Genomic DNA, 72089 nt, shown 5'->3' with positions numbered 1-72089 from the left:
CCTGGCCCCCGGCCCCCCAGCCCCCCAGCCACCAGGCCTCCAGCCCCCCGGGCCCTGGCCCCCAGGCCCCCAACCCCCAGACCCCCAGGTCCCCCAGCCCCCCAGGGCCCCCAGCCCCCCAGCCCCCCAGCCCCCCAGCTCCCTGGCCCCCGGCCCCCCAGCACCCCAGCCACCAGGCCTCCAGCCCCCCGGGCCCACAGCCCCCCAGGTCCCTGGCCCCCAGGCCCCCAACCCCCAACCCCCCAGCCCCCCAGGGCCCCCGGCCCCCCAGCCCTCCAGGGCCCCCGGCCCCCCAGCCCCCCAGCCCCCAGCCCCCCAGCCCCCCGCCCCCCAGCCCCCCAGCTCCCTGGCCCCCAGACCCCCAGGTCCCCCAGCCCCCCAGCCCTCCAGGCCCCCAGGCCCCAGGCCCCCAGTCCCCCAAACCCCCAGCACCCCAGCACCCCCGCCCCCCAGCACTTGGCAGGATGACACAGGGCGTATGCTAAATGTTGGCAAATTGAACTCCAATAAAAAAAAAAAAACTAAAAAATAAAAAGGATCTTTCAACTTCACTCACGGGCTGCTCAGGCATCAAATCAGGCAAAGTTTTCTTCCCTCGCGGAGAGGATTGCGCGCTGGACCTCAGCCCACCGCGGCGGCCGCGCAGCCCCGTCTCCAGGCACAGCTCCCACACCGTCCTAGGACGCTTAAAATTCTTACGAGTGTTTTATTTATAGCGGTTGGAATTGCAGGAAAAAATTTTCTACTCTGTTTATGATACATTTAATTTTTAAAAATTCTTTTTTCTTATTTTGGAAGTGGGAATTCACTTAGAATTTTTCCTGCTGTATTAGAAACCAGTTCAAATAAGTAGGACATTACTTTTAGTACGTGGGGAGAAGGAAAGCCTATGCTTCCTTTTATATCTGTTGCCTTTGTAGAAATGGGCTGGGTTGGTATGTTGTGTTTTTACTCAATTTTTAAAGTCCTTGATATAAACTACTGCTATTGACAAAATTATATGAAATTTCAAATGGCCAAAGAAATGGACAAAGCACTTCTTTTTATTGATAAAACCATTGTCTTCATTTTTTGAAAGTCGTATTTCCTCCAAGTAAATACATGCTTTTTAAAACATTATTGGAATGAAAGATTCTCAATAAATTTAGCCTCCCTTGCTGTCACTAAACTTGTCTTTCAAGGAAAAATATTTCATTATTTTAGTCTCATATTAAATACTTAATTTTTTAAATAACGTCACTAAACTCTCTAGGAAATTGATATAAATAGAGAGCTAATGTTTTAAAGGATAAAATGTGAAAAGACTACAAGGACTTGGTGTTCTCCAGGAGCCTCAGAAATTCATCACTCCTTGTGTGTCATGCATTTTATTGCCTCCAGGAAAGCAGGGACCTTGAATCGAAGGACATTCTCTGGCTCTTTAATGGATGTTGACCATTCAAGGCATTAGATGAATTGAATACATTTTCCATACTATTTTTCCCTTTAGTTGACTCAATTATGATGAAACATTTCCTATCTTCGTGAATCAAATTTCCCAAATGACATAATATCATAGATTTTTCTGGATTATTATAATTTGACAGTTCTGTTTTTATCTGATACTATTGGTCCACTGAAGTGCAGGTGCTTCAGTTCCTGATACAAAGAATAAAATTGTAGCACAGGTGCTCAAGGAGTAAAGGATCCTTGTTAGCATTCTGAAAGCTCATCTGCATAATGTAATGATGTAGATGATGCAGAGTCACATCTTAATTGCAGATGTTATTCTGAGGTTGAAAAGTAGGTCAGTGTCATCTGCCTCTAGATCTTGGAGAAGTGGAGGGACTTCGCCTGAAATTTTTTTAAAAAAAGCAACTTTGTTGGGTGATTAAGAAATCAAGAAAATCAGCTCATAACGCCTTCTTCAATCCAAATGGGATTTCTCCCTATACTCATGTTGAAATGCTGTGACATGTTCTTTTTTTTCTATCAAAGTTGATGTGGTTTATTGGAGCTTCAGTCACATGCAGAATATGCACTTTCTAAAAAAACTGTTGACTTGGTATTTTTTTTAAACCTTAGCTTCTGCTTATAGATTAAGATTCAGATTAATTTTTAAACAATATATAATTAGCAAAATTGACATAAAATGAGCCACATTAATATTTCTTACAGCTGTGAAATTGTTAGTTTTGATTACCATTATAAAATAGCATTCAAATAACTAAAAATAGAACCTCTCACATTTTATGTGTCTTGCTCATTTCACCATGTATGTTATACTTTACACAATTCTTTAAAATATCTTAGTTTTTAATTTTTTTATGGCGTCTGATGCATTCTATACTCCTTTGCATACCATTTCTTCACATTATTGAACATATTTGAATTTGCAGGCTTCAAAATTAGCATCTGTTTCTCATTAATCAACTTTCATTTCCTCAGGTGTTAGTGATGTAATTACAGTCAGGTGTACAAGCCTGCTTTCATGTATTCTTATTAGTACAACTTCATATTATTATCACTTTTACTATTTGGCTCTAATTGCATTTTCTCACATTTTCTATGTAAAATTTCTATAGGACTTTTTATTGCATTAGCATTATTATGTACACTGCAATTTGCAAAAATAAGTTGCTGTTTTAAAAGAAAAAGTTATAACACACTCCTTAAGAAAAAAAATGTGATTTCCTTTCTGAGTCTGCAACCCTCATTTTTGCTATATTTAACTCAAAGAAAAGATGTTATTTATTTATAGAATTTTTTTTTTACCCGATTCAATGTAGTTTTGTGGCTTGTAAGATGACTGATACATATTGTTCTCTCAAAAGAAACCCTTGCTGGTTTCCATGTAAATTAATATATTGTATTTTCATCTCTATTATCTCAATCTCCCTCTTCCATCCTTTCCAACCTCCCTCCATCCAGTCATCCCTCCAGCCACCATTCATCCATCCATCTTTCCACCCACCCATCCACACACATGATTTTTCAGAAGTAAAGCTTGTTCAAACTGCCTTATTTGTAGACATACTAATTCCTCAGTTTGAGTATTTAACAAGTTATGATTCTTAGAAAACACATTTCCTTATTAACTGATTATCACTACATGTTTGTCCTGAAAAGTATTTTCAGGTGCATCTTCACTGAATGCAGGAATCTCCTAGGAGTCTAATGTTCTATCAGGATATTGGAATAATGTCAGTCTAGCTAATTCCTTTTTTTAATGATCAGTATCTACTTCATTATTCTTTTCCTTTCTTTGGAATATGACTTGGGGAATAAAAATGGGTTTATTATTTTGTGCTTTGAAACATTTGTAGTTTTTTTTTCCCCCAGAATCTTACATCATATTTTTATATTTTATGTGAGGGAAAAAAGCAAAAACTAAAGGAATATTTTCTAATTAGAATAATATCTGTTTTCTTTAATTTATTCATTTTGGCTTTTACTTTTCTTTAAATTTCTTTAAATTTTCATTTTTTGGAGCAAGTCAGTTAAATAATTTCTGTATTATGCTGTATTCATAAATATTCATAAATATACATAAATATACAATATCAGATCATACTGATGATTCTAAAGGTTGCTTATCTTATATGAATATAATAAATAATTAAATTTAACAAGTTAACACATTAAAAAACACATTAAAAAAATCTCCAACAGAAAATTTCAGTAGAAAATATTACTGAATTGCTGGTGTTGCCTTTCATTTTCAAATGCTTAGTTAATAGATCCTTATAATCATCCTGAAAGTGCAATTTTCGACTTAGTTTTCTTCTTGATACTATGTTTTTTCCCCTCATTATTACATACTTATTTAAAGTATTTAATTGTTACATATTGTATTACTAAAATTTCATCAAGAGAATGTACCATAAGCATTTTTTCTGCTTTACTAAGGATTACTTTCTACAGACAAATACCAATAGTTTAAAATGGATTCACTGAGACTATAGTTAACTAATGGTTAGACTATTTTAAGGTTTTAGCATGTTTCAAAATATTACTTTAAAAATAGCTAAGTCAATTTATGCTGGGGCTAGCAGTCATTAGGTAATATGGTTTTATTGTTTTGTTTTGTTTTTAAAGATTTTATTTATTTATTCACGAGAGACAGAGAGAGAGAGAGGGAGGCAGAGACGCAGAGGGAGAAGCAGGCTCCATGCAGGAAGCCCGACATGGGACTTGATCCCGGGTCTCCAGGACCAGGCCCCGGGCTGAAGGCAGCACTAAACCGCTGAGCCACCGGGCTACCCTTGCATCCTTAGATTTTAATTATTTTTTTGCTTAATGGATTTTATTTTCCTTTTTGCATTTAATTTATAAGCTATACTTTATTGCTTCATTGTTAATAAAATATGATTTTTATGTCTTTGTATAATATGAACTTTATGTCTTTGTATAATATGATTTTTATGTCAATGTCTTTCCTCCTTTTTTAGCCTCCTTTTATTGCTCTGGGTATTACTATGGATTTGAGAATTTTTATATATTCAGTGTTTTTAAACTATTCTTTTTTTCAAGCCATTAATGTTCTTTTAGCAATCACTTTTTTTACAAATGCATCTAGTGAAAGGTACTTAACCCTAGCTCCCGGGTCCTTTTGAAATGTCCCTGTTTTAAAATACCAACAATACAATTCTTTATAAGTTATATAATATTGTTAATATTAACAATAAACTATGTAAGTTTATTGACTTTTTATAACTATTAAAATTGGCAGAGCTTTGAATTGCAGCATTCATAAAGGCGTGAACTATGACAATTGAAGTGTCTCCAAAGTTTTACTCACAGACACAGATAATTAGATATTTTTAGATCTTCTTAATTTTTCACTGACCTTATGATTTTTTAGTTTATTCATTGTTTAGCCAGTCTTCAGGAGTATACATTGATTCTCTCCCCTGTTCTAAGCACTTCAGTCTGTGTTGGGGCTTTGATTTTTTAATAAACTTACATTTTTAGAATGTTTTAAATTTTACAGAAAAATTATGGAAACAGTACAGACTTTACATCAGGCTGCCCTTACTTTTAACATCTTACATTAGTATGGTATATTTGTCACAAATAACAAACCAACATTGATGCATTATAATTAGCTATAGTTCATATTTTATTCAGATTTCCTTAGTTTTTACCTACTGTTTGTCTCTGTTTCAGGATCTCACCCAGGATGCTGTATGTTTACATGTTGTCTATCATTAGGTCTTAGATGACCCTTGGCCATTAGTATTTTCTTAGACTTTCCTTGATTTTCATGACATTAATAGTTTTGAGGAGTGTTGAACAGGTATTTTTTAAAAATGTTCCTCTATTGAGATTCTTCTGATATTTTTCTCACATTTAGATTGAGGTATGGGTTTGGGGGAGCAGGACCACGAAGACAGAATGTCATTTCTATCACATTTTATCAAAGATGCACGTTAACAGCATGACTTACAACTTCCCCTTGATCATTTTAACCTTCATCACTTACCTAAGCTGGTATTTGTCAGGTTTCTCCACTATAAAGTTATTCATCACCCTCCACTCCAAATTTCCATACTGTATTCTTTTGAAAGATGGCACTCTGGCACAGTCTACATTTAAGAAGTGGGAAGTTTATGCTCAATCTCCTTGAGCATGGACTATGTACATAAATTATTTGGAATTCTTCTGCATGTGAGATTTCTCTTTTCTCTATTTATGTATTTATTCATAATTTATTTAAACACATTCATATTTATTTGTTTTGTTGCTCACATTGTTCCAATTTTGGTCATTGAGAGTATTTTCTGTAGGTTCCTATGTCCATATGACATACCCTCATGAAAGTCTGTGTGTTTTGAAAACTTCCTTATTTTATGGCACAAAAATGTGGTCCAGGCTCATCTTATATACTTCTTGCCCTAGTCCTAGAACCAGCTATTTCTCCAAAAAGCTCTAGTTCCTTTTGTCCTTCCTATTGTTGATGGATTTAATCCTCAGTTTTATGCATTTTCTGCGTAATGTTTGTAATGTATGACCTGATCTGCTTTCTCTGATATACCTTTGCTTTGGGATTTTGTTGTCAATCCAGGATATGCAAATGTCTCCCAGGAACATAGAAGAAACCCTCATAACTATAAGGTTATGAAAAAGGGAGTGCCTGAAAATCCAAGGGGATGCAAAAATATGCAGCCCTGAGTGAATTTTTTTCACAGATTCAATTCAAAGTGTGTTGAGAAATGGGGTAATAAAAGTATTCCTTTTATAATTAAGAAAGAAAATAAAGATTTCAGTTTAAGGGCACTGTAAAAGAGAGAGGCCTTGGATAAAGAAGGATAGTAACTAAGGGAGTTTGATTTTCTAGAGGTATGGACCTCTAGAAATTTTTGTGTTCATAATATAATATTTATGTTCATAATGTAATTTTTGTGTTCATAATATGATATAAACTTTGTGTTCATAAAATTAGGGCTCCATCAACCAGTTGATAACTTAATATTAATATTTTAATAAAGACTCCATAATGACAAATGTGGAAAAAATACTTAGGATGAAATATGTCTTGGAAAAACAAAATTAATTATGCAGAAGTAGATCCTAAAGGAACAATTTAATTATTCTTATAAACTCTCTAGAAGGAAATATGTTTCAGAAATAACCCATGGTAGCATGGTTTGAAAAAAAAGTTCATAAAATCTATTAGGCTGATAAATACAAATGCTATCAAAGAAGAGTGAAGAGATACTAAGTATATAGGTATAATGAAATATATATTTCCAGAATTAATGTGTTTGGGGAAAATATATGTATTTATAAATATATATAAATATACACACACTTTATAAATAATGGCAGTATTGTTTATATCAATATTTTCATGACAAGTAACTGATATAATGGATTTAAATGCTGGGCCTATAGTAAATACTTAAATTTTAGGCATTATTATTACTATCATCATCAGAAAGAGTAAAATTGCTTTTCACTCGAAAGCAGGTATTTCTGAACTTTCCATCTAGTAGAAAATGAAAAGTTAATTTTAAACCAAAAATTTGTTGTTAGATTATAAGTGGTTCCCTAGGGACTCTGTGTATTTGCTTTATTTAAGTGAAGGGATATATCGTTTCAATTTTCTAGAGTACATTTTAATATATTGCCTACAATAATGTAGAGCCATTTACACAGAGTTAGATAGTTGGATGAACTCAGGGGACTCCACTGAGTATACTAATGTAAAGCTTTAATAAAAATGAATAATATGGTAAAGAAGGAGAAAGAAATCATAGGCACGTATCCGGGGCCCCAGAAACTTCCAGGTGCAGCTCCCCAGGTTCCTTCCTCCGTCACACAGGATGTACTTTGTCTCTGGATTGTGAGCCACGGAGATATGCGTGAGGAATCTTGGTTTCGAGATAGCTTGGGCAAACGGTTCCAGCAGGGATTTGTTACACCCTACTGGTCAGGTAACCACACCAGGTGAAATAGGTTTAACTGGGTGTAAACCATCCCCCTGTAGATCCCTAAACAGTATAGATCAGTTAGACCCACGTGCTGCTAGAGGAGATTCACAATCTAAGCTGCACACGATAGGTCCATTGCTTGCACAACTTGTCTTTTTCTTGTCCAAGGTCTAAGGAGTCCTTGGAGTAAAGCAAAGACAGTCTTAAATTCAGCTGTGTGAGAACTCCCTCTGAAGCAATGGCTGTGGACAGTTACTTCACTTCCTGCTTGTGCATGCCTCTTTCTCTGTCAAGAGGACAGTTTTCCCTCTAATCTGTTCTGAACTGGGCTTTTGACATCTTTTGGCCAATAAAATTTGGTGGAAGTGACCGTGTGCCAGCCTCAAATGAGAGATCCAGTGGTTTCTACCTTTTCTTACTTGGTGCTTTGAGCTCTCATGTTGAGACGCGTGGACTATCCTATTGGAGAGACAGCACAGAGACAGGCCGTGTGGCAATAAATAGAGGAACCAGACTGACAACCAATATCAATGTTCTAACCATGTGGAGGAGGCCTTGAGCTCTCAATCTCCAATGGAGCTGTAAGAGCCAAGGACAGATGGGACAGAAGAAAGTTGTCCCCACTGAGCCCTGCCCTAATTCTTCACCCACAAACTATTGAGCAAGAAAATGTTGATTGTTAAAGCTAATAAAGTACTGGGATTTGGGGGATGGTCATTGAGAGGACATGACTATTGGTTGACCTGAGAGCTGGACCAGGGCTCCTGGAGGCTTCCTTTGTCCTGGGACCGTGCCTTTCCCTTGCCTGCCCCTGCCTCCCGGAAGCTGTGCAGGGATACAGCCTTGAGACAGTAATGTGGCGACAAGACCATCTGGAGTGTGTATGTGAATGAACCCACGTAAGGCCTCTGTGTAAACTTTTAAGGTTTGACAGGTGCATGCAGAGAACGTCTCGTGTTGTGGCCCCCAAAACAAACCTAGGGGTAAGTTCCCCTGCTTAAGAAACCTGCCACCGATGCATTGGGACCGGTCTGCGTCTTCTGTTTCTCTCTGCCCTCCTCCTATGATGGGCTCAGGGAGCTGGTTTCAGCTTATGCTTGGGAAGCTCCAGAGGGGCTTGTAAATTAACAGGGGGGATTTGTCAGGCAGCAAGACCTAAATGAAATCAAGTATATTTACATGTAATTGTACCAAGTTCTAATTTTGAGTATTAATGATGCCCAAACCTAATTAGTCATAAATCACATTTCTTGGGAAAGAAGCTTACAGATCTTATATTGCCTTAGTATTTAATCACTAAATTTAGTATTTCCACATGAAAGTTTGTTATTGAAATGAGAATTTTGGATTTTAAATGTTTGTATCAAACATAAGGAGAATCTTGCCTTTAATTTTAGAAATATCTACAAATTCTTTAGAAAACGATCATATTGTGATCATTCTTTTTTTAAAAAAATATACTTTTTTTACTAATCAATTTAGAAATGAATTTCACTGATTTTTTTCCTCTAATTTTTATTATTTCTTTTCTTCTGCCTACCTTTTGTTAAATACTTTAATTTGCTCTTTTTTTCTCTAGTCTCCTAAGGTGGAAACTTAGATTATTGACTTTATATCTTTCTTCTTTTCTAATATATGCATTCTTCCATGGAGCCCTTATCATATTCATCATAGTTATCTTAAATTCCCAGTCTTAAAATTCTTGTATCCCTACCATGTCTGACCTGATGCATCTCTGTCTCTTTCTACTCTGTTTTTTGTTTGTTTGTTTGCTTGTTTTTGCCTTGTAGTTTTTTTCTTGATGGCCAACATGATATGCTGGGTCACATGGAGTGTGATAATGGTCCTTAAGTGACTTGGTGGTGAGGATGGAGGGAGGGAAAGTGTTCTCTAGTCCTGTGATTAGTTTTCTAGTGAACCCATGCCTCTGAACAGTGAACTTTGCAAGTGCTTCTCCTTGTTCCCACCTTAGAGTGAGACAGGATGGTAGAGTGGGCTGGAGTTTGGTATTTTCCTTCCTCAGATCAGCTAGGCTCTGATGACACCAATAGTTTAGTCTCTGGCAAATGGTGTCCTTGAAGGCAGGTCTTTTTAAAAGCAGAATGTTCTAGGGCACTTCACAATGGTTCTTTCCTCCCCCTGGCAAAAGCAGGGGGGAATTTTTTTCTCTGAAATTCACTGATTACCTGTTCTAAATTCTGGAGGTAAGACTTACAAAAAATGTGAGGGCTCGCCTATGATTGGGTCTCCATGGAGTGTTTAGCGCTCAATCTTGTCCTCACCAAACCTGCAGCAATTCATCAGTTATAGTACATGTTTTGCTACCTCAGTGTTGGTGCCAGTGGTGGTTTCTGTGTGGGAGGTTCTGCTTTCACTGTGCTTCTCTCTCTCTGCTTTTCTGTCTCTCCAGTTTGGGGGGAAGCACCTTGCCGGGTCACTGCTCTGACAATCTAAGAAGAATTGTTGGATGTTTGAGTTGTTCAGCTTTTTATTTGTTATTAGGTCAGAGGGGCAACTTCCAACCTCCTTATAGACTATATTGGAGATTACTGATTGTTGCATTTAAAAGAAAAAATCTGGGGCACCTGGGTGGCTCAGCGGTTGAGTGTCTGCCTTTGGCTCAGGTCATGATCCCAGGGTCCTGGGATCGAGTCCCACGTTGGCCCCTGCATGGAGCCTGCTTCTCCCTCTGTCTATGACTCTGCCTCTCTCTCTGTGTCTCTCATGAATAAATAAATAAAATCTTTAAAAAAAAAAAAGAATTTACTGTTAACATTGCTACTATTTTAATTTAAATCCATCATTTCACACATTTATTCTCACTGATTTACCTCACACTTATAAACTATCTTGCTTTTTTCAAAATTTCTAATGCATATATCTCTGCCTTTTTAATACATTGTTTCCATGCAGTCAAGTAAATCAGCACTGTATTTTCTTAGAATATTTTCTATAGATAATTTAAATGAGTTTTAAAATGATCAGCTAGCAAGCTTCTCAAACAGGAATAACTTATGTTCTTCTATGTATTTACTTATAAATACATAACATTTGCTCCTTATGAAATTGTAGCAGAGTCCAGGCATTAAAGGTTATCATCATTCATAAGACTCTTCCTGAGGGAATTTTACATGTCCCTACCCTGATGGTTTGATCTTTGACGAAAACATTGCTCAGTATAGGACCTCAGCCGACCTATGATGGACATGCAAAAATAAATCTTTATGTTACTTCAGCCACTGTAATATAATAGACTCTGCTGATTAAGGCTTATGACTATGTATCAAAGATTACTCTCAGAAATTTAACTTATTTTTAAAATTTTAAAAAATATTTTATTTATCTATTCATGAGAGGCACAGCGAGAGAGGCAGAGACACAGGTAGAGGGAGAAGCAGGCTCCCTGTGGGGAGCTCAATGCAGGACTTGATCCCAGGACCCCGGGGTCATGCTCTGAGCCAAAGGGAGATACTCAACCATGGAGCCACCCACGTGTCCCTCTCACAAACTTAACTTAGACTATGTAGGTTTATTTCCTATGTGAAGTTTATCAGACTCAAATAGACTAAATCACTCAAATCCCTGTATTTAGTCGTTCCCCTTGCCCCCCCTCCCCCCAGAAACTACTGAAATTTCCACGGAAGCATCTGAATATGAATTTATGAAGAACTTGTTACTTCAGTGATTTCACAGCTAAAAGGGAAATGACCAGATAAATCATTGTAAAGTGAATTAAAGAATTAATCCCCCTTTTTTTTCATATGGGAAAAATTTAAATGGCTCTAGGAGGGAAAAAATGTACAAGTATTAAAAGTTTCCAAGTGACATAGACAATAAATCTAGAAGATTATTTTAAATAAACATACCCCCACACACTACAAATTAACTTACCTCACAGTTTTGGAATTTTAATGATAATGATGAAAATATTATCTACAAATGAAAAGATATGTCAAAAAGAGGAGACATTCATACATATCTTAGATGCTTTGCAAAAAGCATCATTCTGTGTATATCTATTTTGCTGATCACTGAGACATGAAGTATATATGATAAATTTTCACAAAATGTTAGCAGGCATACCTGGATTTTGAAGTCTTTTGGTTTGAAATGACTCAGTTTCCTGATGCTCCTGGTGTTTCTTTGTCTATTGTCCCTGGATTCTTAAGCTCATTCTATGACAACAAAATATTAAAGATGGAGCCACAAAAAAATGTCTCTGCTTCTGCAGTGCTAGTTTATGGTGAGGGTATTTTGAGGCAAATAAAGCCTAACTAGAATCTAAAAGGTGAAACCGCAGAGTCATTTCAAAGGCTCCATGACACCTGAACTTTTTGTCATGTGACGATGTTTCCCATATTGTTCAATGCAAAAATAACTTAATAGCTTTTCTCCTACAGCTAAAGAGGCAGTTATGTGGTTATTCTAATGTTTTCAAATATCTTTAAAGGCTCCACCTGTAGATGAAGCTTAAAGAGTGTGTAAGAAAACGCTAACCAGGAAAAAATATATAATGTGGTTGACTTTTCTGGGGCATAAGCTGGGCAAACACACACTGTACAAAAATAACATATACTATCATCTATTTTAAAACAATAGAATAATCCATAAAGCCTGAGTTTTTGAATAGGAAGAGGCATATGTGCCCACCGGGATGCTTAATTTGCATATTGCTCACCAAAGGGCAGCACAGGTGCTAAGGGTGACTTCTGGAGGAAGGTATCACCTCTGAAACGACAAAAATTCGCGGTGTGTGTCTACCTCCCTGCTCCCGGTAACTAAGCAATACTGTTACTTGGCTGGTCTCCTAATAAACTACAGGTGGGTGGGTGTTGAGGTTGTGCCATTACAAATCATCATCTGTTAGATCAAAGTGCAGAGGGGAGAGCGGCAGGTGTGCAGTATTAATAGCTACATTTATCTCCCCAGTCACTTAATAATTGCTTCTGGTGGCTTCCGTATAGCAGAGCATTTTATGGGCTCCAAAAGCATTTTGATGAGGCCTAATGTGTTCCGTGCTGGCAGAGTTCTCACGTGCTAAGCGTAGGGGGGTGTGCGTTTCATTTCCTGATGAGGTGCTGGTGCAGCAAACAGATATGGGGACCACTCGGAAGTGGTTGCTCTTCCATGAGCAGATATTAGAATTTGCCTTTACATTTCTCATAGGATTCTGAAAATAAAGACGAATATATTCTATGTTTAGAAATAGTCTCCCACACTTAACAGTCATTGATGTTTATCAGGTGCTTTCTGTATGCCGAAAAACATATATGCTGCTCTTGTGTTGCTTTCCAGCCCTTTTCTTCCCATGTATGCCCGGTGACCCATGTATTTATAATTATTTCTGGGCTTCTGTGAGGTGGTTTTTCAGATAATGGCTTTCTCGGCATTGGAAATATCACTACCTCTACTCCATGCTAACATCCTGAGATGCCACTATTAGAATATGTGAGATTCAAAGTGGAAAATAATCAACATTTTTCCTTTGGAGTTTCTAACGTGCATTAACTTAATAAGAAATCATTGATTTCTTTGGATTTGCTCCTGTTGTTGGCAGTAATGAGATGCTACATGACAATGTATTAGAATGTACAGAAATACAAAATCTTTTAAAAGTTATAGAAAACAACACTTTTTTCTGGTTTTTACTGATGTCTAAACATTCTAATGCAAATTTTGCAGTTTAATTTCAGTATAATTTTTCGAAGCCAAATCATTGTTGATCCCATGTATTCAAGTGTGAGATTTTGATAGTACGGTGAACACCGATATATTTATATACATTAACACGTTTAACCCACCCTTATCTTTTTGCATATCTTCAAGTATTTCCCGGTGCTTGCTTCCCAACTGTCCAAACCTACATCTACATTCTAATGATATGTTCAAGAAGACAGAGGTGTATGGCTGTCCTGTGAAATCACTGCATACAATTCCACCAATTGCTGTCAGAGGACAGTGAGGACCTATAGCAGAGATTGCTGGCCCTCAGCAAACCCACCCTCCCCGTCCACAGTAGTAGGATTGTAGCTGATATTATGGCTAAATATGTTTTCCAGGCTCTCTCAAAGGTAAATGAGTCCAGATGACTAGACCTTATCAATAGAATGAGAGAGGCCATGATGTGAATCACGTTTGAGACAAGGCTTTCAAGATGGATGTTTGTCTTCTCCATGTTCTTTCTTCCCTTTTGCTATAGCTGGATGAAGCAGCTAGAGGAGAGCCACAAGGTATAAGGAGCCTGGGTCATTGAATATTGACGTTAATAATAGTGCACCTCTTACGAACCAGAAATAAACATCTTAGAGTATTACCTAGAAAGGAAACATCCATTGCATTCCTGCAATATGTATTTCTAAGTTTATGTGTTATAGCATTGTTTAATATATAACGTCTATTGTATTTGTTACAGCATTTCAATTTAACCTAAGTAACCCCTAAGTAACACAATGCCAACGTAAGAAACAGAGTAAAATGAAAAAGCTTTCCCCAAGGCAAACGCATGGATCCAGCAGGGCTACTTATTAACTCCAATCCACAAATGGTAGGTGTTTGGAGTATTACGGGTCAGGGTTTCGAGAATTCCTTAGGACTCAGGACTACAGACTCCACTGTGACTGCTCAGCGTAGTTGTCATGGCCAACAACTATATAATGGTCACAAGTGTTTCATATATTTGCCAAACTTGATTTAAATAAATTAGAGACTGCCTTATCTATAAAATGAAGATGTTATTAAAATTAATACATAGCAATATACAATATGGAACAGATTTATCTTTAGAGATTTGGAAGCATCATAATTCCTTAATATTTGATAATCTCAGCTATAATGACATCCCCACTAACTCGCCCTCCCAAATGACCATGCTTACTTTCCTCCTCCTTCACTCTTTTTCCCCAAACCAAAAGTTTGAAAATTTAATATGAGTAATCTTTTCCTTTTGAAGAGTTTTGGTAATTTTAAACATAATATATACATATATATATATATATATATTTTTTTTTTTTTTTTTTTTTTTAAGAAATCTCTCTGCTCTGCGTGTGGCTCAAACTCCTGACCTTGAGATCAAGAGTTGCATGCGGGGCAGCCCTGGTGGCTCAGCGGGTTTAGCGCCACCTTCCGTCCGGGGCATGATCCCAGGAACCCGGGATCCAGTCCCATGTCTGGCTCCCTGCATGGAGCCTGTTTCTCCCTCTGCCTGTGTCTCTGCCTCGCTGTCTCTCTCTGTCTCTATGAATAAATAAATAAAATCTTAAAAAAAAAAAAAGAAGGGTTCCATGCTCTACCAACTGAGACAACCAGGTGCCCTGGACTTTTTTTTAAAAAAACAAAGTATTTATTTATGGAGTCTATCAAAGCCTAATACAATCCAAGATACTTAACATTCCTAATAATATAGTATAAGCTTTGAAGATGTATGTATTACAGAGTATGTTATGAGGGAGATGTATTGAGGTTAGCACCTCATTCTCCAACCACACCCAGAAAGTTGGAGAATAGCATCATGTTTTGGTTTATTGAAATGGGAAGCTTTCACTGATTCTTTAAGATGGGAGATGTTTTGTGAAAAGGAGAAGATAATGGGATAATTGGAGAAGGAGAGGAGAGAGTGATGGGACTTGGTGGAAGGGAAGATCCCTCCATGTGGTAAGGACACTGGAGTTTAGCAGCTCCTGCCCTGATCAGGGCGGCACCTTCTGGTGGCACCCAGGTGAGAGGTGACGGGAGTTTACAGAGCCATGGCTGCAAGATACCTGGAGGAGTCTGGATAGGCTGGTACCCCCAGCCTCCACACAGACCTCTGTGCCCATGCGTTGCCCTTGCAAAGCTTGAGCTTTGTCCTCAGTGGATCTGTCAGGCATGGGCAATGGGCATCACAGGGCCTCTCAGGCTGTGTGGGATGATAACGTTCTTTTAATACCACAACATTTTTTGTTTAAATGTTTTATTTATTTATTCATGAGAGACACAGAGAGAGAGGCTAAGACACAGGCAGAGGGAGAAGCAGGCTCCACGCAGGGAGCCTGATATGGGACTCGATCCCAGGACCTGGGATCATGCCCTGAGCCAAAGGCTCAACTGCTGAGCCACCCAGGCATTCCCTACCACAAATGTTTATTTATATGATAATGTTTCTGCTAATATAGAAGTTTAACTGAAAGCATATTTGATAGCTCTGTTTCATCTTGATACACCTATGTTTCGGCAACTTACTGTATTCCTATGGCTTATTATAAAGACCATAAGGACCTCAAGATTTTTAAGATGATATGAACCAAATGGCTCTAGGCTGAGAGTGATTTTTGAATACTTGCATCTTTTAATTTTTAACATTTTATTTTGAACTAATTTTAGACCTGCAAGAAAGTCGCACAATAGTATAAATTCTCCTTGTGTCTACCACTTCCCCTCATGTTAGTATCTTACATAGCCAAATCATTAGATATAGTAATTATCTATAACTTCAAAACAAAGCAAGATCAATATAGAGCTTTTATACTGAACACCGATATCTTTTGTTGTGTCAAAAGTGACTGGGTAAAACTGAATTCAAAGCTCCAGGAATAAAATCCACTCCACACTGATTGTTCTCAATTAATATAAAGATAATTTCCACAGTCTAAAGTGTGAGAATTAGTATTTCAGGCATGTTTGAAGCCTCTCCCCTCCTCCTTTCTATTAGAACAGCCTAGACATGAAAATTGTTTTAAAAGGTAGTCTTCAGTGAAAAATGAACACAACTACATGAGCAAAGCCTGTAGGCAAATGAGGCATGTGTGCGTGCCCACTGAGCAGAGCTGTTGGTGGGGGGTTATTAAAGAAGTGGAAACATGAGGAGTCAGTGAGGGAAGGTTCAGAGGCAGGTGGGTACTGGTTGAGAGAGGACAGAAGACACTCCTCTAGGATGAGAGTCTCAGCCAAAACCGTAAAGGGAGGCCGACCTTTCCCTCCAGGTGGGTACAGGTGAGAGGTTGATGGTGGCGTGAGATGGGAAATCAAATTCATTGGGAAGGAGAGACTTGCCTATGGTGTTTATGACCCTAAGTATTTACAGGGGGATGAGGGGGTGGATATTGGGGTAGAATTGACTTTAATATGAAAAGAATTAAAAGTTACTGAGTCATCACAATTAATTGTCAAAAAGCTACAATTGAAGAAAATTATATATAACAATTATATATGTATATTTCTATATATAATATAGATATATAGACCTATAGATGTGCCAGGGACAATGCCTGGGTTGAATGATAACTTCGATGATCCTAGCATGAAAATAGAGCCCTTGCTTGGTAGACTATAGGGGAAGATGCTCTTGGCACCCAAGCTTAGAGGAAAGGGGGCCTGTGATCTAACTGCAGACTGACTAGTAGTTGATTGCCCCACAAGTCAGGGAAGCCTAACCCTTGGAGACATGAGCGCTGGGATTTTGACTCGGCTCCTCTCACATCTCTTAGAGCCTTAGTTACAGAGGGAGGTCCTGGGCCTGCCCACGGCCTGCACCCGGGAACCTGGAAGAAAGGTGCCGTCCAAGGCCTATTGTGTGAGAAACTATGGAGTGGACTCGGCAATATGTGCTTTATTATTATTTTCTTTTTAAGAGTTTATGTATTGATTTGACAGAGAGAGAGAGACAGAGAGAGAGACAGAGAGAGAGCACAAGCAGAGGGGCAGCAGAGGCAGAGGGAGAAGCAGGCTCTCTGCTGAGTGGGGAGCCTGATGCAGCCTCGATCTCAGGGCCCCAGGACCATGACTGGAGCCGAAGGCAAATGCTTCACAGACTGAGCCACCCAGATGCCCCTCAAATGTGCTTTAACAAGCCTTTCAGGGGTTTCTGAGGCAGTTAAATGAGCGAACTTCTGTCTCAGAGAAAAAGTCACCTGCACTTACAACCACCGAACTTGATTCCACAAACATTGTTGCATGGCTCACTAATTTTTAGCTTTCCTCGTACACCCATTAGGTCTACCTGAAAATGTGAATCTTTTGAAATCTAATCGATTCATATGTTTTCCTCCTTCAAATCCTATCAGGGCGAGAGAGAGTATTTTGACCCCGTCAGTTGTTAACATTAGCAAAACTGATGGCAGAAAAATAATAAAATTGTCAGTTGCTGGAGGATGCAAAGGACTAGGGTTATTTTCATCTGATTGAATTGACAGCACACCTGAAATCTTGCAACAAGTGGTACTGTACACTGGGAGGAGGGAATTAATTTGGGAAGGAGCTCGGGACTCTGTCATACGTAAGCATTCCTAGCAGGACGTGCCTTGCACCTGCTAGACAATTTCAAAGAATAAAAATGCCTGCCCGCTCAAGCCAGAAAATGCCCCTCTCTGCCCCCCTTGACCGTCAGGTAGCATGCGGTTGGCAACTTACAGACAGGTCAGCAACCAATCCTTTCCCTCGAGTGTCATTTAAAATAACTATTTTTCCCCCCTTGGCAGGAAAAGAGATCAACCAAAGAATCTGTCATTCTTTTTACTTGTGTTTGCCAAGCAGCTGTATTTACAGAAAGCAATGGCCTGATCTCCTCAGTCTCGAGTCCTAATTGAGCAGTGTGCTGGTCTAATGATTTTAGTTTGGGAGACTTACAAAATGCACAGGCCAGAGTAGCTTGAACCTTTTCCCTCTTTCTTCTCTTCCGTGTTCTCATTATTTATAATGAGTCTTCCCAGAAACCTTTCTCTGCGTTCCTCACCGAGTGCACGGACACTGGTGAAACGGGGAGATAATCAACTCCAGGCCGGGACCGAGCAGCAGCGCCAACAAGCTACTCATGAGTCCAGCAGATGTTTCTGCTTTGGGGGCCCAAAGAAATTTTATAGGGCTTTTCCTCCCTTTCAGGGAAAATTGCCAGAACAGTCAAGAAATGGGAAATATATAGGCCTGCTCACATTTCCAAGTTGGGAGGGATATTATGTCCAGTAAAAGGAATCTCGAAGAGAGGAATTCCTGAAGACACCATCTCACAATAGCCATGTGAAATGTTCACCAGAAGAAAGCGGAAAAGCTCACTTGGCTTCAGATTTCCCCGTATATTGAAAACTGTGTGCATGTTAGAGGAGTTGGAACTGATATCCATTTATGGTAAAAACACACCTGGGAGCCACTACGGACCATCCTCCCTATCCCCACCCCAAAAGACGCAGATGAAGGACTCTGAATTTCTGTGTTGCCTTTTTCATTTTTTTCCCTCTCTTAAAATAATTTAAATTGTGAGTTCACTGAGGGAGACAATGTTTGCAGAAGGACTGCGGGTCTTTTTCTTCTTCTTCTTCTTTTAAATTAACCGTGTACTCCATGGTATAATTTTGTTCCTGAAAAGGACAAAAAAATAAAAATTTTCATTGAATGGGAAGATCAGAATTCCAGCTATCTCAGATTAACTTACTTGATTTTGGTAGTATTGTTGGATCTTGAGACAAGTCCAGGCACAAAAGGTGATAAACATCAGAGGAAAGTGCAGCTCACATGAGGTATAACTGTGGGTCTGTGCAGAGCTCCATTCTGGGGGTTAAAAGCTTCCCTTTGAGAACGAAGTGCAGGATGCCAGGGGGAGAGAAGGCCGAACATCCACTCGCTAGACTTGTTTACGTGACTGGTGGTAAAGAGGATCAGTGTGGAGAACGAGGCTGCTGTAATTCTGGATTATTGTTTTGTGATATGATGCGATCAAAGCCATGTATAAACAATTAACACAGGGAACATGATTAACCAGAAATAGCATTACAGTCCATCTGTTTAGTCACTCAGATTTTCTTATAATTAGTCCCAGCTTATGTTCTATTTGCCTGAAAGAACAAAAGTGGTTTGAGATAATGCTGTTGAGGAATCATTCTGTGAAAGAAATGTATCATCCACCCAGTAAAGTCCTGATAGGGCAGTGTCAATTTTAAAATCCATTAGCTAGTTTATTACTAAAAAACGAGGACCCAGTAAAACTCTGGGCACCTCCCCGTGATCTCTGAGAGGAGCCAACCTCCACTAGTCACGTGCTCCCATGAGAAGCTCTCTGTTTTAGGGAATGCAGATTAACCACCTAGTTTCAATTTAATCTAAGTTAGGATTTGCAGGGTGAGTAATACTTTAGCTAAACTGAAAAAGGAAAGCTCACCAAACTGGGGGAAACACATATGGAAAGACTAAGGGTGGAAGGCAAAGTACACTAGATCCGAAAACTAAAACTCATGTACATGAATAACATATAAGAGGTAGGGGACTGAAAGGAGATGGAACTCGTTAGCTCTGCAGAGACGAGATCAGAAATGGACTTCCAGACCACGACAAATGGATCAGGAGAGAAGCAAGCCAGTTTCAAGGTGGCTAGTTGCAAGGCTGTTCCCGGGATGCGACGTTACCCTGCATGGGGAAGGATGGCAGTGAGAACTAGAGGGAAGCGAGTGAGATAAGGAATCTGTAAGACTTTTAATTGATCAGCCTCGCTCATCAACTGAGGTGGGAATAATGGAGAAGGAAAGTCAAAGATTATTCCCAGTTCCTGGCTCAAGCCATTGGTTGGATGAGAGGATAATCCATGAAAACATGTGCGGGCGTAAAGGGAAAGATGGATTCACTCTTAGATCTTGACTACAGGGCGGTTATTTCTAGGCATCCCTAGTGTGTCCATAGGATTCCAAAGCCGTCTCTGCATCTTTCTCTGTTCTGTAACGTCCGTAAGATAATTAAAGGCAATCGAAGGAAGGCTCACGGCCAGTGCTATGCTCTCCCTAATCATGTTGACTCCTGAATAGTCTCCTGGGGACCTCAGTCACTTCTGTTCTCCAGCACCCAGGGATGCTGCCCTGGCTCTTCCTGGGTAGCTGGGAAGGGTGCTTCTGCTCTGACTTGTTTTGTGGTTGTTTTTTTTTTTAATTGGAGTTCAATTTGCCAACATCTAGCATAACACCCAGGGCTCATCCTGTCAAGTGCCCCCCTCAGTGCTGCTCTGACTTGTAAAGGTCAAAGCACCGTGAGTTATGATGATGTTACTCAACTTCTGACCATATGCCTTCTTCATTAGAATCTCAAAACTAGCTCATGAGGACAGATGGAGGACAAATATCATTTCAGCCCCTCGATTGTCTTTGCTTTCCCCTGGTCACTTTGGCTTTCCTTCAACCCGGCCTAACACACAAAAACAGCATGCACATACGCTCACAAGAGGGAACAAGTGTCCACAGCGATCAACTGTTTTCCAGCTCTGCAAAGAGCAAGGACATGAATCTTCCTTTGAGCTAAGCTGGGAACACTTGCTGAAGTATCAACACCATTTGGGATTTTTATTCTGTGTAATTGTGGATTATGGGCGAGGGGATCACTGAAGTTAATTTACGCGGTGCCTCCTTCAGCTCTAATGTGTGTATGAGTCACAGGGAGGCCTGTTAACATGCAGATTCTGAACCCGGGCTGCTCTTACCAGGACTCTGAGCTTGCATTTCTAAAAGCTCTGTGGTGGTTTGGAGGTTACGGGTCCGTAGGCCGAGCTGGGAGAAGCGAGGTTCCCTCTGAGCACAGATGAAGGCAAGAGGTCACCTCAGTGATTTAGCGCAAGGCCACGCGGCCCTGGGTGCTTACCCTTCCGTTAGGGACAGATTACAAGAATCACCTTCCCTAAATCTCACTCCACCAACCTCGGTGCCACCATCAGCAATGATTCCCCCCAGGAGACCTTCAAACATCGGTAATGTCTACATCTCGTTTTGAAATCTAGAGAAACTCTCCGGTACTCACCAACAGAAAAAAAATCTCAAAAAAAAAGGTGATGAGCTCCGTATTTGCAAATGCTTTGGAGTTCTGTTGCTCATTAAAAGTTAATCACCTACTCTTTGGCTAATCAGCTGTGATACTGTGTAGGAGGTGATTTATTAAACCTTCAGACAGGTACATGTAACACATTTCTATAGGTAAAGTAAGTGCTTCATAGATTATGATTTCATACTATTAGAAAAATATTTATGCAATAAAATAGCTTTTTTCTTTCCTTTTATTTATTTTTATTTTTTTATTTTTTTAAAGATTAATTAATTAATTAATTAATTAATTTATTTATTTATTTATTCATGATAGACATAGAGAGATAGAGAGGCAGAGACACAGGCAGAGGGAGAAGCAGGCTCATGCTGGGAGCCCCACACGGGACTCGATCTCGGGACTCCAGGATCAGGCCGAGGGCAAGCGCCAAACTGCTGAGCCACCCAGGGATCCCATTTTCTTTCCTTTTAAAGATAATTGAATACAAGGGTCAGTTTAAAATTTGCTTTAATACCTGGGTGGAGTTTTTCTGGAAGAAAAGTACCCTGATCAGACCAGAAACCTTCTTCCTTCACCTCTGGTCCTGCAGATGCACGTCTAAAGGGGGAGGAGGGGTGGGGTGCTAATGAACCCTAAATCCGAGAGAGCACCCAGAATCGGGGTGCCGCGAGTCGGTGCAGTTCTGCAACACAAGCTGGACTGTGGGCTTGCTCCTCTGACCGAAACATCTGGGCACCAGTTCCTACCCGGACTTCTTTAGGTCTCATTTCTCTCCTGAGCCCTCTCTTGTTGATGCTGCTGCTGGGGTTTAAACACGTGCTGGCAGGGAGGCAGGTGGGCTCCACTCGGAGGCTGGGAAAAAGCCAGCAAGACTAGTGCAAGGTGCTCCTTTCTGACCTTGAAGCAACTGGAAACTTGATCAAAAGAGATTTTTCTCCCTGGGGAGAAGAGATAATGCAGTCTTCCTGGCGGGGGAAACCTGTCCTTTCCAAGGGCGGCCCCCTCAGCTGGGGTTTGTGGAGGGAGTTCCCCCCAGGATGTGCTGCGCCTCTCAAACCCATATCCCCTGGAATGTCTGCAGGATTCAAGCCCTGGCCCAAGAACAGAAATGAAGTAGCTGTTTCCAGCGATTTACAGTTCTTCTAAATATGAGCAGGAAAACGTGTGGAGACATTTTAGCTCAGCAGGGTCCTCAGCTGGGCCTCTTAGAGAAGTTTCCATTGCTTCTGGCTGCATCTTGTAATCTTGCATCTAAAGAATGCTCCACAGAAAGCTTTCAGGACTTTTAAATTCATTGAGAGAGGGAAAATCCCTCCCGTGTTAAACAGCAACATGTAATATTTATTGAAAATCTGAAAATGTCTTCCCAAATTCATATCTGATTTTTTTTTAAAAAGCCAACAGTCCAGCAAGTCAAGCTCTGTAAGCATATATTCTATTCATAAATCAAAGAGAAGGGATTAAACAGCCCTTCACCTCTCTCTGAAAAGTTTGAGAGGCCCATAAAAATGGAAACATATTAACTGTGTCTATGAAAATTTATATGTACATATAGCCCTAGGTTAAATCAAGTGCTGGGCTTAATGTAGAATATAAAATACTCATCATTGACTTTCTCTTTTATGAGAGAATATGTTTTGGTAAAGGAATTCATTCAACATCTGATAAATATACTCCTTTATTTAAGACATGTGAAAAGCTCAACAGAGAAGGAATTGATAGTGGCTGTGAAAAAAAACAAAGACATAACATTAGTTCATGGGAATGGATCCAAAGAGATTTGAATCTCTGTAAATAATCTGTAAGCTGCAGCAGAGCAACAGAAACAGAAACGGGTCTCAGTAAAATCTAAATACAATTAGCTAATCATATATATTCAAGGACACATCGATTATTATAATTGGAAATAAAATTAAGTTTATTATTATTACTTGATATACACTATGAATTGGTGAAATTTCTACATGGAATTACATATTTTAAACCAGAGGAGCCATTTAGAGACTGCCTAGATCATATTACTGTCTGGCAGTGGTTTGATGTATAAAATTGAATTATCAGACCTACAAGTGCTTTCTTAAATTTGAGAGTGCCTACCGTATATATTGAAGGATCTATGCTATTCATTGGCTGTTTAATTTTAATTACTTTTTCATAAGTCTATAAAACTAATGGAACTGCATATCCTAAACAAGAATCAAAAACTGATATCCATGGTCCTAAATAAACCCTCAGGCATATTTTGTTTGGTAGCACAGTATAGTTGTGGTTGTTCTAAGAAAGTATCCTTGTATTAGGTTTAGCATTGATTTTCTGATCTTTAAAAGGCCCTATCATTGCTATTTTCCTATTTGTAGCTGCTTCACACATTTAAATTACTTCCCTAACACTTGAGAGCATTGGAGTTTACAATATGGCTCTATTATCAGACTTCAAATGTTATAATCCTTCCCTTGATATAACGCATCTTTGAAAGCCACATAGTACTGTTTTGATTTTCCCTAGCACCAATTATCACAGTTTCTTAAGTAAATGGATATTTCTCTCATTTATTCATCTAATCCACAAATTTTTACTATGTACCTGCTCCATTTTAGATAATGGACTAGCCAATGAGGATAAAGATGAACAAGACACAGCCAGTACCACCTCTCATGAATCTTAATGATTAAATGAGGAAGGATTTGTTTACTGATGGACACAATGTTCCTATCTTAAATCCTTGCCATTATACTTGAGAAGAATAGAAAAAAAAAAAAGATTGCTATTTTCTTCCCAGAAGAAAAGATATAAAAATATATAAATATTATGGGCTGGATTGTATTCCATCACAATTCATGTGTTGTAGTTCTGACCCTCACTACCTGAGAATGTCACTGTTTTTGAAGCCTGAGTCTCCAGTGAGGTGAAGTTATATGAGAACATTAGAGAGGACTCTAATCCAGTATGACTGGTGACCTTAAAAGAAAAGGGAATCTGGAAATAGACACTGAAGGGAAACCATGTGAAGACACTGGAAGAAGACAGCCATCCACAAGGAGGAGAGAGTCTCCCTGAAGAAACCAACCGTGCTGGCACTTTGATCTTGGAATTCTAGCCTTTAGAACACAAGGAAGTGAATTCCCAGTCTATGGTACTTTGTTGGTACTAGCAAACAGGCAAACAGAGTACATTTGTTTTTCTTTAAATCCTGAGAAGCTTAGTTTTAATATTGGCCCAAATTCGGTAGAAAAGAAGGAAAGACCATTGGTAATTATTTAAGAAGTGTGTTTCAGTATCATAGGGAAGTGACCTGATACAGTAATTTGCAGAGGTCTCGTTGTGGTTTTCTTATTTGCCAGCACGGCACCAAAGGCTTTCCGTTCTGTAATGATCTAGATCTGCAGATTCAGGAAAGAAACCTAGATAGATAAAACTAAACTCTAAAGTGTAGAAGCATAGAAAGAGAGGGGCATTTGAGCTGGCATTTCATTTTGAAGATATTTATTTATTTATTTATTTATTTATTTATTTATTTATTTATTTATTTTATTGGAGTTCAGTTTGCCAACATTTAGCATAATACCCAGTGCTCATCCCACCAAGTGCCCCCCTCAGTGCTCATTTTGAAGATCTTATGTTAAGAATAATCAAATCAAATAATCAACCACTGATAAAAAGACTTAGCCCTACAATTATTTAAAGAAGTAAAATATCAAAATAAACCAAATGCATTCTGGCATCAAATAACATTTTGCAGAAGTATATTTATTTGTGTGGAAAGATATTCTAATATGAATATTAGTGAAAAATATGGTATAAGGTTAGCTCCTAATTTTTTTGAAAAAAGATGATACAAATAGATGAAAAATGGTCAGAGATATGTACCAACATATGCCACAATTATCCCTGGGTGATGGCATTATAACATTTTTCCTTAATCTTCAATCTACATTTTATAATATGTCTTCAATAAATGTGTCATTTTATATAAAATAGCTCAAAAATATTATCTCTTAAAGATTTAAAATTTCAAAGTTTAAATTAAAGTTTTGAATGTGATAAGTCAATGTTGTGATTACATGCTTTGGGTAGGACAACTACAGGAAGTTTCTTTTTGTTTGTTTTTATTTTTGTTTGTTGGTTTAATATAAGGTCCCATATGAATAAAAGGCACAGGATAGAAAATATAGTTGACGATATATTAATAGAATCGTATTATGACTGATAGCAGCTACACTTGGAGTGAGCATAGCATAACATAGAGAGAATTCATCTTCTCTCCATGTTGTACACCTGAAACTAATGTAACATTGCTTGTCAACTATACTCAAAAAAAAAAAAATTAAGGATGTAAGGCCCCATATAAATACAGTCAACCGATCTTGACAGTGAGTGGGGCAAAGACAAGACAATGAAGCAAAGACAGTCTTTTTTAACAAATGATACTAGAAAAATGACACACACATGCAAAAAGATGAACCTAGACACTAGCCTCACATCTGTCACAAATATTAACTCAAAGTAGACATAGAACTACATATAAGATATAAAAGTAAAAAATTCCTAGAAGAAACCAAAAGGGAAAATTTAGATGACTTTCAACATAGCAATGACTGTTTAGATACTAGGCTTTTAAGATACCATGATCCATAACAAAGAATTGACTAGCTATACTTCATTAAAATTAAAAATTTCTGTTCTGCAATAAATAATGTCAAGAGGATAAAGAGACAAACCACAGATTAGGAAAAAAAATCTCAAAAGACATATTTCATAAAGAACATCAAGGCTTGAAGAAAACATGGAGGGGCCTTAAATACAATTATTAATTGTAAGAAGCCAATCTGCAAAGGCTACATAATGTATGATTTCAACTATATAGCATTTTAGGAAAGGTGAAACTATGGAAACAGTAAAAAGATTAGTGGTTGCCAGGGGTTAGAGGAGAGAGAGGGATAAATGGGTGGAACCTAAGGATGTTTGAGGCAGTGAAACTACTTTGTATGATACTACATAGTGTATACATGTCATTATACATTCAGCTAAACTCATAAAATGTGCAACATAATATGAACTGTAATGTAAACTCTGGATTTGGGGCGATTATGGTGTGTCAATGTAGGTTTGTTGATTGTGACAAATGTACTGCTCTGGTGGAGGATATTGATAATGTGGGAGGCTGTGTAGATGTGGGATCTGGGGTATATGAGAAATCTTTGTATCTTCCACTGATGTTGTGAACCTAAAAGTGCTCTAAATTAAAAAAAAAAACAAAAAACAATTTAGTTCTCAAAATAATATAGATTATATGGCCTTGAATATTAAAATCATGACTTCTAAATTCCATTAAAAGCCAATGAATTCTTAGTATATTCCTGAATATATTGGGGAAGCTCAAGGTGAGTCCACCATGACTATAAAGAGTAGTGATTTGGTAACACTGCTAGAAAATGTATCAAAGATGGGTAAAACATTATCCTTCCCTACCCAATAGAACTTATACTTGTGAAATAAAAAAACTACGAATGTATTCAAAACTGAATGTGATTTTACTGGCTTACATAATGGTCACATCCTCTGTAGTCCAATTGTATGTTCTCCTCATTTCATTCAGTGATATATATGCTGTATTATTTATATCTGTCATTCCTTCCTTACACTATTCATTTAATGTATCCTTGCTCCTCAATTCAACAAATATTTATTGAGCAAAGTACTCTGCTAGTTCTGCAGGTTATGGAAAAATTAGACTAATACAAATATCTATATAACCAAAGCAAACTGTAGAATGTGCCAGTGACATGACAGAGTAAGCAAGGCAATTCATAGAGAAAAAAATAAAATGAAGTTTAAAGAATGTGGAAAGCCTTTGAACTTTTGAAGGATCAAAAATACATCAGCGACAAAAGTGGGGGAAAATTATGATATAAAAATAGAAAGAAAAACATAGGCATAGCAATAAAAGGTAAGGGAATTTGGGATATGTTCTGGGTAAAATGAGTAGCCTATTGTAGTGGGAGGGGAAAAAGGAAAATAAAGAAGCCTTGGGAAAGAAGACTGGAAATGTTAAGGAGGCCTGTTTGAACATGATGAATATCCCAAGGGTATTCTTGGTATACAATGTAGCAGTAATGGAAAACCAGTAAAGGAATTTAAGGCATAAAGTGATTATTTAGGGCTATGCTTTAGGAAGATTAATTTGGTCACATTTCAAAAAGGATAAATTTGTAGCAGAGATGCTTGAGTAGTACTACGTATATACTCAATTTAACACACAACCGAGAAAATTCACACAAATATATATATATTTTTGTAAATGGGATCATATTTAAGTTTCATATTTGTAAAAGTGCTAAGGTCATTGATATTTCCTTAAACAGCTTTATTGAGAAGTCTTTTGTGGAGAAAATATGCTTAGATTACTGTGTTCTCTAATTTATAGCATGGATTCTTATACATTAATCTAAACCAAATTAAATATACAATGGAGTAAAATCAATTTCACAGATGTTTACAACCTTTTCACAACATTTTAAAGTACAAAAATTATGGAGATATTATTTTGAGTTGTTGAGTTTACTTTGGTAAACTGTTTAGGTTTTAAATAAATAAATAAATAAATAAATAAATAAATATCAGATAAATATATATGTGTATTTATCCAAATATTTAGATTGATTAAATGTTGGACTAATGATATCAGATAATATAAAATCTAAAAATCACTGTGTTTGGGTGCACCAGGGTGCCTCAGTGGTTGAGCCTCTGCCTTCAGCTCAGGTCGTGATCCCCGGGTCCTAGGATCAAGTCCGACATTGGGCTCCCTGCATGGAGCCTGCTTCTCCCTCTGCCTGTGTCTTTGCCTGTCTTTGTGTGTGTCTCATGAATAAATAAAGAAAATATTTTTTAAAAAACTGTATTTTACCTCTTTGAATGTTTACTCACAATATACATAAGGGACTTTGGGCAAATTTAAGTAAAGTATAAGCTAAAGTAATAGCTGTCTTTTTTTCAAAAGAAAAATAATGACCTTGACAGTTCTCACAGGGAGGGTAATGCAAACTTACCGTTCTGTTTAGAAAGTGATTTTGCATATGAATCCCCTAAACTTGTCCTAAGTGTTTTGATTCTGTATTGGCTGCATCATTCAGTGGGTATGTTGTTGATAGAAGGCCACTAGCAGTAATTCAGAGTATGACTTTATAGAAAAAAAAATGCTTCATATACTGTCCAAAATCTAATTCATATCCTTTACCCAATCTGTGAATCCTGAATATTTGAGAAGAACAGAACTGACAATTAAAAATCTAGAGAATTGTTACTGAGATTTTCCTGAAATCTTATATCATTCCTCAGGTTTTCCACACAGAAAATAAGACAGCATGACTTAGGAGTAGTGTTTTGAATTTCTTGAGATTTTTCAGAGTAATCTTTTTGTTAAAAAAAAATTAGGTACTGAGTCAGCAATAATGGCCTGTAGTGGCAGCTTGATAGGATTTTTTTCTTTTTTTCCTATTGGTGACAATGGAAGTGTCATAGGACAACATGATGTTTGTTTCTTTTCTCCGTTCTTTGAGGCCCATTTTTTAAAAAATCTTTATCACATATTTTATTTTCCTGCAGTAGAAAAATTCATTATATAATGGAAGGTAGAAAACTGCATGAAAAAAACACAATATTCTTACCATCTAAATGTTTAATTATCATTCACAGTTTACCTTTGTGTTCTTTTGTATGCTTGTAAATTATTTTTAAAGAAGTTACTATACTGTATATGGTTTTATAACTTTGCCTTTTTCTATAACAGATCCTGTCCAATTTAAAAATTGTTATTAGCTATTAGTATTACACATTGTTATTGGCTATTATTAAAGGCATGCTATTTAATGACTATACAGAATGCCAGAATTAGAAAAATTTTACTCTATTTAAAAAATTTCCAAAAGTCCTGGATTTCCCTATTACAGATTTCCCTTATTGCAAATAACAATGCTGTTTCTAAAAATACGTAACTAGGTTACAATATCATAAGCACAATTGCTGAGTCAAATATTATGAACATATTTAAGCCTCTTGATCATTTTGTCAAAAGAAATTCTAGAAAGTTATATAAATTTACACCACTGAGGCAGAGAGTGAAATAACCCTAACTGTAGCCACCTTAGGACACCATTAGTTTTAGATGCAAAAAATTTTTTTTCATATTATTCTATTTTTTTTATTGCTAATGAGGCTAAAAACATTCATATGTTCACGGATCATTTGCATTTATTCTTTTGTGAATTTTCTTTTAATGCCTTTTGCACATTTTTCTGTAGGGACATATATTTTCATCTTAAAGATTCGTGTGTTCTCATAAAAGACTAATAGTGTTATTTGTCTGCCATATGCATTAAATTCTTTTCCAGTTAATACTGGTTTTTTAATGTAACTTGAGATTATGTTTGATATGATGAAGTTTCATTTGTAACTACTCAAATATCTTTTTTTTTTACAGTTTTGGTTAATATCTTTGCATATATGCTCAAAATAGTTTTCAGATAAGTATTGAAGTGGATATATAGTACCTTCAATTCAACACATATTTATGTATGAATTCTAAGTTCCAGGCAGTAATATAATCAAAATAGACATTCTAGGGGAATTAAATATGCTGTGTCTACCTTAATCTTCACGTATTTTATTTTTCCTGTTGTGTACTCATCACATCATATTAGGCATAATAAGTTACAGTCCCCTCCCCCAAAATGTAAACCTTGCCCAAAGAAAGAGGGATTTTAAGTGAGCCCAGGACCATCGTAGGCCTCTGTTTTACAGACCCTGCTTTGGCAGCCTCAGCTAATCCTGACCAACATTGGCAGTTTAGAGTAGGTTCAAATATTCCGCCCTATGATGCTTGAAATTTGTCACAATACTGTCAGTTTAACATCCTATATGTCAGGGTTGAGCCTGCTCATAGGTTTATTCCGATCCACGGCCGTAACCTCATTTCCACAAAATTTTTACAATCTGTGTTTTGTTTGCATCATGATTAGCATTTTAGTACCTTCATGAAAATGGGAGTGTGGTCCTGAATGATAAGCTCCTGGCTGCCTCCGTGGCTGGGTTAGGGCAGGGCTGTGTTCAGGACGACCAGCTAGCAGGGCACTAGTACCCTTGGACCTCGCCACTAATTTGAACTCCCATATTCCTGGGATCACCCGGAACTACCACTGGCTATGTGGCCGTGATCACGGACTATTGTCAGACTCCAATTCCTGAATCAGAGGCCTCCTCTGCACAACAATTTGTGTGTAAATCAAGACCCGGGGTAAGATGATCTGAGGTTGATCACCATCTATGGAGAAATGAAAAGAGCACTAGGAACGGAATGGAAAGTCTCTGCCTTTCACGAGTTTAAATATCTTGAAAAAGTCGCATTACTCTTCTACTGCAGTCTCACCAGCCATAGAAACCCGGCATCCACGGACTCGCTTATCAGCGACAAAGTTGAGGTAATTTACACAAAAGCATTTGGTGATCTGTTAAGCCACATGCAAATATAAGGGATTATCAGGGGGCATTTTCTACCATCAAAAGTCTAGCATTTACTCTGATTATTATTTATGAAATGAATCAGGTCATGTATTGTAACCATGTCTTAAAAACCAGTTTTTATGTGCACTTAAACACGTCTGTCAAAATGTGTACGACTCAAAGCTTTGTCAGAAAGTCATTCGTTTTACTGACTAACCAAAGAAAGGATTTAGATTTCAGCGAGTATACCTTTTCCTTTAAGAGATTTGCATGAAACTACTGAAATCCAGTAGCTTTCATTTTAATCAGCAATTCTTTGAGAAAGTTCCTTAACAAAAACCTCAGAGCAGATGCTCACATAATACAAAATGTATCCATTAGCTAAACATTAACACAACACAATGCATTAACTTGATGTTTTCTTTGATTAACAAACACATTTTCATAATATAACAAACTGCTGTGATTTTATTGTTACAGATGCATAATTTTGTGTGTGTGTGGGAGGAGAAAATATTCAGTTAAAGATCTTGATTAAAAAACTAGCATCTCATAAACAATAAATGATTTCAGTTTTTTTAAGGAATTATTTGTCCCGTGATTTCTATTGTTAGACAAAATGTGAACCCAGCTGAACAGAGTGTCATAGAAGATGGACTATTATGAATGCTATAGCTTCTATTTTGCCTTTTTCCTTACATGGAAAAGGCATGTGTTAATTATGCTCAAAATATTTTCTTTTTTTAAAAGATTTCATTTATTTATTCATGAGAGACAGAGAGAGAGAGAGACAGAGACAGAGACAGAGAGAGGCAGAGACACAGGCAGAGGGAGAAGCAGGCTCCATGCAGGGAGCCTGATGTGAGACTCGATCCCAGGACTCCAGGATCATGCCCTGGGCCAAAGGCAGGCACTAAACTGCTGAGTCACGCAGGGGTCCCCTAGAAATTTTTTCTTAACAACCATATTTTAGAGGATTTGCTTTACTATAGATCTTTACTATAGATCTTAAGAATCAAATATTATTTTTCTTCTTAATTTTTTCTATAATTAATATTCTTTTTATAAACAGTTTGGGGGCAAATTTATGGACCTCTTGGTATATATTAGCTTCCTAGGGCTGTCACAACTAACTACCATGAGCCAGGTGGTTTGCACCAATGGACATTTATGGACTCAGTTCTAGGGCCTAGAAGTTCAAAATTAAGGTGTAAGCATGGTCATGGTGCTCTGCTAGCTCTACTTCGCTACCCTCTCCTTCACTTGATGGGTGGTAACCGTCAACCTCTAGAGTTTCATGGCTTGAGATGGATCATTCCAAAGTTGGTCTCTGTTGTCACATGGTGGTCTCCCTCTCTGTCTTCAGGTGTTTGCTCCCTTCTGATAAGGATACCAATCACAGTGGATGATGGCTCACCCTTACTGAGTATCTTACCTTGATTACATCTACAATAATTCTATTTCCAAATCTCGTTCAGAGGTACAAGGAGTTAGGACATCAACATATTTTGTGGGACACAGTTCAACACATATCAGATGTGTCATGTTGAATATTTTTGAAGGACAGGTGCAGGGCTGATAATCCCTTTGCAGTTAAAATCAAAATGTAGAGAGATTCCAGTTTGACTTGAAAGGGAGCATAAACTGCAACCCTAGAATATGACATTTTGGCATAAGGATTATTTTTGAGCTGGTTATTTTTAAGAAATGTCAGACACAGGAGAAGCTATGAAAACCTAGGAGAGGCGCATCTGGGTGGCTCAGTCATTCAGCGTCTGCCTTCAGCTCAGGGTATGACCTGGGGGTCCTGAGATTGAGTCCCACATCGGCTCCCTGCAGGGAGCCTGTTCTCCCTCTGCCTGTGTCTCTGCCCTCCCCGCCCCCCCGTGTCTATCATAATAAATAAATAAATAAATAAATAAATAAATAAATAAATAAATCTATCTTAAAAAAAAAAAAACTAGTAGAAGTTACCCTTACATTTATAAGATAAATCTCCATTTATGAGAGTTTCTTCCTCTCTGTGTCAGGAAGAAGAGGACAAGGAAATCTCTAGAAACTTTTATCACTGGAGAAGGCAAAGGCTTAAATCTGCATAACAATCGTAGAAATCATTGTTTTGAGACTACTTCAATGTAATGATCTATTTCATGTTCTCTATGAAGAACCCAACAAAGTCAACAAAACAAAAATTATAATCTCCATGCTTAAAAATGTAAGAATTGAAGTTCCTCTACAAATTACTGATTTAAAATCTGTTACATTAATCTAACCAGGCATTTATTATGGTGGTGAGAGTACTTAATCTTATTATTTTTTTAAGATTTTATTTATTTATTCATGAGACACACACACAGAGTCAGAGACAGAGGCAGAGACAGAGGCAGAGGGAAAAGCAGGCTCCTTGTGGGGAGCCCAGTGTGGGACTCAATCCAGAGACCCCGGGGTCACACCCTGAGCTGAAGGCAGATGCTCAACCACTGAGCCACCCAGGCGTCCCTAGAGTACTTAATCTTAAATTGAAAGACCACGACTTTTTTATTTTTTTTGGAATGCCCACATCATTGTCTTATAATTATTATTCTGCAGATAATAATTTTAATATAGAATTGCTATATTGGCATATTCTTTTTTCCCCCAGAATTCTTGAGCAATATCTGGAAAACAGCATAAATATATTCTTACTCCAGAGTTCAATTAAGAATATTTTTTAAATTTTGTAGATATTGGCATAGATAATTTTTGAGTCACTATAGTCTTAAAAATCCTTTCATATCCACCCGATCGTTGATGACATCGCCTTTCCTAGGGAGCTTTTAGAGACACTGGTGTCTGCTTCTGTGCTTGGACTCAACTACATGCCTGCTCTCTGGGAAATGCCCTTAATACATGGTTGCTAGATTTACTGAATGAAAATAAAAAAAAAAAAAAAAAAAAAAACCCCAGTTACATTTTGATTTCAGATAAAAAGCAAATAATCTTTTTAGTGTACGTTCCAAATATTTCATGAGACATAGTGCAACTAAGAGAGGAAAATGTTGTTGATCTGAAATTAAATTGTAGCTATGTTTTTTGTCTTACCTGTCAATCCTAACTGGGTTGATTTTTGCCCCTAGGGAAGCATTGTACCTTCTTGCAGATGCATAGCACACTTCTTCTCCTGAGCTAACCTTCTCACACAAGGGGCTTAACTTCCCAGGGTAGGCAGATATCCTTAGAACTATTCCAGTGAAATCTCATTTTCTCCTAGGTTGGTACCAGTGTTCTCTCTCTCTTTGTAGTCCCTGCACTCAAAGGAGACAGAAGTATCTCAGACACAATATAAGTTTTTCTTACCATTTACTGTTTGACAGTAGACATCAACCGCAACTAGTTACTTCTCCCAACTGAAATGTCTGATCCTCTCCTGATCAAACATTCTGAGAGTCTTAAGTCCAATCTCAGCATGGAAAATTGTGCAAAATATATGATTAAAATAATTGTGTGTGTAAAATAGCCTAAGTATTGTTGTTGCTGTTTAGCCCTTCTGTTTTGAAAAATCTTAAAATCTTACTTAATATGTGTTATTTTTTTATAATTAGCATGTATGTATTTATTCTTTTTTTTTTTTTTCAAGATTTACTTTTTTGAGAGAGACAGTGAAGAGCTCCCCCATGTGTATGCACATAGGGAGAGGCAGAGGGACAGGCTGGGGGAGGGGATCTCAAGCAAAATCCCCTTAGAACACAGAGCCTTTGGCAGGCTCACCAGGGGGCTGGGATCTCAGGATGCTGAGGTCATGACCTGAGCTGAAATCAAGAGTCCTAAGCTTAACAGAGCTCCCCCACCCAGGTCTCCTGTATTCATTCATTTTAAGAAAACTATTGTGCTCAATGTTACCAGCAGCAGGCCAGAATTTGTTCGAGAAGGTATCTCTAATTTTTTTTAAAAAGTATCTGTAATGGAAAAGAAAAAGAATAATGTATCTAATAATATGACATTTCTACAATAGAGAAATTCAGATGAAACTATTCTTGAGAAAACAAAAATCTTTAAATATTTGAAGTTAACTCATCACTTGTCACAAGCCCCTTCTGTTGTGTTAGGATATTTTTTCTAGCTAACATTCAACATCAAGCACCCAAAAGTTCTTCCCGTGGGTTTTTCTAAGCATGGGACTAAATAAAAGGAAGGTTTCCCCAGCCCCTGTCCTTCTGTCTTCTACAGGTCGATCATAGTGGATTATTTCCCATAGCACTGTTGGCTTTTACAGACCCCACTACTTTCTGCTTCTTTCAATCACAGCATTAGAATTCCAAATGAAGGATTCTGGGGAAAATAATTTCTTTTGCTAAAGTGTATCCTCAGTATGATTTTTGTCTCTCTCTGTGGATTTCAAGGTTTGTTTGCTTTATCTTCTTAATTCACTCTTTTCTTTTCATTCACTATTCATTAGTAAAACACTAATTATAATCTCCCCCTTCCCATCTTTCATCCACCTCTCCCATTTGCTCCCCTGTAAATACCAGTTTTTAACTATCTCAGTGAAAAAAAAAAGCATATCCATTATTTAAGATTGCACATATAAATAAAATGTATAAATACAAACACGCACACACATACACATTGTTAAAATCCTCTCTCCTGGGCTTGTAAAATACGAGCATGAAGCTGCTTTGGATTTTTCCAGCAGGAGTTCCACACCACTGCAGCACACACTGCACTCTCTGGAGACCCTGTTAAAACTCCTCTCATTAGGAGGAGGGGAGGAAAAGGCCCCCTTATTCTTTACCTCTGGAAGGAGAGGTGATACTTCCAGAACACAAACGACACCCTCCTAAATCCTACCTTGCACCTCCAGCCCTGATATTCTAGTTGTGGGCAAGGGGATTAAATATTACTAAACTGGTTTTGGATGTTTAGTTTTTCTAATTTTCTAATTTTAGTTTTTTTAGTTTTTCTAATTTGACATGTTAAGTCAGTAATTGCAATGTTATCATTACCACCATAGGGTCTGTCTAAATTTCTCATGTAACATGTTACTAAAATCTTAATCATAGCGTAACATAATTGGAACACAGGTAATATGGATTGAGTGGTTCATTTTTTTTAATTCAAAGTAAATCTGGTCGTCTCTATCATAAACCTAAGTGAATAACCACTAAATAACTATTGAGACATTTAAGATGGTTTTAAGCAAATGACACAAAATCCTCAACTTCAAGCCAATATTTTCATAAAAACACAATGTGAGGGGTGTTTGGGTGGCTCAGGTGGTTAAGTGTCGGTCTCTTGATTTTGACTCAGGTCTTGATCTCAGGATCATGATACTGAGCCCCACACCAGGCTCCCTGTTCAGTGGAGAGTCTGCTTGAAATTCTCTCTTTCCTTCTGCTCCTCCCCCTGCTCATACTCTCTCTCTCTCTCTCAAATAAACATGTCTTTAAAAAGAACCACACAATGTGAAAATTTTAACAAGTATACACTTAATCTACTTTTTAAACTTTTTATACTTATAGTCAGTTAATTTCTTTACCTGTGAGTAAGCATTCTATCTCTCATTTGCAAGTAGAAACTTTGAGAATATAGTCAATTCCTAACTGTGTAAGCATTATGTATTGTGCAGTATTTTTAATGTATTTGAAGGTTATACTATCTTTAATTTTTCCCCTTGTTTTATTTTATGATTCTATTCATAAATGTAGAATATAATACATTTTAATATTTGAAACTTTCTTAGAGAATTCAGCATATTAAAGCAAACTAAAAATTTATTTTTTCCTAGTTATATATTAGCTTGTTGTTGTATATAAAACTACTTTATAATAATAATCTTCATCATTTTTAAAGTGTTTTATATGCATTGCCTCAATAGTTCTTCACAATAATTTTGTAAGGCCATATTAGCATCTGTGCCCTATGGGAATAAGACTTGATAGGTAGGAATGTTGGGACTTATGATTTCATCTGATTTCTTTTAATAGGAACTTTTTATTGAGGTCTACTTAGAGAAAGGTTATAAAATCACAAATATAGAGTTTGATAAATGTTTTAAAATGAACTCAGCTAGTTATACACAAACTCAAAAGCTCCCTGTATTCTGTTTCAGTAAAAACTGCTCCCATCTATGCACAGGGTAACCACTCTTTGCCCTTTAACTTTATGTAAATGGAAGCATACAGTAGATTCTCTTTTGATCAACATTTTGTTTGTGAGATTCATTCACGTTGACAAAAGCACCTATAGTTTGTTCATTCTCATTGTTACATTATATTCCATCACATGACTATATTAGGGAAGAATAAAGGTATTGAAAAGAAGGGATAAACATGTTTGTAAATAGTTAAGTGCAGAGTAACTGAACATGGCTGATCTAATCACAAAAAAACTAAAAAGAAGCAGGAAGGACATAAAGAAGAAGTTGAAGAGTTTTAAAGTTCTAGCATTATTGAGGAAATTGCTAACATAATAGTTCGTATTAGGCTCTAATTAGTTAACACTGCATAATATCGGTATTGGCATTTAAAGTGATTATTTGAGAAAGATACAGTGTTCAGCAGAGAAAAGCATCTTTGACAAAGTGTTCTTGAAAGTTTTGTTTTAGCAGTAATGAGCTACCATATACATCATACATAACTATGTATTATTTATATAATAAATAAAAATTTATTGTTCAATATTTAGTAAACTACTTACTATGTGCTAGGCAATGCTCATATGCTTGGTATACATCAGTAAACAAAATAGATGAAATTCTATGCAGAGAACCTGTATTTTTGAAGGAAGGAGACAGGTAACTAAAGACATAAGAATTAATAAATTATTCTATATGCAATATGTATGAAAATGATTAAGGTTATGAAAAAACTCAAAGTCAGCAAGTTAAAGGAAATAGGAGACAACCTGTTGCTGAGCAGTTATTAGAGGTAAATTTCAATGTTAAATATGGTAGTCAGGTCAATACTTGTGAGAAGATGGAGTTGGAGCAAAGTCTTGAAGAGAGTTAGCAACCCAGATAATCGGGCATTCCATTCTCCTGGGTCATTGGAGATCGTTTCAGGCAGGTATAATGGCCGATGCAAAGAATTTAAGGTAGAGAAGGATTGGTGTGTTCCAAAAAGAGTAATGTCAGTAAAGCTGGACTATTAAAACTGCGAGTGAGAGGAGGGAACAAGTTCAGAGAGGTAAGAAAGTCCTAGAATATGTGGGACTAGAAGACAGTTCTAAGGACTCTGTTACTCTGAGTAACAGAGTAACAATGAAACAGGAAGCCAATGCAGGTTTTTGAGGAGTGGCATCATCTGACTTCAGTTTTTAAATGCTACTGTAATGAAAAGACTATCATTAAACAACTCTAGAGTCAAGATGATAAGCTAGGTGGCTACGGTAGTAATCTAACCAAGACATCATCTAACCAAGACTGTCTGCTTCTGTCCAGGATGGCACCCATGGAGAGCTGAAACTATGAAAGGCTTTTAAAATGTTTTGAGGATCCCTGGGTGGCGCAGCGGTTTAGCGCCTGCCTTTGGCCCAGGGCGCGATCCTGGAGACCCAGGATTGAATCCCACGTCGGGCTCCCGGTGCATGGAGCCTGCTTCTCCCTCTGCCTGTGTCTCTGCCTCTCTCTCTCTCTCTCTCTCTCTCTCTCTCTCTCTCTCTGTGACTATCATAAATAAAATAAAATGTTTTGAAAATATAGGCAGTAGAACTTAGTAATGGATTGGATATGGGCTATGAAACAGAGAAAAAAAAAGCAGAAGAGAGTAACTTCAAGCTTTTGGGTCTGAGTATTGAACTGATGAGAAAGGATATGAGGGAAGTCAGTTTTGTTTTTTGTTTGTTTCATGATAAAGTTGGTCAGGACTTCATCCTTGGATATGTTGAGAATGAAATATTTATCATAAGCCCAAGAAGAAATCTCAAGTAGGCAGGTAGCAGATGTATAGATTTTGTGTGAGTTCTGGACTGGGGATATACATTTGATAGTCATTGATGCAGAGATGTTGTTGAAAGTCATGGGTGTAAATGATATAACTTAAGGATGAGTATAGATTATGAAGAGCACAGGACCAAAAACTGAGTCCTGGATATTTCAACATATAGAATATAGTACAAAAGAAGTCGTATCATGAAAGTATGCTGAGGATTAATCGGTGAGGTATGTGCAAAACCAACACAGTGTGTGTTAATTCGGGTCCACAGAGAAGCAGATACCAAATTAAGATTAAATATCTAAGAGACTTTTAGTAGGAAAAAAAAATGAAGGAAAAATAGAGGCAGGCAGCCACAGGAAGTGAAGAGAACTTTCTTATCCTGATGGAAGTCTAGCACTGTGATAAAAGAGGAGGAGGAAGGAGGAAGAAGGAGAGGAGTTTCAGATGGTAGTGCAGTTCTGAGAATGTTTCTGCAATTCCTAGCTGAAGCCCCATTGGAGAAGTTTTGTATCTCCTGGATGATATGGTAGTGCTGATTCTGTGCTCAACCATTGCCTGGGAGCAACCAATTGGAAGCATGAACTCAATACACAAAAACAAGAGTGGATCCAAGAGTACCAGGGCAGGGAGTTCCTCAATTATGCTACGCATAGCAGATGTCAGCATGAGCACCAGTACGGTACCCTAAGAAGCAAGTGAAGAACAGGAAGGAAAAAGTGCTGAATTATGTGAAATGCTGATGAGAGGTTGAAGAAGAGAAAGGCTAAAAACTAACAACTGGATTTGATGGCCTGGAGTTTGTTGGCGGATTTGACCACAATGGTTGTGGTGGAGTGAAGCCTGACTGGATTGGGTTTAACAGTGAATGGGAGGAAAGAAATTAGATTGTGAAAACAGACTCCTCTTTGAAAATTTGTTACAAAGGAAAACAATAGAGATGATGAGCTATCTCAGTGAGAAGTGGGGTTAAGAAAAAGTTTTTTTTTTTTCTTTTGAAAGACAGAAGAATTTAGCAACATGTTTATATGCTGATGGAAAAATACAGTAATTATCCCAAACACTTAATGGCCCTGTAGTAGACATGATCATGCGTTTATCCATCTCTGTTTCCAGGCCTCTTGGTGATGTGATTTTGCTCCTATAAAGAGGTGGAATCAAATTCCTGAATGTTTTATCTGAGTTGACCTCGTGACTTACTTTGATCCATAGAATACTACAGAATTGGCACCATATACCTTATACCTCAGCTTTAAGGGGGCTGCAGCTTCTGCTTTCACCATCTTGGAAACCTCTCCATCATTTAAAGAAGTCCAATTTAGCTAGTGGTGGAGGAGAGCAGCACACAGAGGAGAGCAGGGGCAGCCCAGCCAATAGCTGCCACCCACCATCAGATGTTTGCGTGAGGCTACCCACTCTGGTCAGATCTCCAAACTACTGCAGTAGACGAGCAACCCTCCCTTGAGCAGCAGGGCTGCCCAGCCAAACCCAGATTGCCAACCACGATTCATGAAACAGAATTCGTGGCTGATTGTCAGTACTTTCTGAGGTCATTGATACCTGTAGAGACCCCAAATACCTTTTTGAAAATCTTACTCTTTACTTTTCCTCTGTACGTTTTAGTATTTACACTGGATAAGCTAAGGAAAGTTCTGCACACTAAATGCCATTTGTAGGTTAGCATATCTGTGTAACTACTAAACATCTTTCAAGGCCTTTTTCCTTTGGACTGATTTGTGCATGTACTTTCACTGCCTTTGGTCGCTCACTTTACATATATTCTTGTGACAATTATTATCTATTACCCTGTATTACAGACATTTGTTAATTTCCTGAGTCGGTGTGGCATTGAGAAGACATGTCTATCATGACATAACTCAAATTAATTTTCTTTCACCAGTTCTCCCTTCCTTCCTTCCTTCCTACAGAATCTGTGAAAGTGCATTTTACTGAAGAGACCCAAATAAGTTTTTATTTGACATAACAAAGGGTCTTTTAAAGATAAAAATGTAGAAAAATAATCTCTATAATATAGTCTTTGAAGTTAGGATCCTGGATGTAAAGTAACAAAATAAAATCCAAAATTCAAAAAGCTTCTAAGCTGACTAACGTGTGCTTTGATGTAGCATCTACGTTTTTAACAATTGCACAAAATATTTCTTTTACTGACATTAATGGTGTACATATACTCACTCTATCACTTAGCTGTATAAACTTGAGCCACTTAGCTATATAACCTTGAATAAGATGTTTAATCTTTTTCTCCTTCATTTCCTTCACTTTAAGAGTGTCATAAATCAGGTAACTATCTTATAGATTTTTCTTAGAATTAAGTGGTATATTTCCATATAGCCATAGAACAGATCTTGAATATTATAAGCACTGAATATTAACAAGCATTATTATCATATGATATGATATCATATGATATAATATCCCTTTTTTTTCTCATTATCACATTAAAATGTTAGCTTTGGCAAATAATTCTAGAAAGCTGGATCCTTGTTAATTAATTTAGTTAAGGATTCAGGCCAATGACATCCTTTGTTTATGTTATCTGGAACCTACTACATCCTAAGTCTGTGGCAATAAGTAATTATTGGATTTATTCTCTGCAGTTAGTCACTACTTCCACTGATGTCAAATGGGTTTAATTAATTTAAACTATAAAAAAGTAAATGGAATTTGGAGGAATATTATAAAAAGAAAGACAAGGTCATTAGTAATAGTCCCAGAGTTTATTATCTTCCAAAATAATGTTTCCTCCAGATTGTCCAAGAAAAAAATGAAGTTACCATCTACTGCCCTCAGAAGTCAGGACTAAAATTTTTGGGAAAAAGAGTATGAATAAATGGTTAATCATGACTAACCAGGTCCATAAGAACTCATGACTTCATGTTGTTCATATGCTAAGGTTGTACCACACATGTTATTATAAGGCATCTTGTGGCTGGTGTACAAGATTGCAATTCAAACTAACAGATGTTTGGGAAGGAAATTATTTGTTTAATTTGTTTATGAGTCACAGGATTTTTGTCTGAATGTAATTATAGGAGGAGACCACAATTTATGAATGGATTGTATTCCAAAAGTGCAGTTATGAGTCAGTTGTTTAGGACTAAGGACATATTTTTATGTATAAACTAGGTTAAATGTTAGTGTTTCCCAAGCAAGCCCACAAATAGCTGCTTTAACCCATTATTTGGCTCCCAGTATGTGCCTATTACTCCTCAGTCTCTGGAGAAAATATTTGAGGAGAAAATGGCCTCTTCCTTTTCAGGCCAGTTTGTTTTGATTCCACTGGCGATAGCCTTTTCCCCTTTCCAGCTCTGCTTTTCCTCTGCTTTCTCATGAGACCTCATAAGCTCTAAACCACCCTGAAGAACTACAACTCTGGTATGACCCATTCTTGGCAAAATTTACACTATTCCTCAATTATCTGCCTCTCCTTTCCCACCACCATGTTCCATTTTTTGATGCTGCTTAAGTCAAGTTGCAGTAAGAAAGCAATGTACTGTAGTTATTTTTTCCCCTAATGGGATTAATAATTATCCCAGGAGTATTTCTGATTTAAAACAAGATATTTATTCATCCAAATTACTATATTTAGTGGACCTCATGACTAACACAATAAGGGGAAAAAACCCAGACATTTTGGAGCAATTTCATATTGGAATCAGGACCAATATGTAGACTTTTTATTGCCAAGAAGTCTGTCTTAGGAGACATTTCCTTCAATTAAATTTGTTTCTTACAACTTTTTCCTCTTTGCCCTTCATGAACTATCGTGTTGTCTTAAGACTTTCACCCAGTAGTTCCCTTTTTGACAAACACTGATAAATACTGGGCTAAAAAAAAAAGAAAAAGAAATAAAGATTTAATATGCATATATATTACAGTTTCCCTGAATATACTTTTTCTTTTCACAAATCAATAGATGCCCAACTAATGTTATTTGTTTGTTTCCCCAACTAAGTAATCTATTCCCTCTATAAATAGAGGGAGTGTTTATTATTTGGGATTCATTGTATGTCTACACCTTAGCTTGCCTAATACTTAGTAAATTCCCAGTAAATACTTCACTATTAAAGAAAAAAATTAAAAACAATTTTTGTTTTAAACATGCCACAATAGACACATAAAAGTACTTGAGTATAAATAATAAGGTCTGCTCTATAGACTAACAGAAATCTGTTTAGGGAAATGAACAATGTGATGATTTGGGCTTTTGACTATTTTTCTGGTAAGAATAAGGGTTAACTTTTGTTTTTATTATAAATAATAAAAAGTCACTGTTTCCACCTTGAAAATCATTTTGATTACATTGTAGAAAAATAAAAGAATGAAAAATTAAGAAAGAAAATGCTTTTGTAGTTGTTCTCAGGCAAACTCCATAGATATTTGACAGTCAATTCGCATTTTAGTTGAGAAGAGAGATTTAAATAATGAGGTGTCCATAAAATAGAGTTTTTAAGTTGCTTAACACATGTGTCAATAAAATTGAAATACGTGAAGTATGGAGGGGGAGAAAACACCTGAATTTAAATATGCAACCTGAAACTAGAACAATGCAAAGTTTTATCTTGTGAGGTAATGCCATACAACGCTATAAACTTAAAGTAATTCACACAGATTGTCATGTTGGACACGCTTTTATTTAGTTTAAACAACTCTTCCATTTCCAAAGTATTTGGGTGGCCTTCTCTGATTTACACTTGAACACTGACATGTAAAACATGAGTCTGTGGGGTCTGGAGAGAACACACTAGCACACAACAGATGGAGCTGCTTGTTTATTATCAGGTATAAGTTAATAACATGCAGTCATGTAAAGATCACCCTCAATTCAGCTATTTTTAAGACTGTGCAGTGCTATTAAGTTCAGACATAAAGTGTTATGGCACACATTGATCTCTTGGTGGATTCTTTGCAAATGAGTCATCTGTTCTTTATTTTCAACCATTCTTGACTTAATCCTTTAAATGAAATTTTAACAGAGAATACTTCCCAAAGAACTCATGAGGATTAAATTCATTACAATAATAAATAGTTTTTCCACTTCAAACACTCACAATGGTGAGTTTACAAAATATTATTTTTGTACTAATACTACAAATCAAAACATGGTGTTAGTCCACACCTTTTCACAACAGATACATTAGGATTTGATGAAAACGCTCAAGTTATCCCAGAATGGTCACTCTTACAAATCACAATAACACAAAGAAATCTCTTATTGGAAAGATTTCCATTCAATTTGTAATTTAATTTTCAGTTTGAGATAGTTAACTCCTTTGTGTCTCAGTATTGTTAATACATTGACTCCATGTGCTAAGAAATATTCAAGTGTTTACCTAGAGCTACTGGTAAGATCACATCTTTGTAACTATCGATCTATCTATATAAATATCACAGGAAATAACTGGTAGTATTATTACTAACATACACTAGTATATATTAATCACCTATTAATAGCTAGAGATTTATGCAAGATGTTTTGAGATACTTATGCTTATTGCATTATCACAATTCTAAACAATAGGACTGAAAATTATCCCCATTTTACAAACGAGTTAAGTAGCTTACTCAAAGTCAACATGAGTAAATAAAGCAATGACTGTAACTGGAACAAAATTAAGAGCTCTTTTTTGTCTCTCACAGTCCCCTTTCCAGAGGTACCTTTTGTCTGAATTGCAGAAACAGCAGTATGAAAGGGTGAGCTTTAAAAAACTTGTCTTGAACTCAGGCTTATCAAACAGGATCTATAAGCCCCCAACTCTCCACTATTGACAAACCAGATTCCAGCTATTTAGTTCATCCCTGTTTCCATGTATCTGTTCTTTCTCTTTCTATTGTTCCTAACACTTTACTTCTTTAGTTTTTCTGCTACCTAATCTTCACTACTGGGTTCAATGTCCACATCTGCAAAGCCTTCCCCTATAGTCCAAACCCCTATTAATCTCTCTTTTGTGATAGTGCCATTACTATATTGTCTTTCTTTGTTTTATACAGACTGTTTTATTCACCTAAAAAAAATAAAATCCACATTTTAACAAGTTGCTATATATATATATATATATATATATATATATATATATACATTGAAATTTTAAGCTTTTTTCTATACATGTTCATATATATTTATATATGATATCACATAACAGAATAATACCCAAAGGGACAAATTAATTGCCTTTGTAAAATTAGCAGAACCAATACATTCCCATTTGTATTTTGATAATATACATATTATAAACAAGAAAATGTGTTAGCTATTTTAACATCACAAGGTATTGACAATCATTAATTGTCTATTGAAAGCCATCCTGCATCCATTTTCCCTATTTTACAATAAAAGAAAATAGATTTAACTCACATTTTGGCATTGATTTGATTGTGAACAAAAAAATGTGAGCCACTCATAAAAGATCCATTCCCCTTGACATTGATTGACTTAGGTATGAGCATGTGGTGCAGACCTGGTGGATACAAATTAAGAGACATCTGTTGAGGCATTTCCTTGGAAAGTTTTCTCAATCTTAAAAAAGGAATAAATTTTGGGCCCTTGTATGTAAAGTAAAATGATGATGCCTAGAATTTCTGCAGCCATCTTATGACTTTGAAGGAAAACACATAGAATTTCTAAATTAGTACATTGAGTTTCTAAATCAGTCATTCTGAAGCCACACTTTCTCCAGAAATTCTGTGATATGAACTAACAGATCTTATTCTATGAAAGAATAAATCTCACTTTTGAGCTATATTTGGTTAGGTATCTTATTACTTGTAGCATAATGCAACATAATTGCTATAAATAGCCTAAGATACAAGTATTATATTATCTCACTTATATGTGGAATTATAATAACAACAACAATAAAAATCAAACTTATAGAGAACAGATTAGTGGATTCTCGAGGTAGAGGGTAGGGAATGAGTGAAGGGAGTCAAAAGGTAGAAACTTCCAGTTATAGAATAAGTAAGTCATGATAATGTAATGTATAGCATAGTGACTATAGTTAATAGTACTATATTGCATATTTGAAGGTTGCTAAGAGAGTAGATAAAAAATAAAAAATAAAAAAAATAGGGGATCCCTGGGTAGCTCAGCGGTTTAGCACCACCTTTAACCCAGGGCGTGATCCTGGAGACCCGCAATTGAGTCCCACCTTGGGCTCCCTGCATGGAGCCTGCTTCTCCCTTTGCCTGTGCCTCTCTCTCTCTCTTTCTCTCTCTCTCTCAATCTCTCTCTGAAATCTCATGAATAAATAAATAAAATCTTTAAAAAAATAAAAATAAAAAAATGCACATTTCCCCCCATTTTGGTTAAAATAGTAGTATGTGTTTCCATACAGAATGGTAAAAAATTCTGATTGAACAAAGCATTTACCATGATTACCAAACACTTCTTAACCAATAGAAAAAATCATAAAGACTATCAAAGCAAGATGATCTTAATTTAGTCTCTGCTTTTATTTCTTTCCAAATATCAATTTGAGTTCACTTGTCCTATTAAAATGTGTGGGCTTTGAGGAAAAGATGAGCAAAGCATTTCAGATTTGCTAATATAGCACATTTTGACAGGCTGCTGTGCAGAACATGATTGATAATCAGGATGAGAATAGAAATAAAAAGCATAGATGAAATCATGCCAACCTGAGGGAAATAAATGTTCTGATAATCTTTTAATTATTTTTTGAATAAATTGAGCTTAGATGCTTTCTAGAGTTTATTTCACCACTTGAATATATTTTACCTACTCAGAAAAAAATAAAAAAGTTTAAAATCTTTGGTATATTATCATCAAGGCCATATGATATAGAAGACGGCGTGAACACATTATTTGGGATATTTAAATAATATATGTATTTTTCTTCGTTGGTTACAGGTATCGAGGTCTTTATTTTCTTGTCCTTGTGCTTTCATTTTTTGAATTTCCACTTCTTGAAACAAGTTAGTTAACGTCTCTGAAAGCCACTGTTTTCTCTTATGTAAAATTGGATATTATCATCTAATTCACCTAATTATTACATAACTCATCTTAAACAATATATAGAAAATCACTTAATACTTGGTTTAACCTAGGTTTAGGAAGCCTGAAGGGTTAACAACCTTTGCTTAGTGAAATTATTAAGTTTGTAAATTAATGAATAGATTATTTAAAAATAATATTTGGCAGGATATAAGCAAGATGGCCTAATAAGACATTCCTTCTCAATAACAATTTTGTTGTTCATCCACAAACAAAATGCCTTTGTAGGAGCTGGTGGGATTCAACACTAAATGCCAAGTGGCCTGGGAGGAGTCTCACCCATCTGCACATCAAAGAATAAACATATAGACCTTTATCCCAGCAGAGGACCCTCTGGAGACCTGTGAACCGGCTCCAGCTTCTCTTGGCCACATGCTGAAAGCTCCAGGAGGATACAGTCTTGGACAATCACTTAGAGACCAGAGAGAGGCCTTGGGGGAGCTCAGGAATCCAGGGTCCCCTAGAAGACATGGATAAATTCCTAGAAACATAGAATGTACCAAGATTGAATCATGAAGAAATAGAAAATCTGCATGAATTAATAAAAAGTAGGGAGACTAGATCAGTAATTAAATTGATTTTCCTATTCAATTCTACCAAACGTTTAAAGAATGAATACTAATCTTTCCCAAAGTCTTACAAAAAAGGTTGAAGAGGAGAGGACACTCTCAAACTCACTTACAAAGCCAGCTTTACAATGATACCAAAGTCAAATAAGGACTGTACAAGAAAAGAAAACTATAGGCCAATACCCTTGATGAATATAGATATATACACAGAAAAATTGTCAACAAAATATTAGGAAGACAAATTCAACATCATATTACAAGGAACATACAGGATAATCAAGTGGGACTTAACCTCTGTGATTCATGGATGGTTTGACATACACAAATCAATAAATGTGTTATAGTACAATTGTGAAGTAAAAGATAAAAATCATGATAATATCAATGATTGGAGAAAAGTATTTGAAAAAATAGAACATCCTTTCTTGATAAAAACTCTCAAGAAATTAGGTATAGAAGTAATGTATTCAACATAATAAAGGTCATCCATGATGAGCTTCCAGCTGATATCATATGAGAAATTGAAAACTTTCCCTCTAAAATCAGAAACATGACAAGGGTTCCCTCTTTGACTGCTTCTATTTAGCATAGTCCTGGAAGTCCTCACTAGAGAAAGCAGGCAAGAAAAAGAAATAAAAAACGTACAGATTAGTAAGGAAGAAGTAACATAGTCTGTTTGCAGATGATATGATTTTATAAATGAAGATTCTAAAGGGATTGCCAAAAAAACTATTAAAACTAATGAGCCAATTAAGTAAAGTTGCAGGATATAAAATCAACATGCAAAAATCAGTTACATTTTCATAGATTAACATTGAAATAGCTGAAAAAGAAGACAATCTTATTCACAATAGTGCGAAAAACAACGAAATATTCTGGAATAAATTTAAAGAGATGAAATATCTGTACACTAAAAAGTATAAGACTGATGAAAGAAATTGAAGAAGACACAAATAAAGGAAGATATTCTATGTTTATTGATTGGAAGAACTGATATTGTTAAAATGTCTATACCATCCAAACCCATCTATAGATTCAAACCTTATCAAAATTCCAATGATTTTTTTCATAGAAATAGAACAAACCTAAAATTTATATGGAACCACACACCCCCAGAATCCAAACTAATCCTGATAAAGAAGAACAGAGTTGGACACAGTACACTAGCCAATTTGGACACGGTACACTAGCCAATTGCAAAGTATGTTGCAGAACTATAGTGAAAAAAACAGTATGGTGCTGGTGTAAAAATAACCCCATAGAGCCAAGAATATCCAATAGGGAGAGGATAGTCTCTTTAGTAAATGGTGTTGGGAAAACTGGATAATGACATGCAGAAAAATGAAACTGGACCTTCGTCTTAACCACTCACAAAAATTAGTTAGAAACAAATTAAGACTCAAACAGAAGATCTGAAACCATAAAACATCTAGAAGGGAAATAGCATCTTGACATTAGTTTTAGCAACAATTTTTGGGGTATGGAAATAAAAAACACAAGTAGCAAAAGTAACAATCAACAAGTGGGACTACATTAAATTAAAAAGATTCTGCAGAGCCACAAACAAACAAACTAACAAAAATGCAACAAAATGAAGAAGGCATCCTATGGAATGGGAGACAGTAATTGCAAACCAACTGACAAGAGGTTAATATCCAATATACATGAAGAACTTATGCAATTCAATAGCCAAAATCCCCAAATAATCTGATTAAACAATGGCAGAGGAACCGAATAGATGTTTCTTCAAAGAAGGCATCCAAAAGGTCAACAGGTACAGGAAAAGTTAACTTCCTCAGTCATCAGGGAAATGTAAATCAAAACCACCATAACATATCATCTCACACTTGTCAGAACAGCCATTATCAAAAGACAAAAGATAATAACAGTTGGCAAGAATGTGGAGAAAAGAAAACCCTTGTGCACTCTTGGCGGGAATATAAATTGGTTCAGCTTTATGAAAACAGAATGGAGTTTCAAAAAAAAAATTAAAAACAGGACTACCATGTGATCCAGCCATTCACTTCTGGGTATATATCTAAAGGAAATGAAATCAGGTGATCCAGTAGGTATCTTAACTTCCAAATTCATTGCAACAGTATATGCAATGGCCAAAACATGGAAACAACCTAAGTGTCCATCCACAGATGAATCAATTAAAAAGATGTAAATATTAGTACAACGGACTATTATTCAACCCTGAGAAGGAAGGAAATCTGGCCATTCATGACAACCTGAATGGACCTGGAGGGCATTATGCTAAACAGTGAAGTTAGACAGAGAGACAAATACTATTTGATATACCTTATAAGTGGAATATAAAATGATGAACTCATACAACCCAGAGTAGAATGATGACTGTCCGAGGTTGAGTGTGGGGGAAATGCCGAGATGTTGGTCATAGAATACAAACTTCTATTTATAAGATGAATAAATTCTAGGGATCTAATGTACAGCATGGTGACTATAGTTAATTATACTATATTATATACAGTATCATGCATATTATTATATGTGTATATGTATATTTAACATTATTAAATAATATATGTATATATTTAACATTATTAAATAAATAACATGTTACATTATAACATAAATATATTTTTATTGAAAGTTTCTAAAGGAGTAGGGCAATTATGGGAGATGATGGAGGTGTTAACTAACCCTATTGTGGTAATCATTTTGCAATATGTGGGTGTGTCAAATCTTCACATTGTACAACATGAACTTACACAATGTTATGTGTCAATTAAATCTCTATAGAGCTGAATAAAAGATAAAATATTATTTTGTCTGGAGTAATGTTTAAATAATTCTGAAAATAGTTTTACAACTGTGTTTCTTTAACCTGGTACAGTTAGAAAGTTGGTTATGTGATCCATCATGCAAATGTTGTTAGTTGCAGCCCATGGAAATGTGCCTTAAAGAATGGAACTGCTAAGAAACTTACCCTAAGTAAAATGTTATCATGTATATAAATCACACACTAAAAATCACACATATTAAGTAAAACAGCAAATAAATAAGAAATATATACAAATAGATGAAAGTCATATTTAAATTATTGGGACACAGTTCCATGTTATTTAGTAACTCAAAATATAATCTATTCTGCTCTTTATTTAAAATAACTATTCCCATGTTTTAAATCCTGTTGGTTTAAAAAGTTCAGAGAAATTAAAATATTAATTTAAGGACGTTATGATTAATGAAAAATAAAAGAATGCAACCAGAACAGACATCTCTCATAGTCCAATAATAAAATCTGCTAAATTTACAAAAGAAATATAATATTGTTAGGCAAAGACAGCCAAATGAGCTCAGAAGGTGTGAACATTATCTATTTACTCATTTCTTTGAAAAATAATTAGTAATTACTTTCCGGATGTCAGATTCCATGCCAATTTCCCTGGCAGTTTACAGAATTAAATAAAGCAAAGCCTCTACTTTCAAGAATGTTCTATCCAGTAACTGTAAAGAGTATATAAAAGAAATTAGTTGAAGAAAATTACACTTCAAACAATGTCAGTTGATAGAGTGAATGCAAACACAAGTTTAAGAGCAAACTCAGAGCTGAAAGCCTAACAGGAAATCAGGAAGCAGTAAAGACAAGCTATTAGGATAAGCTGTCATTCAAGCTGGCATTGATGACAATATTATGACTTTCCTCCACAGATGACTATGACAGATTATCATGAGAAACAGGGGAAGAAGCAAAAAGAGGGCAACACTAAATGTATCATTTCCGTATTCAATGAATAAAGCAAAAAATGAAAATCGCCTCTAGAAATAACAACTCTTTCACTTTCACTTGCACTTATACTATTTTGACAGATAACCTAATAGCACTTAATATTTCTAAAGGGAAATTTTGTTTCTTCTAAGCATAATTTAGGATATTAAGATATTAAAAATATATTTGCTTAGATTTTACAAAATTTAACTTGTTACACATGAGAAGATTGTATGGGATGTGATTTTTGATTCCCACTAGAGAAAGAAAATGGCAAATGAGTTTTTCATGTTGAGAAAAATAGTAGACAAGGTATGCATAAAGAGTTAGCTCTTCCCTTATTTGATTCTAAGTAAAGGAAATTAATTGTATTTGTCTTTGTTGTTCTGGCCTCTTAATCAGAAGGAAAAATATATTGACAGATAAAATGCTTATCCATGTCTTTATTTTGCAAGAGAAGTAATAGGTAACAACTTTTCACTGGTAACAACTATTTGAATTGCAGGCATAACAGCAAGAAAAAAATACTGACATGCCAGCTTGATGGAAAGAGACTATGGAAAGCATCTGACTCAGGGTGAAACGAGTGAGGCAAAAGGTGAAAAAATATTAGTTGAATGAATAAAGAATGAATATAGAAAGTACAAGGCCATTGATTTTAACTGCTTGGATTCCATTTTATGAATATACTAAAATTTATCCATTTTCTTATTCACTCATGTTAATTGGTTCTATTTTCATTAATAAATATTCCCATAATTGTCTTACATATGTGTTTAGTAGACACCTGTGTGAAGTTCACTAGAGTGGAACAACTAGAATAGAAGTGCTGTGTCATATGGGATGCATGCCTTCTATTTCAGTGTCATAAGAAAGCTAGAGAAGTTCCTTCATATTTAGATATAAATTGCACTGTATGTTACAATAGTGTAAAATTCTTATAACCATTTCAGATGCACTAACCAGTAAGGATTAGATGTTAGAGGATATGTTTAGAATGCTGACTTAAAAAATGAACAAACAAACAAAAAAAAAAGGACAAGTTGATCTCCACTATGACTATCATCCTTATGTATTCCAATGTCAATAGTTTCCTAGAGTGCATTAACAAGAATTTTGAGGCCGTGATTAAGTTTCAAAGAAAGTTTTGTGGTTCAAAATGTTTGTCTTGTTTGGGTGTGTTGGGAATTTTGAGGAATGTAATAAGTATTTGCCATTCCATGAAGTGGCTCTATAATAGACTCAGAGAGAATGGTGCAGAATTTCTAGAATTTGGCATTAGTTGGAATATAGTTTTTTTTTTAATATATAGCCAATGAGTGTGCTAGTTTTTTATTCTTAAACAATAGTAATTTTAGTAAGAATATTTTATTATTTCCTTGTACATGTTGATACACTTATCTTTTATATTGCTAATATAAAGAAAAAGTGAAATCTGTTCGATAATTACACACAAAAATAAGAAATATTATATAGTAGGTCTGTTTTTAACTTACTGGATATTTCCCATTATGGTTATTTTTCTTTGATCTTTGGGGAGTTTATGGATGTACTCAGTTTCTTCTGGAAGGTGATTTTACCAAAATATGATGGCTCACTAAACAGTAATACTTTGTCAGATATTGCAGATACACGCATGCATACACAAACATGTAGACAATGTGTATTTTGCTTAGAAATTACAGCATGGTTACACGGCTACAAGTTGTTTTATTTCATTTTTGAAGTTATTTTTTACTCTTCTTGTTTATTTTTCTCATGAAGACATATTTATTCATGAATATATATTAGGTAGCTGCTATATTCCAGCTATGTGCTTTGCAAAGATTAATATAGCTTGGGTCAATATTTTTATTTTATAGAATTATATGGTCTCAATAAAACTAAAAGCCTTCTATTAATAAATTTTATGAGTAAGTATTAGTAAGTATTCAGATCAATATATTAAGTTGGGTTTATATTATTCATTCAAAAAATTCCCAAATTAATATATAAATAAAGATCTATCACATAAAAATAACTTGAGAGAATAATTTTATGAAAAAGGAGAAGTAAGCTATAAAACTTTCAAGTAATAATGTTTATTGGCAATCAGAATATATAAAACTAAAGATAATCACTGATCAAAATAATTGGAGTATATCTCCATTTTTTAAATTTATTTATTTTATTTTTATGTAGTAGTAAAGAATCACTGCTCTTGTACACACTAAAGTAAAACAAAATGCAAAAGTAATAATATGTGTCCATTTGATACAAAAAGTTGTAGTCTGCATCAAACAAATGTAAAAATATTAGCATTTATAAAATGTCAAGGATAGCTTGTAAAAAAACAGTTGGTTCTAAAAACTTAGCAAGATTTTGACATTGTTATATAAAATCAATTAGGTAGCCATATAGATACTAAAAAATAATAGTTGTATTAACTCATGTTTTTTTTTCTTTCCTCTTTTCATTTCAGAGACCATTAGAATCACCGACTTAGTCACACTTGAAAAGCAAAAATTATTTTTAAAGAGTTTAAAGTACATTCTAGAGCCTTATTCCAAAATAACAGCATTCTTTATATTTTTAAAAGGGAATATGTGAAAGACTCAGCTCCCAAACAACCCCCTTTGAAGATGAAATCATGTGAATTGTTAGATGTAATGGCATGACAGTAAGAGCCTGGAGATTGTCCAATGTAGTCCTTTTGAGATGGGTTATACCCCCTGAAGGAGATGATGCATCAAAGGCCACGGAAATTTTTTAAAGATTTTATTTATTTGAGAGTGCGAGCACAAGCTGGGAGAGGGGCAGAGGGATGCGGAGAAATGGACTCCCCACTGAGCCGGAGGGTCCTGAAATCATGACCTGAGCTGAAGCCAGATACTTAACCCACTGAGCCACCCAGGCGCCCAGGCCACAGATTTTCTAAATGTCATTTTACCAAGTATTTCTGTTGAAAAGACTATAAAATAAGAATTGATGCTTATTTTTCTTTCTTTTTAAAAAATATTTATTTATTCACGAGAGACAGAGAGAGAGAGAGAGAGAGAGAGAGAGACAGGCAGAGGAGCCCGACATGGGACTCAATTCGGGGTCTCCAGGATCATGCCCTGGGAGGAAGGTGGCACTCAACCACCGAGCCACTGGGGCTGCCCGATGCTTATTTTTCAAGAATGAGAAAAGAGTCTGCAACTTTCTCACAAATATGTGCCATACAATAGATGCTTTCTCAGGCATCGACTGGCTTGTATCCCTATATAGAGTTCCTTCCTTGATGGTTGATAATGAAGTTTTATGGTTATTGTTGTTATCTATGTTTCCAACCAGAGATATGTTTATTGAATTGCGGACGGATCTCAAAAAAAATATGGCTCACCTTGTTTCCCAATACTCAGACTCCCAGCTTCTGCATTTTATTGCTATTATCAGGGAATTGTTTTAACCTATGCTCAAATTCTGCTATTATGTATGTATTTGTTAATGTTTATTGAAAAATAGATTCCTAAGAAATTGCAATCACGTTACAAACAGATATTGGGGACCCCTCACCAATTCTCCTCAAAACGTTTATCTTGTGTGACTATAGTGTAATATCAAAATAACAAAAGTGATATTGGTACCATGTGTGTTTATTGTTGTCATGTTATCACAAAGAATCATGTAACTGCCACTGCAATCAATAGGGAGTTATTCCGTCACCACAAACATCACTCTGCTACCCTTTAATGCCCGAAAATTCCTATTCCCCCCCAAATACTAATCTGTTATCTAACTGTGTAATTATGCCATTTCAGAAAGGTTACATAAATCAAATCAAATCAAATCTGCCACATTCTGAGATTTTTTTTCTCTCTACAGATTGTTCATGAAATCTACCCAAGTTGTTGTATGTATCAAGAGTCACTTAAATACTTTATTAGAATTCCCTTTGATCAATCTTTAGTGTTTCTGAATGGATTTCTTCATATTGATTTTTAGTAGTTATTCTAGGTATTACACTTAAGTACATAATTTATCATCATGTGCTAACATAGACACTTAACCAGTTGAAGTGAAGTATAGAAAACTCACCTTCATTTAAAATCTTTTCACCCATTTATAATATAAACGTTCAGTAATGTTCAGTACTTCTATACCTTGAGAAGCACATCAGAATAATATTATAATTTCTTCTTTAATTCTCAAAGATAATTGAGAAAACTCAAGATATAAAAGTCCATTATGTTTACTCTTTTTTTTTTTTTTTTTACTCTTTCTATTGTTCTTTCTTCATTTCTAATATTCTGTTTCCTTCTTTCATCATTTTCTTTGTTTTGGGAGTTTTCTTAAGCCACTCTCAGGGTAGTTCTGCTTGTGACAAACCATTTTTAGTTTTTCATTGTCTGATAATGCCTTAATTATCATTATTAAATTATACTTTGGGAGGAGATAGGATTCTAGGATAGCAATTTTGTTTGTTTGTTTAATTACCTGAAAAACAATATGAAACCTCTTTGATTTCTGATTAGAAATCCACTGTTTCGTTAATAGTTCCTCATAGTAAGGTATAGTTTTTCTCACGCTCCCTTCAAGGCTCTGTTTTCTTGTCTTTAGTTTTGAGATGGTCTTAGCATGGATATCTTTGGTTTATCCTGTTTTGGGTTCCTCTGCTTCTTTTATCTGTAGTCTTATGGGTATTTTGTTTGCTTCCCAAATTTGGGGCTTTTAGCTATTGTTTATTTAAAAACTTGTCCAGCACCACTTACTTTTTTTTTTTTTTCTTCTTCTGAGACTTTGATGGCAGGTACTTTAGATCTTTTGTTACCGTCCCATGGGTCTCTGAGGATCTGTTTATTTTCTGTTTCTTTCTGCTGTTCAGTCTGGGTTATTTCTATTGTTCAATCTTTAACTTCACTGATTCTTTCTTCTGTTCTTTCTCTTCTATTGTCGAGCACGTACATTGAGTTTTTATTTCAGTTATTTTATGTTTATTTCTAAAATTTTTATTCAGTTCTTTTTATATTTTATGTTTCTTGGTTAAGACTTTCTATTTTGTTTTCATTTGTTTGTAATTTCTTTTTTTTATTGAAGTATAACTGGGGGCAGCCCGGGTGCCTCAGCGGTTTAGCGCTGCCTTCAGTCCAGGGCCTGATCCTGGAGACCTGGGAAATGAAAGAAACCCATCACACCAGGAGTCAGAAAAATCTCAGATTGAATCACAAAAGACAAGTAGTAGATATTAACATTGATCTGATGCTGATGTTGGAATTATTTAGCAATGTTTTCAAAGTAGCTGTTATAAAAACATATCAACAAGAAATTGCGAACATGTTAGATGGAGAGGATTAAGAGGTACAAACCTCTAGTTATAAAGTCACATGGATATAAAGTAGAGTATAGGGAATTTATGCAATAATATTATAAATGGTGACAAATGGTAACTAGACATTATGGTGATCATTTCATGATGTATGTTTCACCTGAAACAATGTTGTATGCCAGTTATACTTCTTTTTTTTTATTGATTTTTTATTGATTTTTTTATTATCCATGACATTTTATATTCATTTTACAACACACTGGATCTTTTAAAAATCTTCTATTTTATCAAGTCTCCTCTGGAATCATGAAGGTTTCAGAGAAGAGAGGTTTTTTGTTTTTTGTTTTTTTTAAAGATTTGATTTATTTATTCATGAGAAACACACACACAGAGGCAGAGACACAGGCAGAGGGAAAGGCAGTCTCCCCGTGGGGAGCCCGATGTGGGACTCGATCCCAGGACCCTGAGATCACGACCTAAGTCAAAGGCAGATGCTCAACCACCAAACCACCCAGGCGGCCCAAGAAAGCTTCTTTTACTGCCAGGTAGACATGAAAGTTGTTTCCCCGTTTAAGTTCTGCTGTTACTCAGGGATGGGGGGGAAACGTGCCTCATAACTACTGGATGTGGATGAGAGTTCGGAATACTCACTAGGCATCCACTCTGGCTACAAGGGTGAGGAGCACCTTGTTATTGCCTCTTATTCGACAAAGATGCCTTGTTACTACTAGAATACAGTGAAATTCAGTTTCTTCCTACTGACCCTCTCACATCACCCAGCTGAGAGGGGCAGGGGTGCTCATTAAAGCTGGGTGACCATGGAAATCCAGGATTCTCAATAAGCCTTCTGTGACATCACCCCTCTGTGGGAGGAACAGAATACTTTGTCACAGTGAGGTAAGGTTGGGAGTCTGGGCTTCCTACTCAAATTTACTCATTGGGCTAGAGGTGGAGCCACTGTTTTTTCCATCTACAAGGAGTAGAGCAATTGCTTGTTTTTTGTTTTTTTCTTTTTCTCCCAAGTTTTTATTTAAATTCCGGTCAGCATGCAATGTAATATTAGTTTCAGGTTTAGGATTAAGGATTCATCACTTACATATGATTCCTGTCTAAACATCTTCTATATTGTGTTGCTGCCCTTTTCCTTGCTGTTGGGCTATAGAGAACAATATGGCTTTGTTGTTGGAGCTTTGTTGTGCTCGTAGATGCCAATTTCTTCAGCACTCAGTTTGTGATAAAAGAAAATGAAAACCTAGGGAACTAACTTGCATGTCTTTCCTTGAGTCCTAAAATCCCTAGATGGTCTGCTTCCTTCCCTCTTTCTTTCAGAGCCTCCTTATGTGTATTTAGTATATAATGTACAGGATTTTAGCTGTACTTAGAGGGACTATAGGAAGAAGTGCAAACTATTCCTATAGTTGTTTTTTAGGGAGTAAAATTCCATTATTTATATACTTTTGGAAGTTGATTCACCTTTTAGGGCTTCTATGCTCTTGTATATGCTATACAGAAATGGAGTTGGTATATTTTTAGATCCTCATGAGTATTCACATTATAGGGAAAGAACACAGGATTTTGGTTTATAAGTATGTAGGTCTGAATCTTGACTCTGCTAATACCAGTAATAATCTAGACAAGTGACTGAATCTCCAAGTTCTTTACCTTCTTTAGGGAGGGATTTGATGTCTGGCCCTAAGGTTATTGAGAGGTCTGTATGATGTATAGAGTTTGATGTAATTTAGCTACTAGATGGATAAATCTTCAAAGGCTTCTAGGTTTTCCTTTTTATATCACTTCTAGAATCCTGCACCATGAGAATACACTTGAGCTTCAAAATAAAAATCTTTTAGTTGAAAAACAATTATATCATAAAGTTTGTTAAATCTTTTAATTCTCATGGAGATTTTAATTTTCTTTGGGAGGCAGACATGAAAGTTTCAACAATACATGAATATTATTACACATTATTTTTTAAGATTTAATTCAAAATATAAGGAACTAGATATTATACAATATTTTAGTTATCCACATATTTCTGTTCCAGTTAATATAATACTTCATGTCAGGGATTTCCAAACTGTAATCCCCAAGGAATTTCTTTGTTGTTTGTCTCCCTAATAATGTCTTGAATCTATTAAACAAATAATTACTCATTTTACCATTTTAAGTAATTATAATTGCAAACTAAAACTTTTTAAAAAATTTTATTTTTAAATAAAATAATTTTGAAAGAAAATGAGTGAGAGAGCACAAGCAGGGGCGGGGGTTGGGGGTGGGAGGGGTAGAAGCAGGCTCCCCACTGAGGAGGGAGCTTGATATGGGGCTGGATCCCAGGACCCTGAGATCATGACCTGAGCCCAAAGCAGACACTTACCTGACTGAGCCAACGAGGTGCCCCATAAACCAAAATTTCTAATAAAGAACATCAGTTGTTAATTTAAATATAAATAATTCTGGTCAAATATATGGAAATAAGATGATTTAGAAATGTGCAGCTTTAAGTTGAATGAATGCTGGCTTTTAAAATGTTTGTTAAATATTAAAAATTATTCTTAGGGCAGCCCGGGTGGCTCAGAGTTTAGCGCCACCTTCAGCCCAGGGTCTGATCCTGGAGACCTGGGATCGAGTCCCACGTCGGGCTCCCTGCATGGAGCCTGCTTCTCCCTCTGCCTGTGTCTCTGCCTCTCTCTCTCTCTCTCTCTGTGTGTCTCTCATGAATAAATAAATAAAATCTTTAAAAAATTATTTTTAGTAGTTCTGTATTGATTTTTTAACATAGTGATAACAAATGACTTTTTAAATTTTATATTTAACAAAAACTTTTGCAAAAAATAAACATAACCAAATTGCCTTTATTTTTTTTAAGATTTATTTATTTATGATGAGAGACACACAGAGAAGAGAGGCAGAGACATAGGCAGAGGGAAAATCAGTCTCCTCACAGGGAGACCCATATGGGACTCAATCCCGGATCCTGGGATCATGGCCTGAGCCAAAGACAGACGCTCAACCACTGAGCCACCCAGGCATCTCAACCTAATTGCCTTTAGTCCCACAGTCAAGCCAATAGTTATTTTGTGAAAATGCTTTTATGGTTAAAATGAATTTATAGTTCATTTAATTCAATAATCTAATGGAATGGATTTTGAATACTATGTCAAATTCCTTCCATTTTAAATAATTTATCAAGTGGCAGTGATAGACTGGGAGGGAAATAGAAACAATATTTAAGAATCAGTATAATGAGAGAGAGATCCCAAGATGCTTTACATCTTACTCTGTACTTCCCCAGTAGTTCATTGTGTGTATCATTTGTGATAAATCATAGCTTCCTTGCACTATATCATCATCATTGTCATCCAAAGGCATTCAGAACCTACCAAAGCATAAATTACTGCTCAAGAGACAGTTAGCCACACTGGAAAATGCATTCACATTTTTGAGCTTCTGAAATACCCTCTGATAAAATAATTAACCAGATAGAACCTGGTTTGAATATTTATTAGGCACAATATTATTGAGTAGCTATCAATCTTCTAGTTCTCATCTGTCAAATGAAGATAAATAATTGCTTAGTCACACTTCATTCATTTAAAGGCAAAGAACACTGTATTTTTTAGGAAATTATCAAGAAAAGTATTTGACTGATCATTGTCCTCAATATGTATTTTGAGAGTGGCAGGAGTAAAAATAAATTTTCAGGGCATCAGAAAAAATAAAACAAAATAAAACAAAACTCATACAAATCCTTCATTTTCACCCAGTAGAATTCTAACTGGTGATTTATCAGGTAAATTCTACTCTATCTCCAAAAGTTAGGGCTACTATCTTTTTCTGGGAAGTTCTCTTGAATTCCACAAGATTACATGCTCATAGCACTTACTACAGAAGTTTGTTTTTTTTGTTTTTTTTTTTTTTTTTTTTTTTATTTTTTTACTACAGAAGTTTTTAATTATGTGCATAGATTTTTCTTACCACCTTGAAAACCCTGAGGACAATCTTCTGAGTTCCATCTTCAAAGACAATGCAGTGACTGTCTGGATTTCAATAAATACTTGAGGAATGAACATAAGAATACATTGATATGCAATGTTTTCATCTGATTCAAGCAAAACAAGTTTGTGGATAATAAAAGGGTAACTTTTTAAAATCTTTTGTTTTGAAATCATTTGAATATTTCATCTATCTTCCTACTTAATTTTTATTTCAAAATATGACATATTATGGATGTGCCTGGAATCTTTATGAATATATTTCATTATTTTATTTTCAGTAGATGATTATCTCACAAGAAATCAATCTTATCACATTGATTTAATATAAAATATTATATCTTCTTATTCATATCCACACCATTCTCCCAACCCCATACATACAAATGCTCTGAACTCACATGGTTAAAAGAGATAGTGATCAAGACATAAAGACATATAAATGAAGTAGAAAAATAGTGGTAGAACCAAACATGTATTATAAAGCCTCCAAAATAATTCAGTGATGAAAAGCTGATCATTTTGAAAAATGACACCGGAAAAATTAGATGTTCATATACAAAAACTAACTTGATATTGACTAGGTACCCAAATAAGAAGAGCTATATCTGGGGCAGTCCTGGTGGCTCAGAGGTTTAGCACTGCCTTCAGCCCAGGGTGTGATCCTGGGATCAAGTCCCCGTCGGGCTCCCTTTGTGGAGCCTGCTTCTCCCTCTGCCTGTGTCTCTGCCTCTCTCTATCTCTCTCTCTGTCACTATGAATGGATAAATAAAATCCTTAAAAAAAAAAAGAAGAGCTATATCTATAAAATTTCTAAAGGAAAAAAAGTGGATTAAAATCTTTGTGATCTTGCGTTAGGCAACAATTTCTTACATAGGACAAAAAAATCATAAACTGTGAAAGGAAATATATATAAATTAGTCTTCATCAATGTTAAAAAATCTTTTTTTTTGCAAAACATATAGATGATGCTAGATTTGTACCTGAAATTCATAATTACAACTCAATAAGAACACAAAAAAACAGTACAAATTGGGCAAAATATTTGAACAAATACTTTACCAAGAAAGACAATTGAATAGTGAAAGAGCATGTAAAAATATGCTTAACACCTTTAGTCATCAGAAAAATACAAATAAAAGCCATAATTGAGATATCACTATGTAATTACCAGAATGACTATAATAAAACTGACAATACCTTATGGTGCTCAGAATGTGGAGCAACTAGAAATCACATACACTGCTGCTGGGAATGCAAAATTATAGAGTCACTTTAGGAAACAGTGTGGCAGTTTCTTTTAAAGGTAAACACTTATTTTATAACCCTTCCATTTCATGCCTATATATTTTATCCAAGACAAGTGGTGATATCTGTTGACACAAAAACTTGGATTCAAATACTCATAAGTTTAGTCTTTATGGCAGAAAAAAAAAAAGAGAAAGAGAAAACTAGATAAAACCCAAATATCCATCAACTGGTGAATGAATAAACAAACTCTGGTATATCCATTTAATAGGATATTATTCAGCTATTAAAAAATAGATTGTTAATGCATGCAACAGCATAGATGAATATCAAAAGCATATGTTAAATAGAAGATAAAACATAAATACCACATGATTCCATTTATATGACATTCTAGAAAGACAAAACCGTAGGGATAGAAAACAGGACAGTATTTGCTAAGAGCTTAGGATGAAAGAAAGATTACAAAGAGACATAAAGGAATTTTGGGGGTAATGGATATGCTCTATATCTTAATCGTGACGATATTTATACAGCTGTATGCATTTGCTAAAACATATCAAACTATGGATATGAAATGTTAGTTTTATTTTATATCCATAAAAGACATACTTAAACATCCTAATGAGTTTAATACAAGTATTTTAAGTGAAACCTATCTCCACCTTTGATCCCCCTCTCTTACTGTACTTTTAATTTTTTTCAGAACACTTATGACTTTATAATATCCTCTTTATTTGTTCACTTACTTATTTACTTATTATGTTTATGCTTTGCTGTCACCTGCTAGAATACAATTTCCACTAATAGTATATGTAGTGCCACCCAGATTCTCCACTCAGGATTGAGTCACTCACTATCCTCTGTTTCTACAAGTGTTGAAAGTTGGCCACACCAAGATGTTTTTTCTCAGAGTTTCTCCAGGTTCAAGAGAACCACTTAGTCCAAGGTCACATCCCCTTCATGCCCCAAAAAAAACAACAAAAAACAACAACAAAAAAAAACACACGTGTTGACTTCAGAGATCAGCAACATATGGCCTAAAACCAAATATGGCCTATAGTCTGTTTTTATAGGGCACAGAAAATAAAGTTCATAGGAAAATGAATAAAAAGAGAAAGAAGAAGAACAGGGAAAAGAGAAGAAGATAAAGGAGAAGGGGGAGAAAAAGAATATGTGACAGAAATTTAATTTGACCCACAAAGCCTAAAATATTTAGTACTTGGTCCTTAAAGAAAAAGTTTGCTGGTTCTGGGACTGGTTGATATAAGGATATGCGGGCCTGACCTATTTGACTCTAAGAACACAACTCTGAGGGGACATCCATAAGATTGGTTGAGGCCTTTTTTGTGACTGTTTGCTGGTTTCTTCCTTTACTTCGCTAGCATTGTTGTACCAATGAAACTCCCAGTAAAGCTCTTGCATACAAATCTCTGTTTTAAAAGTTATTTTCCAAGAAACCTGACCTAAGGCAATCTGTGCTGGACTGGTCCAAGGAAGCAGATTCTAATCTAAGGCTTTGAATTTGGGTCACTCACTTGTAGACTAGTCATGAGGACCTCTTCACTGGTAGTGGATGGACCTGGTAGGCTAAAGTGCAATTTTTAATATTTTGCTGATGGTCAATTAGAACGAACTGCCACTATAAAAAGATTGAAGGCAGGTGCAATATTTTAGGAAAGTGAGGGTTTGGGGGAAATTATTAATTATAACAACAATGGAATCTGGTGAGTTTTGCTGAATACCATTGTCCCATTGGAGAAATACAATGAATGAGAAACTGAGGGTGCATGATCACTGGATGAAAGTGAAGTGTGACTGTCAGAGGTCTTCTTTAGCAGCAGTTTAAAAAGTCTTGTCTCTTACATGAACCTAGAAGAGAGAAAAAAACATCAAGATCCAGGCTTAGAAATTAATACAAAAATAATAGAGATACATACAGAGAGATTTGAATTCTCAGTTTCTCAGGTCTGCTTTGCCAAGGTCAGGGCTTTGGTTGAAAAAGTTAAGAGCCAACAAATACCCAGGGAATATCCAAGTCAAACAGGCAAAAGCAACAAACAAACAAAAAACCTTTTTAAAAAATTCCATATTCCAAAAAAAAAGGGGGCAGGGGAATCCATATTCCCTTACACTCTATGGATATGACCTTGTCCTCTTTATTAAAAACTAGTGTGCTGCTCACTTGAAAGAAATATGCAACATGTAACCCTCTTAAGGTACTTTTAGACTTACATTACTTTCCTGCCACAAGATCAATAACTAGATCAAGTCATAGTATAAATAGGCTAAGAAGGTGCTGAACCTACTTAAAGAGAAAGGGATTATACCCCAAAGGACTTTTGGACCTAGCTATGATGAATAGACAAAAACAAGAAGTAAGTATGAGACTGGATTCTAAAGTTGCAGGATTGATGGGGTAGAGGATAAGATTTGATAAGGGAACATTTATCTTATTATTATCCTGGAATATAGTATTTGGCTCTCTGGCAAGGACTGTGGTAGACTGACAACGTGCTAATAAGATGACTTTTGGAAACTTGGAGAAATTAATGGCTCACATTAAATAAGGTAGAAATGTCAAACTCCTGAGGCAGAGTATAAAGAGGGATCAAAGAACCCATAGAACTGGGCATGCTAGACTAGATATAGTATATTAGCCAGGGTCCCCCACATAAACAGAATATATATGTCTCCAAAGTCAGAGAGATAGGCAGGCAGGGAGAACAAAATATCCCTTGCTCAATCTTTTTTGTTCTAGTCGGGCATTCTGCTTTACTCAGTCCACTGTTTGAAATATTAATCTCACCCAGAAACACCCTCACGGATACACCTAGAATTTGTTTAATCAAATAACTAGATATCACTTAGTCCAAGTACACTGACATATAAAATTAGCCATGACAAGTAATCTGTCTTCTTCATTCAGTCCCACTAAGTCAGTTGCTTTGGAAAGGTCAACAAAATTAACAAAGCTTTAATTAGATGGACTAAGGAAGAAAGTATTGAAGACTGAAATTACTAAAATCAGAAATGAAAATGAACATCACCTCTAATTCTACAGAAATAAAAAGAATTTAATAAGAGAACTATGAGAATTGCATGCAAATTATATACTTCAGATACAGTGGAAGTATCCTAAATTCCTAGAAAAATTCTTAGAAACATAAAACCTACCAGGACTAAACCATGAAAAAATACAGAATAACTGAAAGATTGAATTAGTAATTAAAAAAAAAAAAAAAAAGGAAAACAAATTGACAAAGAAAAGACCTGGACGTGATGTCTTCACTGGTGAATTGTACCAAATATTTTTAAAATAGTCAATACTAATTCTTTTTAAATTTTTCTCCCAAAAAACTGAAAAATAGAAGACACTTCCTAACTCATTCTATTAGGTGAGCATTACAATGATTCTAAAGCCAGTGAAAGATACTACAAGAAGAGAAAACCACTTGAAACTAATGTAACATGGTATATCAACTACATTTCAGTAAAAGAAAGGAAAATGAGACGCTAATATTCCTTATGAACATCAATGCAAGAATTCTCAATAAAATACTAACAAGCCAAATTCAAAAGGATTGTACACAATAATCAAGTGGGATTTATTTTTGAAATAGAAGTATGGTTCAACATCTATACATTTATCAATACAATACACCAATTTAATAAAATGAAAGGAAACAACAATATAAAATTATCTCAATTGATGCAAGAAAAAATATTGAAAAAATTCAATTCTCATTGTAAAAACACTCAGCAATCTAGGAATAAAAGGAAACTACCTTAACACAATAAAAACCATATATGAAAATCCCATAGTGAACTTTGTACACAATGGTGAAAGCTTAAGACTTTTTCTCTAAGATTAAGAACAAAGCAATGCTGCTTTCATCATTTTTATTTAATATAGTACTGGAAGTCTTACCAGAGCAATTAGACAAGAAAAAAAAAAAAAAAAAAAAAAAACAGGCATCCAAATTAGAAAAGAATTAAAGAAGTAAAATTATATCTATTTGCAGATCATATGATGTTATATTTAGAAAACTTTAAAAGAATCCACCAAAAATAAAGAAGTTAGAACTAATAAATTCAACAACGTAGCAGGATAGAAAGTTTACAGACAAAATCAATTGTATTTCTACAGACTAACAATGAATTGGTAAAATGGAAATTAAGAAAACTGTTATATTTGAAATAGCACCAAAAAAAACAAAATGCTTAGGAATTAACCTAACCAAAGGGGTGCAAGACTTGTATAGTGAAAAATACAAACTATTGTTGAAATACATTAAAGAAGAAATACATGGAAAGATCTCCAACGTTCCTCAGTTGAAAGACTTAATATTGTTAAGATGTTAACAGTGAAACTCACATGTCCACTAACAGATGAATGGGTGAGTAAACTGTGGCCTATACCTACCACGGAATATTTATTATTCACTCTTAAAAAGTAAAGGAATTCTGACGTATGCTGCAGTATATAGATATTATTAAATTATAGGGATGCCTGAGTGGCTCAGTGGTTGAGCGTCTGCCTTCAGCTCAGGGCATGATCCCCGAGTCCCAGGATCCAGTCCCACATTGGGCTCCCTGCATGGAGCCTGCTTCTCCCTCTGCCTGTGTCTCTGCCTCTCTGTGTGTGTATCTTATGAATAAATAAATAAAATCTTTAAAAAAGATATTATTATATTATAGATGCTATATCTGAGCACATTATGCTACAGGAAATCAGCCAACCACAAAAAAATGAATACTATATGATTCCACTTACATGAGGTACCCAGAGAGGTCAAAATCATTGAGACAGAAAGTGGAGTGATGGATGCCAAGGACAGATAAGAGGGAGAAGGGGGAGTTACTGTTTAACTGGCATAGAGTTTTAGTTTTTTGAGATGAAAAGACTTCTAAAGATGTGTGTTGGCGATTTTTTGCACAAAACAAATATACTTACCATCACTGACTTGTACACTTAAAAAGGGTTAAGATGGTCAATTTCGTGTGATATATATTTTACTGCAATAAAAATACTAGGTTTCCCCAATATTTTTCAACACAGAATGATTATAAATGATAATAAAGAAGTTAGTAAAAAAAAAAATTCACGAGATCTTAAATGTCCTTATGTATTGAATCTTTACAAAGAAACATCCGGTAGCATAGTGATCTTGAAAGGAAGTTGCTTATTAGTGAGTTAAAGAGAACCATGTCATCTATTGAATTGTTAACATTATATCGTCCTGCACCTGGATTTTCCTGGGAGGTCACCCTTTCAGACGTTAGCCAGATTTGACCCTGTTGAGCTTGAGAGCGCTGATGAGCTCATAGCCTGAGGTGGGGTAGCTCTAAGACTACATTACAATATGAGTATATCTGTCACAGACTAAAATGCAGAAGCATATTTATGTCTTCATGTAATCCATTCATTGCTTTTTATAAACCTAAAGTTCTCCAGGGAGTGACACAAATTCATATAATGTTCCTCTGTGTTACAATTTGTATTTTGATCTCTACTTTAGCTGACAGGTTTTTTTTTTTGTTTTTTTTTTTTAAATAATAACCAGGATACCCCCTAGTGAATGCACACATGTGGAATCGCTAAGCTAAGTAAAAATTAGCTTAGCGATTCAAGTTAAAGTCAGAATTCAGTTATTCTGAATTATTTATAATTTCATTTGCTCTAATTTTCAATCAAGTAATAAAATTTCAGGTTCGAATTTGTATCATCTCTCTCCTCACTGTTTAGTGGGGTGCTTCTGCATATGGCCCCAGTTAATCTCTCAATGGGATGCCACTATGGCTACTTCCCACAAGTAGAAGAGAGCAAAAGTTGTTTTGTTTTTTAAAATAAATCAGAGACAGAATAGTAAGCACCCATTATTTTTAGATATTGAATTTACGAAAATTAATAAGACAAAATATATAAGAATAACATATATGAGTAGCATGGAAGAGTCATGACATTATTGTGGAGCCAACAAATAGATAACACCATGCAGAGAAGGGTATCTGCTAGTGAATAGATAGGATTCTATCCTTAGAGTAATTATTTATGACAGATATGAGAAAACTTTTATTTTTAAAAATATTTCCAGAACTAAAAATATTGTAATATAACTGCAATAACTACTTGAACTCCCATAAAATGTACAGATCTGGGAAAATCATTTAACAGCTTGAGCTGGTTATGAGATACATAGATGACTTGAACCCAGAACCCACTTGAGCTCAGAATCCACTTGCAGGGCCTTAATGTTTCCCAGGATGAGAAATGCTCTGTGGATCCAACGTCATAGGACCCTACTTGTCATGGCTCTGATGTGTTTCTACTGGGCTCCTGAGGCCTTCAACCCCCTTTATACCCTGCTGCAGTGACCCTTGGTGTGCCTAATCTAAGAGCTCTTAGTGTGGCCATGTTTGGACTTTGGTGTCTTTGGGGAGTCATCTTGCTTTCTCCTGCAGTCACGGTTATTCCTCAAGGGCCTACATTGTTTTGACAATGGTGTTTTGTAGGGTCCTCCTCTGAAAGCCTGGATACTCCACTAGTGTAGAGGAGGATCGTGCAGCAGATACTGGGGATCCCAACCCTCTTACTTCACTACTTTGGCTTCTCCTTCTCAGCACTCAGAACTCAGGTTTAAGGGACTGAGAAGCACTGGAATTGATGGTGGGGAGGAGACAGTTGACCAGTTGAACTTGTAATACTCATCTCCACCTTTGTCCTTCCTTTTATGTTTATTAACCTACCTCGTGAATACCTTCCTGATCATCTAAGCCTGGACACTGGAGGACTTCTTGGCTTTTTTATTTTATTTTTTATCATCTACACCAAATCATTTACCAAATCCTTGTATCATAGGCCCATTTACATTTACTCACCTGATTATTCTTACAGGCCTCAAATTATTATTGCATGCCACCATGCACCATGTAGTGCTCTAGGAGCTTGAGGCACTAGAGCAAAACCAACAAAGTCCTCAAGGAGCTTATTTTTTATTTCCAGAGAAAGAAAAAAAAACATAAAAAAGAAATTTAAAAAGATATGATTTCAGCTTATATTTAATTCTAGTAAGAAAAACAAAGTAAGGATGCAGATAGGTCATCACCAAAGTTAAGGAGGAACTGATTCCTGAAGGCTGTTCTGAGAAATAAACCTTTGAGCAAATATGTAAAAGGATGAAATTCACAGATCTGTGGGGAAAATGTTCAGCAAGCAAAGAAAATGCTAACTTGAAAAAAGTTTGGCAGGTTGAAGGAAAAGCAGAGTAATCTAATATCAAAATGTAACTGATTTTGGAGAAATTAACTAAAGCCAGAATGCATAGTGAATTTAATGATCTAAGATTTCATTTGGATGGAAAACTATTGGAAAATGGGAATAAATTGATCTGATTCTTAAAATATTTTAACTAGCGATGTGCTGGTAAATGTTTAACAACTGGCTTTTGGGGAGGAAGGGAAGCATTAACTGTTTCCATCTCTGATGATATGCTCAGCATAGCCAAATTCACAGGGACCAATGTGACATCACTATATGAAGAATTGGGAAGAGATGCATACGATCAGCTTCAGCCAAAAGAATAAATCGATACTGTTTCCTGTTTTTTTCAATAACTCTTTGGGGTTTTGTTTGTTTGTTTTACTTCTTATACTTCTTTCCTTTCATGGATCCTTCATGTGCCACAACATAGCATGGAGACCTGTGCTCTCCAATATGGTAGCATTGAAATGTGGCTGGTGAGAAACTGAATACTTCATTTTGTTTAATTTTAATTAATTAAATTAATTTTTAAAAAGATCTTATTTATTTATTCATGAGAGACACAGAAAGGCGGAAACACAGGTAGAGGGAGAAGCAGGCTCCTTGCTGGGAGTCCGATGTGGGACTCCATCCTGGGACCCTGGGATCATGCCCTGAGCCAAGGCAGACGCTCAACCACTGAGCCGCCCGGGTACTCCAATTTCAATTAATTTGAATTCGAATTGTAAAAATGAAATTTGACACTGTTATTGCAAAAATTTTGAGAATGTTTGGAACAACCTTGGTAAGTAAATCCTTTTCAATGTTAAGTTTTATGAAAACTAAACATAAGTATTCCCAATGAAAACTTAGAATCTGAACTGAGGGGTGTGGTAAGTGTAAAAGACAAACTGGATATCTGACACAGAATGAACAAAAGAACAAACAATATCTGGTTAGCCATCTTCTTTCTCTTGGCAAGCATGTTGAAATGACAAGATCTTGGATATATTAAGTTAGATAAAATGTATTTTTAAGATTAATTTCAATGGTTTCTTGTCACTGTTTTTGAATGCAGCTACTAAAAAAAAAATAAAATTACGTAGATGGGTTGCATTACTTTTATATTAGGCAGTGCTAATCTTGTTTCCTGCTACTCAGTGCGTTGTCTATAGACCAGGGGCATTAGCATTCCCTGGGAGCTCTTCAGAGATGGAAATCTCAGGCTGCTTCCCAGAACCACCAAATGTGAAGCTGAATTTCGACAGGTTCCCCAGTGATATGTGCATACATTATACGTAAAGCAGGGATCTAGACGACTGTGCAAGAGTGAGTAGTCTTTGCAGTCTATTGGCCTTCAATTCTGCCTTTCTCGCCATTATCTTTAAAATGGTATCCATCGTTACTTAAAATCTGTAAAGGGTGCAAGTTAATAGCTACGTAAGTGCAAACTTCTTACCTAGCCAGACACACGAGTAGACTTTTGATAGTAGCTCTCCAGCCTCCTCTTCTGAATCTAATAACGTATATACAGTCATTAGTGAATTACTGGTCGCTCTCCATGCACCAGCTATTTTCACTTTGTCTCTGTATATGTTGTTGCCTCTGCATGGAATATCTTTTTCTTCTTAGTCCACATGGGGGGACATATTTCTTAAGGTAAATTATCTAAAATTTTAAAGGAAGGCATGTAGCTGCTTTCATTGTCATACTGAAGAATTGTTTGTTAGAACCACCTAAGAGGTATTGAGATTTTTTTCTTCTAGAAGCCCTGCCATTGTTGGACTGTGCTGTTCCCTGACAATCAACGACTTGGACTTTGCAAAGTTTCATGCTAACTTGCATGTGCAAGTTAGTTTTTCACTTTATTTGCACCTAGTAAATATGCAAATAATCTTTTTCTGGTAGAAATGTAACCCAAAGGCTATACTTCATTGTCACGAGAAACATTAACTTGGTATCTATTGATATTCTCTATAGAAGACATTTTCTTTATATCTTTCTGTGCCTTTTTTTTTAAACCTGGTTTCTTTTAGTTCCTGAAACATGTTGTTTGCAACAAGTGCTTTGAAGATTTTTACTGAGTTCAGTATTTGAGCCTTCTCTCTGCTTTTCCTTTCCCTATTTTTAAGTCCACGAAGCTCTTGTTTCTTTGTATGTCTCATGTATTGTTGTTGTTGTCAAACACTCCGTATTTTGGATCATATATTGTAGCAACTCTGAATAGACTGCCTCTCCTCTCCAAGAGTGTTATTTGCTCGTTTATTTAATGATTTGGCTAGACTAATTTAGTGAAGTCTATTTCTCCCTCTGTGTCAAGTCTCTGATGTTTCTCTCAAGAGGGCACTGCCTTGGGCATACGGATAGGTCAGTGGTGTTAGCAGGACTTTTTTTACTGTCTCTTTCCTGGTTTCTTTGTTCAGCTATCTGCCTCTATTGGTATCACAGATGTTAGGCTCCACTAATTGCCAGCTGATTGCTCTATTGTCTTTGACAATAAACTAGAGCAAAAATAGGTCCAATTAAATAGGTGTTCCTTTGTAGGGAAATTTTTGAGGCCAGTTTTTGAGGTTGTTTTGATCTCCCAATATTCTTAATTGTCTGTTTCCTCAGTTCTTTCATAAGCTACCAAATTTAGGATTTAGCTTATTGATTTCATGAAGCTACCAGCTTCTCTTTATTAACATACCACCAGAATTTCCATTGATTCCACAGGGGCCTTTAGTTGCAAACTTTTCCAATACTCTTCTAAATAAAATCGTTTCCTTCGGGAAGACCTTGAATCTCTCTGTTCCTATGACCTACCTTTTCTCTTGTGAAAGGTCTCTGAGCCATGGTTCTGAAGCTGGGAGGAAGAACAGAGGCCATCTACTATTGCAATGACACCCCTGACTTAGAGCAAGTTGCTGGACAGAGATGGTAGGCTCTGGTCTTCTTGGCTTGCCTCTTCAGCATGGAACCTCTGCACCATGAATTTTCTGGAATGAAGTTCATTATCCAGTATTCTCTATTATTCCTGGCCTCAAGCATCCATATGCAAGTGAGAGCTGAGTGGATGAAAGGAGACTCCAATCTCTCAGCTGTATTTGAGTCAGGGACAAACAGGGCTAGGCCAGGCTAGCAGGCTACAGAAGCAGGCTCACAAAAATCCCAAAAATGCTGAGGTGTAAGGAAACCAGAGATAGAGGAACAAGCCAGACCATGCTGCCCCAGGTGAGCAGAGAGGGTGTCTTTTTATGACAGTCATCAGTGACCAACAAAGAATAACCAGAGCCCAAAGAAGAAGTAAGCCATTAAAGATGTTATCACTACTACTTACTCAAAGGCAAGGTCAATAGATAACCTTAGAAGGATTTAGGTTCCCTGATTAGGCTCTCAATAAAAGACCAGCCCTACAAGCC

General features: G+C 36.0%; 1 long non-coding RNA gene across 4 annotated transcripts; it reads right to left on the bottom strand.

Annotated features, from left to right (window-relative positions):
• Nucleotides 1-21603: 21603 nt before the first annotated feature.
• LOC102153984 lies at nt 21604-55922 on the bottom strand. Of its 4 annotated transcripts, XR_005383101.1 has the most exons (6): nt 54978-55922; nt 44958-45060; nt 37347-37418; nt 34551-34606; nt 33753-33955; nt 21604-22898 (listed from the first exon to the last, which is right to left on the bottom strand). It is a non-coding gene; the product is annotated as an uncharacterized LOC102153984 (long non-coding RNA). The 4 variants fall into 4 exon arrangements; XR_005383102.1 differs by lacking the exon at nt 34551-34606; XR_005383098.1 differs by lacking the exons at nt 34551-34606; nt 37347-37418.
• Nucleotides 55923-72089: the final 16167 nt, after the last annotated feature.

The sequence above is a fragment of the Canis lupus genome, chromosome 33 (genome assembly GCF_011100685.1).
Source record: "Canis lupus familiaris isolate Mischka breed German Shepherd chromosome 33, alternate assembly UU_Cfam_GSD_1.0, whole genome shotgun sequence".
Classification (NCBI taxonomy): Eukaryota; Metazoa; Chordata; class Mammalia; order Carnivora; family Canidae; genus Canis; species Canis lupus.
The sequence above is the reverse complement of the archived record's forward strand: the minus strand, read 5'-3'. Positions and strand labels throughout refer to the sequence as shown.